At 40.0% G+C, this 71,118-nt stretch overlaps 5 protein-coding genes and 1 pseudogene across 9 annotated transcripts in view; 4 read left to right on the top strand and 2 right to left on the bottom strand.

Annotated features, from left to right (window-relative positions):
- Positions 1-20,114: 20,114 nt before the first annotated feature.
- Positions 20,115-26,828, bottom strand: LOC103707207 (putative proteasome inhibitor). Of its 2 annotated transcripts, XM_017842818.5 has the most exons (9): positions 26,507-26,828; positions 26,141-26,327; positions 25,912-26,043; positions 24,129-24,203; positions 21,437-21,514; positions 21,317-21,348; positions 21,172-21,232; positions 20,991-21,068; positions 20,115-20,405 (listed from the first exon to the last, which is right to left on the bottom strand). In XM_017842818.5, the coding sequence occupies exons 1-9, from the start codon at positions 26,808-26,810 to the stop codon at positions 20,333-20,335; spliced, it is 1,020 nt and encodes a 339-aa protein (XP_017698307.5). In that variant the 5' UTR covers positions 26,811-26,828; the 3' UTR covers positions 20,115-20,332. The 2 variants fall into 2 exon arrangements, with proteins under 2 accessions (XP_017698307.5, XP_017698309.5); XM_017842820.5 differs by lacking the exon at positions 21,437-21,514.
- Positions 26,829-30,894: 4,066 nt separating this feature from the next.
- LOC149768592 (malvidin galactosylase UGT88C3 pseudogene) lies at positions 30,895-34,477 on the top strand (annotated as a pseudogene). The gene is made up of 2 exons (XR_016411923.1): positions 30,895-32,522; positions 32,935-34,477. The product of XR_016411923.1 is annotated as a malvidin galactosylase UGT88C3 pseudogene (transcript).
- A 9,937-nt stretch (positions 34,478-44,414) lies between these two features.
- On the top strand, positions 44,415-46,133 carry LOC103707206 (malvidin galactosylase UGT88C3-like). Its single transcript, XM_089930574.1, has one exon. It carries the CDS (start codon positions 44,558-44,560, stop codon positions 46,001-46,003), a length of 1,446 nt encoding a protein of 481 aa, XP_089786700.1. The 5' UTR covers positions 44,415-44,557; the 3' UTR covers positions 46,004-46,133.
- A 3,683-nt stretch (positions 46,134-49,816) lies between these two features.
- On the top strand, positions 49,817-51,159 carry LOC103707155 (dormancy-associated protein 1-like). Its single transcript, XM_008791540.5, has 3 exons — positions 49,817-50,363; positions 50,473-50,680; positions 50,818-51,159. Exons 1-3 carry the CDS (start codon positions 50,258-50,260, stop codon positions 50,852-50,854), a joined length of 351 nt encoding a protein of 116 aa, XP_008789762.1. The 5' UTR covers positions 49,817-50,257; the 3' UTR covers positions 50,855-51,159.
- Positions 51,160-52,851: 1,692 nt separating this feature from the next.
- LOC103707154 (haloacid dehalogenase (HAD) superfamily protein) lies at positions 52,852-59,619 on the bottom strand. 3 transcript variants are annotated; one of them, XM_008791539.5, is made up of 5 exons: positions 59,138-59,619; positions 58,947-59,027; positions 57,574-57,647; positions 57,390-57,497; positions 52,852-53,415 (listed from the first exon to the last, which is right to left on the bottom strand). In XM_008791539.5, exons 1-5 carry the CDS (start codon positions 59,568-59,570, stop codon positions 53,302-53,304), a joined length of 810 nt encoding a protein of 269 aa, XP_008789761.4. In that variant the 5' UTR covers positions 59,571-59,619; the 3' UTR covers positions 52,852-53,301. The 3 variants fall into 3 exon arrangements, with proteins under 3 accessions (XP_008789761.4, XP_088578574.2, XP_088578567.2); XM_088722448.2 differs by lacking the exon at positions 52,852-53,415 and adding an exon at positions 54,062-56,946 and having other exon boundaries at positions 59,138-59,597; XM_088722441.2 differs by lacking the exon at positions 52,852-53,415 and adding an exon at positions 54,062-56,946 and having other exon boundaries at positions 57,390-57,647; positions 59,138-59,597.
- A 3,821-nt stretch (positions 59,620-63,440) lies between these two features.
- LOC103707153 (putative sodium/metabolite cotransporter BASS1, chloroplastic) overlaps positions 63,441-71,118 on the top strand; it is a 15,672-nt gene continuing 7,994 nt past the window's right edge. The window contains exons 1-2 of the mRNA XM_008791537.5: positions 63,441-64,000; positions 64,078-64,166. Of these exons, the coding sequence (XP_008789759.1) occupies positions 63,553-64,000; positions 64,078-64,166 (537 nt within the window). The 5' untranslated portion in view covers positions 63,441-63,552. The remainder of the gene's footprint in view (positions 64,001-64,077; positions 64,167-71,118) is intronic.

Here is a 71,118-nt window from a genome sequence, read left to right as displayed (position 1 = left end):
AAGTCGGATAGAGAAGGAAAATACACCTCTAATGACTTGAATGAATTTTGTAGAGTTAATGAAATTCTATATGAAGTAACCCCTCCCTATTCACCTCAGTCTAATGGAGTGGCTGAAAGGAAGAATAGGACTTTGCAAGATATGGTAAGATCTTTGCTTGCCAACTCAGGTTTACTTGAGATTTGGTGGGGGGAAGCAGTGCTTACTGCATATTTTCTGCTTAATAGGGTTTCATTTAAACGTTCTAATGAATCTCCCTATGAATTTTGGAAAGAAAAAAAAACCTAACCTAAACTTCCTAAAAGTTTGGGGTTGTTTGGCTCAGGTTAATATTTCTTTAATTAAGAAAAGACAATTAGGACCTAATACTTTTGATGCTGTGTTTCTTGGTTATTCTCTTAATAGTGTTACTTATAGATTCTTAGTCATTAGTTCTGATATTAATGGCATAGATAAGAATACTATAATTGAATCTAAAGATGCTTCTTTCTTTGAAGACATTTTTCCATTTAAAGATAAAATAGAAAAGCATGTAATAGATAGATCTAATGATGCATCTTGTAGTTCACCCTCTAATTATCTAATTATTCCTACTAATGAAAATAAAAATGAACTTATTGATATTAATGAACTTGGTAGAGGAAAAAGAATTAGGAAAAAGAAAAATTTTGGATATAATTTCTATACCTTTATGGTTGAAGATGATCCTAAAACATATAAAGATGCTATGAACTCATTAGTTTCTATGTTTTGGAAGGAAGCTATTAATAGTGAAATGAATTCACTTATGACTATTGAAACATGGTTTCTAACTAACTTACCACCTGGTAGTAAGGCTATAGGTTGTAAATAGATATTTAAGAAGAAATTAAGACCTGATGGTTCAATTGAAAAATATAAAGCAAGATTAGTTGCTAAGGATTTTTCTCAGAAAGAGGGTATTGACTACTTTGATACATATTCTTCTGTGACTAGGATAACCACTATCCATACTTTAATTGCACTAGCTTCAATTCATAATTTGATAATCCATCAGATGGATTTCAAGACTGTCTTCCTCCATAGTGATTTAGAGGAAGAGATTTATATGGATCAGCCAGAGGGATATGTGGCTTAAGGACAGGAAAGAAAAATTTGTAGGTTAGTCAAATTCCTCTATGGTTTAAAACAAACTCCTAAGCAATGACATAGAAAATTTGATAAAATAATTGTTTCTTATGGCTTTAAAGTAAATGAATCTGATAAGTGCTTATATTCTAAGTTAGAAAATGATTCATGTATTATCTTGTGTTTATATGTTCATGATATCTTAATTTTTGGTACTGATATGTATATTGTGAGCACCCTTGAAGGACTCACCTATGTGAGTGTGACTATGTGGCTGCAGTCTATGGGGATGAGGGTTTAACCTCTAAAGCGCTCATGAAACTGAGATATGGGTGCATGAGGCCGGAAAAAGCACCACCTATGATGAACCCAATATTTGCATTTGTCATTTGTGAAGTATATAGAAATCTGAACCAAAGGATTTGGTTGAAAGCTTTTTAGCTACCACTATTCCTTTCAGATGAAAATATACTTTTACTAGATAAAGGTTTAAAGCCGCAAGCTACCTTTATTGAAGTTGTGACATAAACAAGCCCGGTTTGACTATTTTCTGATTTTGTCAAGTCTTGAAAATATTTTTAATCAGGTGGGGGAATGTTAGATTTTTGGTTATATAATGATTAAAAGTTTTCATACTTTAAAACTTATATATTTATATACATGTTAAAGAAGGGAGTTTGGCTCAGTTGGTTTGTATGTTGATTTTTCTAATTTAGACGTCGTGGGTTTGACTCTCCTTTCCCTCGGATTTATTCTCCGTAGCCGAGCTGCCGAGGCTTCTTTGTTGCTCATCCTCACGTGGGGGCACTCATCCGATGCGCGTGGGCCCCACATGCCTTGCACCCGCGCTCGTCCGAGGGGCTCGTCCGAGGCATAAGGAGCTCGTCCAAGGGAATTTTTATTCTTCCTTTCTACTTTCTTTAAAAAAAAAATCATTTTTTTTCTTTCTTTCAATCAACGGGCTTGCTGAATACTGATTCTGAGTTCGAAGGCTTCTTTGATCCGTGCAAATCATTGAGGCAGAAGGAACATTGCGAGAGGCTGTTGTATCTCAGGAGTAGAACGCCATCCAAGCCTAGTACACTGTAAGGCGGCGAAATCTACTTCAAGAAAAGTGACCAACATACCACGCCTCAATATCTCGGGTTCCATTTTTCCACTTTCTCTATTTATTTTCTTTAAGCCTATTACTGTCTATTATTTATTGAAGTAGAATATTTTAGATTTTAATTTTCTTAGAAATTATTACTCTCAACACCATTTCTATCTCTTTCGTAGCAGTGTTTTCGTTTGTTTTTTTCTTCTATTCCATCCATCGTGGTCACAACCACAATAAAGAAAATGAAAGAAATTTAATTACAAAAGGCAACAGCTGAATACCATATGGAGAGGGAGAAACTCTTAATGTGATAGTAAAAATTAAGAAAGCCAATATATCCAAATGAAAGAAAAGCCCCACGTCATTCATCATTGATGGTTCTTTTGTACAAAAGAAAGAAAAGAAGAAAAAAATGAGGGACAAGAGAAGCAAACCCCCATCTCAGATTTATGCTACAGTTAAATGGATTCAACCAGAGAACAAAATAAGAGAGAAAAAAATAACAAAAAAAAGGACTACGACAGAAGAAAAGAAAGAAACATATAAAGCAAATAGTTTTATGTTTTTTCTTCAGCTGCGGTGCAGATCGGGGCATCAGAGGTGGAGGACAGTACAATGAAGGTCGAGATCGTCGTCGTCGGGCGGCGAGTGGAGGTTGAGATAGAATGGCAGAGGCGTATGGCAGTAGACGGATGCAATGACCCCAAGATCGTCGTCCACAGCGGAGGACGAGGAGCCATAGTTGCTGTGCAATTCCTCCTTGCCGGCGGGGCACGCGGTGGATCGACCTTCCAGCTTCTAAGCTGAGACCTAAGGGGCACGACAGAGGAGCACCGAGGCCACGGTACTGCTGGGGCTACTGGAGGCCGGCCACTATGGCTAGGTTTTCATCGCTTGGCGTTTTATAAGGTGAGTTTGGACCATGGGAAGTGCGGTGGAGTGGGTTGGTGTTCAATGCGCTTTTAAGCGTGGTCTGGCCCAAGTGTTGTCCGACGATGCCTAAAAGCGTCATCGTAAGTTAATGTTTAAGAAAAAAGTTAGTGTTAAGCGAGGGTTTAGTAAGTAGAATTCTGACGACGCTTTTAAGCATTGTCTGTTTTTTTTTCTCTTTGGCACTCGATGACGCTTAGAAATGTCGTCTTATAAATTTGGTTTCGACGACGCTAACTAGTGTTTTAGTTTCATCCCCGCTGATGCTACTAAAAAGTGTCGACAAATTTTGGCGCGCTCACCAAAGAAGCGTCGACACATAAGAGTCGGGATATCCTATTTTTGTTGTAGCGTATAAGTTGGGTCCGTTCTGATACAATTTGTAAAGACCTTATCTAAGATAGCTAGTCGGAGGATATTTTTTAGGTTCTTAGTCCTGTATAAGTATCTAAGATCTTTTTGATAAATAATCGATGTAGAATTAAACATAAACCTACAAAGATCCTCACAAGATCATGGTGGTGGCAATGCGAACATCAATGTTTATAAAGTGGATGATGTTAGTATTACTGGAGGTGCAAGCATCTATGTTGGCCAGTGCGAGGATGCCATGACCGTTGGAGGTGGTAGCATCCACATTAACTGTTGCAATGAGTTCGATATGAAAGGGTTGTGGAACGTCAATTTTGCGGCTGATTGAGCTGCACAATTGGCTTCTTTTAGTCTGCACATAATGATCAGATTAACTGTGAAAAATGCATATGCTGTTGGTCATTATTGGCCAGTTTGTACCAAGGTTAACTGCTCTCTTTTTTTTTTCTACATAAATCGTTAGTATAGCAAATATGAACGAGCATTACATGTGAGAGAAGGCATGGTTGGTTTTTGTTATCTCCATTTAGGATTTTTCTTGAGAGCCCCGATGCTCCTAGAAATATTAAAAAATAAGCACTTCATCCTATTCTTTTCAATGGAGTTCTGGTCTGATCTAGTTTCCCTTCAATCACGTCAGATGCCTAAGCAGCATCAAGAAGAGAGAACAAAATTAGACGAGCTCGTATCAGTTACCGAAAGTTTAAGGCCAATAGAATATGAAATGAAAAATAATGAAGAATTATGAAATCATAAGGCAATGTTTTCTCATTCTTTCAATCTTTTACTTTCTTTATTGAATTTTGGAATAGGTTTATCATGTGCAAGTGGCTGTAGACACAGAGGAATGATCGCATGCACCTTGCTACTATCTGAAGGTGCTAGTGGTTCAGGAAACTTGAATCCGATTTGAAGTTTAGACCTATGGTGTGGGTAAAAGTCCCATATCAAGACTCAAATTGTGGATCCGACTGGACTCGAAAATTTCTGATTAGACTGGCATATCGCTTAAAACTTAACATCTCTAACCCTTAGACGGAAGCCAAATATAATCCAAAATAAAACTTGATAAAATCAAATTTTAGGTACAAATCTAGTTTGCAAAGTCCCGGTCCAGCTATGTAATGCTTTACCCAAGCCCATCCCCATGCAGCCCTAATCACACGAGTATTGTGGAGAAGGATCCATCAGCCCTCACTGAATCACGAGCTCCAAAAGTAATGCATGCAACTGGGGTGCATGCGCCTTGGTGTCCTAATCCTATGGTAAATGGCGTGGCGCGTTACCGTCAGCCTTCTCCCACAACGTTCAAGAGTGACAAGGATTCCCGTGAACATCGGGACTTGGAGGGTGTCAACGAATCCATTTATTCCATCTCCTCGTAACCCCCACTCATACGAAAAGCGAATTATGCTCTTTAAAGCGATTCGGGCTGTATCTTTCGCGCGATGGAATGTTTCGCCTTCTTTCGTTGGATCGAGCAATGGCCTTCCAGATATGTGCAAATGGACGAAGAAATAGGCGGAAGAAGATCAATCTTTCTTCTTCTTCTTCTTTCTTTTTTTTTTTTCTTTTCTTTTTTTTTTTTTTTGAAACGGCAATGCATATAACTCTAACATGGATACAATCTTTCAAATCAAAAAAAGCAAAAAAAATACGAAAAAAATGGGAGGTATACTGTAGATGTCCAGCGAAGCTCCTCGAAATGCTGTGCAACATAGGGGGCTATCTCTGTTTTTCTTTCGGAATCAATCTTTTCTTCGCGCGAATTAAAGCTGAGAGCTTTCGGTAAAGAAAGCCGAGCGAATTTGCACCCCCCCCCCCCCCCCCCCCCCCCCCCCCCCCCCCCCCCGGTTCCTATATATTCGTTCTCCTGCGATTATATCACTAGACTTTTATATATATAGACTTCCCTAAATCTCCACTGACCTATTGCATTCTATCTTCCACCAGACAAACAGGGACAAGGAACAGGCCGAGAAGGCCATGAGAGAAGCCGAGGAGAAGTTCCAAACAAATGACGTCGAAGGTGCCAAGAGCATGGTTCTCAGGGCCCAAAAGCTTTTCCCCTCTGTCCCTGGCCTTCCTCAGATGCTCGCCGCCTTCAACGTCCACATTGCGGCTGCTTCCAAGGATGCCAAAGGCCGCACCAATTGGTATGCCGTCCTTGATGTCGACCCCTCCGAAGACATCAAAGCCATCAAGAAACAGTACAAGAAACTTTGCCTCTTGATTCACCCTGACAAGAATCTCTCCTCCGCCGCCGAGGGCGCGTTTAAGCTTGTCTGCCAGGCTTGGGAGGCAATATCTGGCAACGCCAGTAGCACAGAGAAAGCTTCAACGGGTACAGGTGGCTCGCCCTCAGACTCAGGTGCTGGTGACCCACATAGTTCAGCTTCAGGTGCTAGATCAAGCTCAAGGCCCTCCTCAGCCCAATCGGATCCTAAAACCACAGGATCTTCCTCGGTTCGATGGGATCCTAAAACTACACGGTCTTCCTCTTCTCGCTCGGATCCTAAAACTACATGGTCTTCCTCGACCAGATGGAATAATGAAGTTGCATGCCCCAAGTGCATCAGGAACTGCAAATCTTTGGATTCCGGTGATTTGATTATTAGGTGCAGTTATTGCAATTTGTTTGCCGTAAGGGGACGGCAGGACAGCAGTATTTTTCTTACCATTGATGAGCATGGCCCTGGTATTTTAGGGCAGTAATAATGTCGGCATTAACATCAATCGCCATTGTAGTATCAATGTAGTCATCAACATGACAATGTTGAAGATGTTTGTTATCACCGGTGGTGATAGCATCTATTTGTATTCATGTAATGAAGCCAGTCATATTAATCCGTGCGATGCATTCGGTATAGAAAGGTGTTGGAATGTTTTTTTTGTCTTTTGGAGTTGTATCTCCTGCTATGTGGAGTCTGCATAATGGTTATCGAATCATCGGGTAAAGTGATTATGGCTATGATTTTCTATTTCTGAGAAACACAGTAGATATACCACTACAGGGCTTAGAACCCTGGATCCATCTTAATTTAAGAGAGATGCTAATCAGCTGAGCCTCGGCAAGTTGGCAACTGTGAATTTTGTTTTGAAATTGTTTTAGGTCAATTAAAGTGTGGCAAATTAATTGTTTTTCTACATGAATGATTATCCATGCAAGTTGTTCGAAGTCGAATTCGTCAACGTCTATTGGTGCGCATTATGCAGGGTACGCTTTAGAGTGTTACAATTGAGATTGGGCCTAACCTAAATGTCGAGCCAACGAGGTCGCTAGAAAGCTTGGTTGGTGTACTTACCTAGTTGGAGAGGTCAGGTTGAAGGTTGTTGTATATCTCCGAGGTGAAAAGGATGCTTGGACGGTAACTCTAGCATCACGCTTCGATCTAAAATACCATAGATAAAGAAAATTTACTTGTCGGAGAGTGTCTGATAAGGGATCCTTCGATGCTTAAATCAAACTCAACTCTTAGAAAACAGTAGAGATGTTATAAGAGCGGTAGAGTAGCAATGTAAATGGAACGTATGTGCACTAAAAGAGCTTAGGAGTACTTATCTGGAGGGTCATTTGGATTCGTTTATGTAGACAAAGGCTGGCGCCCATCGTTGAGAAAATCGGGCATGCGCATTGTGTTAGAAGTATGCCCTAGAAGCCAATGTGGCTGACGCATATTTGTAATCTGGGGCATAAATTTATAATTTAACTTTTATTGATTAATAAGATTGGGCAATTTATTATTTATTCATGTTTGTATGTGTCCATGAATCGTCCAAGAAATTAATAAGATGATGACACATATTCTCAAAGAGTTGAGAATTTGAGGCATGTGTCATTAGGGATTAATTTTTAAATGTTCCTGATCGATGGATCCATCACGAGGGACGGTGATTGATCCGCTGAGACTAGTGCACAGATCATTTAGTCAGATGGATGACTCTTGAGTCCACAGTATAGATACACTGGAGTAATTATGCAAGTACTTGTTAGAGAACAAGTATACTAAGTGTGACCAAAAAAAGTAGTCACATGGATGTCTATCCTCTCGTCAGTGACTACTTATGCAGCAGTTGTATGACTGGTCTTTTGACCTGCGATGCTTCAGCTATTCACTATGAGGTTACTATAGTTTGACGAGCATGTAAACTTGGGCTCTAGCCATACGGATCTTTGTGGTGCGGATTGACTGCAGTAGGTTCATTTTGGAATAGCATTGCATCTAGATGGGTTCCATCGATCTTGATAGATTAGGAGTGATCCTATGTGATTTATGAGACTAAGTTCGATAAATTTCTGGCCAGAAATTTTGGAAAAAAAGTTTTCCATATCTCGAACTAGAAGTCAAATAAATTTGATATATGACGGACGATGGAGTTTGACGAGTTATCTATAACCTCCGTTCTGTCGGTATCCATGATAGAGGGACTGTATCATACGCTAACTGTATCTAGAGATTCAGACATTCCGTTCTACTGGGTTGCTACCATATACTGCTAAGTGTCACTAGTAAATTGTGAGACTCGAAGGTATTCACTTGGTGATCAGTGAACCCTAAGAGTAGAACTGAAATTATTTCAGTACATTGAAAGAAGTTTCAATGATATTGAGATGGGGATCTCAATATGTCTCACTACCAGACAGAATAGAATCTACAGGATCACACACATAGAGGATTTGATTAGTCAGACTATCATTATTATGATTTAGAATCACAATTAATATCAATTATCAATATGATTGGTGATTGAATTAACCCACTAAGTGTTAGTGAGTTAATAGAAGAAGAGTTAAGTGGAATTGATTGCAATTGGATTGCAATTGGGCTGATTTAATGAGCTAAATCAATTTGGGTTTGACCCAAATTGGATTGGGTTCATAATTAGGTCAACCTTGATCAAGGATTAATCATGGATTAAATGTCTTAAGTTGTGTTCACACTATGCAGATTTTAAAGTCCACATGGCATCGTAGGATGAAAATGCATTAAGTCGTGTTTACACCATACGGACTCTAAAGTCTACATGGCATTTCATGAAGCATGGCACCCCACCCTCTCTCCTAATGTGATTAGGAATTGGGCTCATGATAAGGCTCTTATCCCTTTGATCTTGATCCATGGACACTTGTCATGCAATGGTTGCATGGCGCCATGGACACATGGATCCATCCTTGAGTAGGCGGCATGAAGGAGGACTAAGCCTAATAAGATTACGCTCTAATCTCCTGATCAAATGACACATGTCATCATAGGGAGTGAGGCGCCAAAGGAAAGGATCAAACCCAATTGTATTAGGCTGAAACCTTTTGATCATGGCGCCACACAATGACACTTGGCATTCATCCATGGTGGGTGGTTTGAGGGGTTATCCTAATCTGATTAGGAGCCTTGTTGATAAGCCTTAATCTCTTGGATTATGCGCTTTGATCTGATCCTTATCTCCCTCCATCCGCCATCTATAAAAAGGGGTCCCTTGTTAGCGTGAAGAGCATCCCATCCTATTTGGATTAGCGCCAAGAGAGAAAGGTTTTCTCTCCTTCCATCACGCCTCAAGCCCATCTTCTTCCTCCTTCCCCACAGCAGCAAAAGGGCTTCTTCATCCTCTTCTTCCATGGCAGCAAGGCAAGGAAGATCCACGGTCAAAGCTTTCTCCTTCCTCCTCATCCATCGCGAGCAAGGTTGAAGAAGAAAGAGTTCTTCTTCAAGGAGATATATTGCTGATCTTCTTCTAATCATTATTGATAGTCATGAGAGGTCTCTGCAAGGAGCTAGCACTCCGGTGAGATCTGATCTCAGATAGTCAAGTCCTCGTGTGGATACATGTAGAAGATGGATGCTTGTGCAGCTTCAACAGTAACCTCCTAAGATCATCAAGCTGCGGTGTTAATCCACCCGTACAAAGTTTGAAGATGGGATCTTCAAATATTTGTTTCTAAATTTTGTTTTAGTTTTTATGATATTTAATCAACCTTCTTCAGATCCTAATCTTCCCTCCCTCATGAGTTCAAAGGTCTTTAGGATTTGGATCCAGAAAAATTTTTGAACTCTACGATCTGTGGTGCATTTATACGATGAACGACGTCCCGTGCGAGATTTCGCTGCGATCGTCGCATCGCACGGGGCGTAAATTAACACATCGGTCATTTTTGGTAACAGATCGTGTGTCCCGAAGATCTATTGGCCCGCGGGGTCCTACAGTCCCAAACCCCGCACCAAGGATCCACCGAGGGAGATGGGATGGTTGTCGTGGGATCGTCTTTGATGGGTAACACCTCCATCTCTTGCTACCATGGAACCCTTCCGTATGCTCTCCTATTTAGGTGCTCGAGAAGAAGAAACAAACATGAATGGGGTCAATCAAGGATTGATTCAATTCCAATAGACAACGAATACAGAAGACAACTAGATAGAGATAGAAAGGGACTCTACTAGCTTTGACAATCTAGAGATGATTGATTTATCCACCTCCAGCCCAAGTCCTAGACAAAGATCTAAGGCTTGAAATCTATTGAAGGCCTAACCCCTCAATAGCCCAAGTTTAAGGCCTGACCCCTAACAAGTGCCTCCCAAGCCTTGCAGCCGACTCAAATGAACAAGAAATATGCTATGACAAAGATGCCTCACAAAAGGCCTAAGACTCCCTTATATAGACCTAAGACTCATGTGCCACACATGGCTTATTGACGGACTATAATTTGAAATTCAAAAGACTTCCTAATCAGCCGCATGAGGAATTCAAATTCAAATTCTATTCCATGCGGGTCACATGCTGAAATTTAAAGATGGAAGGCTAGATCCTTGGGCGCGCGCTTGGTTGGCCAAAGCGCATGAACAGTTCAGCCCGTGACAAGTGTTCGACTGATGTTCTCTTTGGCCATGGATCGCTGACTTGTCACGCGCATGAGGGATTCTCCTTCGGTTTGCACTTGCTGTCTTTGGCCACATGGAGATCTCCTTCCTTATTCTACGCTTGCCTTTGGTTGATGTCTTGCTGATCCTGCCTTGTTTGTGTCTCCTCATGTGCACGGATTGGTGACATGGCATGCGCACATGAGGCGTTGTCGTTTGGCCCACTGAATCTCGGCCCTTGCTCTTCCGAATCTGATGGTCATGGAAGAATCCTAGAACTCCTCCAAGGATTGCTGATATTGGCATTTCCGGAATGGAGACTTCATGCTGAAAAATCCTGCTAAGTCTGCCTTCCTCGCAGGACGCGGATCCTCGATGCTCCGGATGCGGATCCTCGACGCCCAGGACACATGTCCAGTTGCTGATGCTCCCGTGCTTGGTTGTTGCCTATGATAGATCTTTGAGTGCTTGGATTGCTGAGGTGTCATGCCTAAAGAGTCCTTCTTTGGCAGCACTGTTGCCTCTTAGCACCCATTTAGTTGGCTGCTGATCACCTTCCTTGTTTGCCCATGCACACAGATTGCTAAAGTGGCATGTGCACAGGTTGTTGATCAATGGCCTGATGCATCTAGGCCCTTGCACTCCCGGGGTCGAATAAAAATGGAAGAATCCATGCTTGGTAATGACTCCTCCATGGTTTGATTGCTGGACCCGTGTCAAGTCCTTCTTTGATAAGGACTTGGCTGTCTTGTTGACGCCTCCTAGCCGAGCTCCCTTGATGCTTGCCATGTGGCACATGGATGGGCTGATGTCTCCTAGTCCCATAGGGACTCTAGGGCCGTTGGATGGCTGCCATTTGCCTTGGCCTTTAAGCATGCTTGCTAGTCGTGTGCTGAATGTGGGTGCATGCATTCAGGTGTGCACGGGTTGATGGACTTAGCCCTGTTGGTCGGGTCCCTTCACTCGCACCCAAGTGTGAATAGGCTTCATTAGATGCGCTCGAGTGCGAATAGGCTTAGCCGAACGTGCTCAGGTGTGAACGAGCTCGGTCAGGCGCGCACTGATGCATGCAGCCGTTGGCTGCTGGGCATGCACGGGCTCGATCGGGCTGGGCACAGGCGCTGTCCGGCCTGGCTTAAACTTGCGCACGCGGGCATGGACGCCGGGTGCACGCGGGGTGGTGCTCAGCCGCTCTTGTTGGCCTAGCTGCTGCACGCGGGGTGGTGCTCAGCCGCTCTTGTTGGCCTAGCTGCTGCACGCGGGCTGAAGGTCGTGCATGCAGGGCCTGAATGTTCCGCGCGTGGTGCTGAGGCATGACATGTGGGTATGGAATGCTAGGAACCTCGCACAAGCGTTGGGCATGGCTTGTGCGTGGCTTGGTCCGCCACTGGTCCTTTTGGCCAGCCGGATGTTGGCTAATCTCTATGGACATGATTTGCCCAAAATCAACCCTTCTGCCGAAGGTATGCTCCTCCAAGCCTCTATGCTTGCGATGAATTTATGAATTTATCTTGCCCGAGTAGGGTCCTTAACAAGATCACACCCGAGCGGTTAGATGCATCTTACCCACATGAATTGCTTGCTTGTCATGCAGTTATGAAACTGTTAGCAATCGTGGCCTAGCTCTCGCTAGTTTAGAGAAGAGTTTGAAATTCCCAAGGACTTCTTGTGTGCCTTCGGTTCAGCCATGTGGTAGGCTTTTGTTGGTTGGTTTGTGGCTTCATGGTGAGCTTCTATTAGTCAAACTGCCGCATGTGCTATTGTCGATTCCGAGGCATATTACATATAGCACATATGCGTCCTTAATAATATTTATGATCAAAATTGTATCCTCAACTTATTGGCAAGTGGAACCAATAACTAAAGTAAGCTAAAACCCCTCACAATCCTAACCTGCCTACCACGATGGATCCATTTTAGTCAAATGGGGCTCTACAACTTCTTTCTCTCTTCTTTTGATTTTCTAAAAGGAATGAGGAGATTAAGATTGTAATTTAGCTTTTATTTTCCTTAACGTACCCATTGGTCATGACACTTCAACTGGCTTCATTTGTTTAATGAAGACAAAGGTAGAGCTTAAATTTGTATCATTTCAAAAAAAAAAATAGTGAGATGGTCACTAAATCCATCATTATCCCAATTTTTCGTGGATACCACATATCACATATTTTTAGTCAAATGCCTAAGTCGTATTTTTCAAAAGACTAAAGACTATTTGTTCCATCTGCTCGGCAACTCCTAAATGAAAAGAGAGTTATCCAAGGATTGCATTCGGGTTTCCTAACAGTAGCCAAGGTAAGAGACTCAATATGAGTAAGAATTTCTAGATGAATCTCCAATAGCTCGTTCTTGTGCAATAGAAATCTTGCTCGATATGAAAATGGGATTGAAGATTCCATAGTGGCTATATCCTCCAATGCATGCTCGATAACTTTCAAGTCTAGCAAGTCCAACCTTGTCATTAGAGGGAAATTGGTACGTAATTATTATCCCGGATAAGTCTAGTATATTATACTTCAACCTTGTCAAGCTTTCCATCAAAAAAAAAAAAAAAAAACTCGTCAAGCTAATAATCTTTGTTGTCCTGATCCATACTTGTTCAAAGGTCGACAAATCAAAATCAGACACAGAGTTCTCTTCACCAAGTCTTGTGGTATCGCCGATCATATTAAAGCCATATACCAGGTAGTGGAATTAAAGAAGAAAACCTTAAATATTATTTAAGGGAAACTAAGGTCACAACCACTGAACTTTGCATAAGCAATTAATTTCCAAACGAAACAAATAAAACTGCAAATTTGATTCATTCTAATAGCTATATATATATATATATATATATATATATATATATATATATATATATATATATATATATATATATATATATATATATATATATATATATATATATATATATATATATATATATATATATATATATTGCATTTGTCACCAAATTCACTAATATATGAAATCTAAATCACATAATAGTATGCATTAAAAAAAAGAGAAAATTTTAGAAAAAAATAAAACTTGTTCACTTAATAATGCAGATACATACGTGTAGACCATTGAGAATTTTTTTTTCATCAAGATCAGGATAATGACATGCGATGTTAAAGAAAAGAGGAAGTAGAATGAGGATAAGATGGTGAAGGAAGGGAGGAAGGAGGAGGAGAATGAGATGGTGAAGAAAAAGAGGTAGGGTGCTGAGAGAATCCATGCGGAGCCTTAGACCTGTTGTGGATGAAATTCTTAGGGCGTACCTGTCCAAACATATTTGGCTGGACAAGAATGCCGGTATGTTCGAGGGGAGGTGGTCGTCTCCGAGGATGGTGGTAGATAGAGCATCACGACATGCGAGGGAGGTTATTGCGGCTGCCGCTATGTTTTCTTCTGGGATGGCTAGGGATATCTGAAGTACTCTTCATGCTGTTTTAGCGCCCCAATTTGTCCTTGTTTTTTGGGTACCCCCACCCCTTGGCTATCTCAAAGTAAACTTTGACAGCAGTAGGTCAGTGGATGGTGTGACAGAAGGGGTTGGATTTGTGATCAGGGACCACTGTGGTAGGATGCTTGCTGCAGGAGGGCGGCGTACACCAGGGCTTACAGTAGTTGGGGCAGAGTTGCAGGTTGCCTGGGAGGGTTTATCCTATGCCAGGCAGGTGCTTGGTGTCGAGTGGGTGTACCTCGAGGGGGACTTAGCGGTGGTGATCGACTGGATCCAGGGGGCAGATAGGTATGATGATAGTCATCCCCTTATCCTGGAGACTCGCAGGATGACTCAGTTGATGGGCGGTTTTCAGGCAGCTCACGTGTTTAGGAAGGCGAACAGGGCCGCAGACTAGGGCCGCAGACTCATTCATATAAGTCTAACATGAGAAGATGACATGAAAAGCCTGTGAGAAGAAGAATACAACCTCCACAACGGTGGCAGCAACGACCATGTTGATGATGCAGAGTGATATGATGAGCATGAGGATGATGAGATGCTGTGAGAAGAAGAATACAACCTCCACAACGGTGGCAGCAACGACTATGTTGATGATGCAGAGTGATATGATAAGCATGAGGATGATGAGATGGCGGAGCAAGATTAAGAGGAGGACGAAGTGGTGGAAGATGACTTGTGATACTTCTTCTACCTCTTTCTGGCTTCTCCTTGCTCTCCTCCTGAACTTCGCTTCCTATTCTTTGATGCTTTCGCCATTGAAGCAAGAGAAAATTTTCAAATCCTTGAAGCAGACGATCTATATTAATTTGTCCCTTCGTCGGTATGATTTGTTTAGATTATTTTACGAGGATACTCTTCTTGGCAGATTTCTTTTCCAGAGTCCTAAATGAACTCGAAGAATCATTTTAAGATATTCCCTCTGTGGTTAGGACTCCTTTTATGAACATTAAAAGGGAATGGTGGATAAGGATGCGGTAATTAGCGTGGAGAGTGGGTTTGGCTGGAGTTCTACCTTTTCTTTTTATCATCATCATCCTTATCATGTCGTCTTCATCATTACTAGTACTATTATTATTATTACTATTATTATTTATGTGTTTTAAATAGTTAGATTATTCGTGTCGCTGGGTCAAAAACAAAAAGCAGCTTCACATTAACCAAAAAAAAAAGCTTGAACCAACAGCCAAGATTTGTACTCGATCTACATTCAGGACGCATTTGAATGTTTTACAAAAAAATGATTCTCTCTTTTTTTCCTATAACTTTCTAAAGTCAAGACAGCTCCCAAAGTTTGTTATATTTAAATTTTAAAAAGAAAAACAATAATTTGAGACCTAGAGAACCAAGGATAACATTAGAATGCCTCAAACTAATGTGCCAAAATGAGTCTCTTCAATTACTTCTGATCACACTCCAAGTAACAAGTCTATTATGGCCAAGTCCAGCTTGAATAACCAGAATCTCAGCAATCACCGAAACAATTATTTCTTATTTTTATTTTAATATCACAGACTCTGGTATAAAGATTTCTTAAATTCAAGCATATCTAAAACCTATAAGTGTGACAAGAGCTAATAGAAAAGGTTGGATCTTATTTCCTGATAAATGAAGTAGTTGTTTTTACCTCATAATATAGAATTGTTTGATGCACCAAAGAAGTTGACATAATCAATATCATTATCAAGTACTGGAAAACATTGGAAGCATCCATTTGCAGTTATCCATCTAATGTAAGTTTCTTTTTGTAATTACCCGAGAAAAAAAAATTGGGGCTCATGGGTTGGCTCGAAGAGGCCAGGCCCAACCGACCTGGATTAGCCCCACCTATGGGCTTGTGGGCCAGCCCAAATGGGCCAGGCTCAAAGCCGACATGTGTCGATTGGGGAAGAAGAGCCCAGTCGAGGTCTTCTTCCTCCTTATTTCCGACGGAAAGGAAGACTCCCTGAGGACAGTTCAAGTTCGAATCAAACTTAGAGATCTTGCCTAATTAACTCTCCTCCCCCTCCTTTGATTTCCTCCACCAGAATCATTAGGATTCGCCACCGATGCCAAGTATGCCTTTCCGAGTCTTCTCCTCGAATCCTCATTGGAAACCTCGCTGAAAGCTTCGCCAGACCAAGGTGAGAGCTCTTCCTCTTCTTCTCTTGTCTTTTCTGGTTTTACAGTTGCTGCCACATTGATTTGGATAGGCGAATCGTCGGATTACCTACCAAAATAGGGATGCTCTGTTTCAGCTTTATCTTCGGGGTTTTGCCGTCGTCGGCTACCTCGCCACAAGGTGCCGTTGCACCACACAGGCCGCGGCCACCATAACTGCAACCCCACCACCCGGGCCTCCTTCTCCCTCTTTCCATCTCCTCCTTGTGGATCTGCATCCCCCAAGTCGAGCTTCGGCCACCATTGCACTGGTCGCCGACGCCGGCGATGACCGTGGCTGAGGGCCGTCACTAGGTCAGTTGTCGCCGTCGGGGGTAGGTCACCATGGTGGCCACGCCACCCCTAATTCGAGAAGAGGAAGGAGAGAATTGCTCTCCCTTGTTTTGGGGAAGAAGAAGAGAGCCCTCTCTCTTCTTTCTATCTCCTCTCGTCGCTTTCTCTCTCCTCTCTATCTCTTGATTTCTCTCTCCTATTTCTCTCTCTATGGGACTTTCTTTCTACTGGGCTTTCTCTCTCTACTTAGATTATTTCTCATGTTTCTCTCTTCATATAGATCTACGGACCTAGCAGAAGGGTCCCAGATGTTTTTATTGTGGACCCGGATTGATCCAGTAAAGGATCCTGGACCAGTATCGCTACGACCATCTGTCGCGCTAGCCTTACCTCGACTATTGCCAGGCATCGTTGAACTCTATCATCGTGAATCTCCATTGTGTTACATGTATCATGGTCTGATTTTCATTTCATAATTTGATTGGCTTGATTGGCCAGAGTGGAACAACCCAGATCATCGGATGCTGCTACCTAGTCGACTCTGTCCATCTTACACCCGACTGTTGTCAGTTACCATTGAATTCATAATTGATAACCCCTAATCTATTCTCTTGATTTGATATATGATTCTTGATCAGATGAATTGAGTTATGTCGTACTGGTCGATTTGAACAATTAGGCGTTGTTATCTAGTTGGCCTCGTATATCTTTTTATACGAATCTATTTTTATAGTCAAGCTCTGATTTTGTATTCATCCAGGCATAAAGAAGCCTAATAAGATCTTACACTCTAGTTTCTCTTTCTTTCTATTGGTACTTTCTCTCTCTAGCTTGACCCGGAGAAATCTTTGGTTGAGAGGGTTGCTGGATAGTCCTGAGTTGCTACATGTTGGTGGACCCCTTTAGTGGATCAGTGGAGGATTCTGGATTATCGGATACCTTGGATAATTTTTGATGTTGATTTGGTTATGTAGGAGAACAATCTTTTGGACAAGAGGACGTTGAGCAGAATTTTGTGGATCCTGATTCATAGATCGCGGTAGTTTGTCTGAGTTGTCAACAAAAAAGTAAGAATTCTTGTACACTGACTTGCATGATATAGATATTTTTGTACCTATATGTGTATGATATGCTATGATCCAAATAAGTAAGAAGCAAAAATGGTTTTATGATGGTTTTGGTATTAAATCGTATTTTGAGCATATTTGCTTGTGATGGATAGGATAATGGGTGCATATATAAGCATAACTTACACTTGTATAATCAGACTTATGGATGTGGTACTCTGGACTAACCATGTTATTATTGGCTACCCTATCACGGGCTGGAAATGTGACTGTGGTTAGTCTGAAGCTAGAAATAAATAAAAAAGAATTGATGTGTAGATTTGAACTTGATTAAATGAGCAAGGACTTTGGGCTCGTCTCGTTGTCAGTGGTTTGCTCCGTCACAGATTAGAAATGTGATACTATTGGTTTGCCTCGTCACAAGTTAAAAATGTGAAACTACTGTCTGCCCCATCACAGGCTAAAAATGTGAAACTACTGTCTGCCCCTAGAAATATGAAATTATTGTTTGTCCCATCATAGGCTAGAAATGTGAAATAATTATTTACTCTGTCACAGGCTGAAAATGTGATATTATTGGTTGCTCCATCACAGGCTGAAAATATGATAATGTTAGTTGCCCTGTCATGAGTTGGAAACGTGAACGAAATTTAGCCCAAAGTCAAAAAAATAATTGATTTGGATCAAATTAAAAAGAAATGGAAAGAAAATCATTCAAAATATTAATGAAGGTTTATAAGATATCATATGCTATATCACTCTTGAGTAGCTGAATTTCTATTGATATTTGATGTACATATTTATAATGATTATTCGAGCATTATTAATAATTGGCTTGTGATTTCATGATATGTGCAACATTTTCTCGTGGTTTTCAAACCTATATTATTATTGTGTTGGTGTGGATGTGTGGGGATTCTTACTAGGCTGTAAAAATCATAACTTCTTTATCTTTCTCTTTTTCAGTATTGCAGGTTGTATCACAGGTGGAGGGATGATTAGATAGAGCATCACCGATAGTAGTTGGATGATCAAATTTTGTAACCGAATCAACTTTATTATTTGGTATGAATTGAGATCATTGTTGATTATAGATATTAAGGTTGTATTATATTTTTTTGGGTCTTGTATATTCTCTAGGGCTCTACGCTAGGGAGTGTGCAGCCGTATCGCATGTCAAATCCGGGTGCTGGATTTAGGGCGTGACACTTTTTAAATAGAAAAACAGACAATGCGCCAAAGTTAGAAATCAAAAATTTCTTGGGGGAAAAAGAGCAGGTCAAGAGATGAAAGAACTACTGCATTTTGGATTTCCAAACTCCAAAAAAAAAAAAAAAAAAAATCGAAAGCATCAAGTTGTTTTTCCAGCTCTCCGTGACTGCAGCCAGACAAACAAATTCTATCTCCAAATAGTTTAACCCATTAGCACCTAACATGGTCCTATAATATGCAATAATTCCATTGCTTGATACCCGGTAGACCATGGATCGCGATCCTCTGTTTTGATTCTTCCTTCTTAGGTTGGAGTGTGGGCTGAAATCGGTTGGGCCTGACAACTTCAGCCTAATACAGCTCATTCAAGGTCGGTTCTCACGGTCATCATCGATGTTTGAACTGGAACCCTCCATGCAAAGAGGGATGCCAACTGAGCAAAGTCCAATTGGCTATATACATGCAGTTGTGCACCTTAAAAAAAACAAACACATCTTGTGACCTAAAAGCCAAACGCATCCTGTGAAACTGTATGTCCAGCATTTTGCTATTTAAGCCTCTTGATACTTATGAGTTAAATTTTGTTTTAATGGTATCATGAGGAGAATACCCTCATATAACCCAAAATTCTTACCTATCTCAAGCATAAATATTATCCAAGGTTTGTATGTCCAACATCTTGTGTAGCCTATTACCATTATTTAGAAAACACATAGATTATCAAGGAACACCAACAAATAAAAAATAAGTGAAGGATCACTTTGGTTCATCTTGCAGTGCAAAACATTAATTGATGATCAATGGCTACAACAAGGGTCAGTCAAGTGAGCCAGAATTCTCTGGTATGCGTTCTACCTACACGCCGACAATACCATCTATCTTGGACATGTATGGATGTCGCCTTCATCGCGATCAATTATGTTTGGCACCCAACGCAACGTTCCCTATTTTCGAGATGGGCGACGGCCATCCATTTCCTGGATGATTATCTAGGCATGTAAGCTCCCTGCAGTGCATAACAAGTTTGAACTCTCCATCAAGCCGTCATAGTAGTTAATCCACCCCAAGCACACTGAAAACAGTGTTGAATGCAAAGTGGGAAAGGATGAATCCACCTGTTTTTTCTAATAGGTCGTAGATTTTGATGCTCAGTGTTTTTGGGACCGGGATCAAATTTAGTCCCAGATAAGTATAGCTCATATTAGTGCCTGATTAGGCGTATAGGAGTAGTGTTTGTGGTCCTATGAGATTTTGAAGCACAGTTCATGCCTGTGTTTGAATCACAGGATTTTCCGAGCTTATCTCCGTGTTAGCTAATATGTATTACCGGCCATGCCTGCATAAATAAATAGCTACTATCCTTGCTCTTATCAATTCTACCAGTCTCTAATTCATTGCAATCTTATGTATTTATGCATCCTAACTCTTTTGAGCCTTGAAAATTATAAGCATGTATATCAGTCATTGACTCAAGGATTGCAGCAAAAAAAAAAAAAGATGAGAGATTTGCTTTGAGACAATTTAGCGAACCCCCCAGGAGGAAATGAAAAAAAACAAGGAAAAACAAAGAGAGAGCTCATACGCACATCAGGTTACAGTTCTTGACTGGATCGCTCAAACATCTATTTCATCTATAAACTAACCAAAAAAAGTCAAACCAAAACAGTAGCTTGTACAAACATCAAGTTACAGGCCATTAACTGATCTATCAAACAACGATTATATTTATAAAATACCTGTAACTGTTAGGGTATGTTCTGAGAAAATCAAAACTTCAGTGCATGAAAGGATCTGATGCTCCATCAGGTGCCTATATACAATCAGGATCTCTGGGGAAAAATTGAACATCTGGATGAGTACCACTCCCAGGCTGTCGCGGTCGCCTGTAAAAATTCACCATAAGAAAATGAGCACATAAGGTATAAACTCACCAATGAAAGCAGCACAACCAACATTTAGTCACATGACTTGCGACAAGTGAATTTAACAGCTTAATAAACCTAAATAACCTTAAGGCCCAATTTGATCAGCACCTACTGAATGGATACGGGCTCTCTTTCACAAGCGACAATGGGTATTTTCTTCTTAGACCTAAACAGTTGTATCCAAGTTCTAACCAAGGCAACTTTGTGAAACCATGAATGGTAACTTCTGATAACTAAAGAGCTACAGGAGAAGAAATGGATTACCCGTGCCACTTTGAGGGCTTTTTTAAAAATCTTGCGATTAAAAGTTTGTCTTTATTCTGAAATGAATGATGCTTTTCTTTTAGAATTTAAGGAATAAGGTGCTTGTCTAGTATCTTCAACAATTATTTTAGCTATAAGCATATCAACAACCCCTTGCTTTGTCAGTCCAACAAGTAATTACACTATTGGTTTTTCCTACACTTGCTATATGCCAGTTAAAGACACAACATCAATCACTAGCTAAAGCATCTAATTACAGAAAGGCTACAACAATTGTACCTTGCAAAACGACCTGGCTCGAAACCTGGGACACCAGGAGGGCCATATGGATCAAAGCGAGCACCCGGTGGCACACCCCTGTTTCAATTGTATATAATTAGAGTTTTAGTTCGACAAACAGAGAAAATGAAAGTGAAAAATATTTGTTTTCTTTTGATAAGGAAAGAGATAGTGTACTCACGGAAGTCCACCAAGAGAACCAGGAAATTTACCAGAACCAAACCAGCGTGGATCATTTGGCCCTGCATCATTAAAGCAAAGACTAAGCAACATTGGAAAAAAAAGCCTACTAATAAATGGCCTTTTAAAAAAATTGGATAACATACCTACGAGCATGTCACCACCCACACCAGAGGTCCTGGGAAAAAGCACAAAATGATGGCTAAATATCCAAAGCCAAGTTACAAGACTACAAAATGGTTATGGTGGGACTAGGAAAAAAAAACCTCTCAGGATAGAAGCCACTGCCGGGTCCAGGAAAAGCATCATTAAATTCAAACGGTGGAATAGGAGGATATACAATACTATGCACAAAAGAACAAATGAACAAAAAATAGACGAATTAGAATCTAAAAGTTATTCAAGCATCAGATAGGTCAATGCATGTGTTAAACTAACCAACAGAAAAGGAGAAATTACTTCAAAAAAAAAACAATGAATTAACAAAATATGTGGATGCCTTGTATAGGATGAAACCAGGTGCAAATTGAAGATGCGACACAAACATTGAAGGAATCATCAGACAATTGTATTTGCAGGCAAACCATCATCACAAACTACTTTACCTAATTGTGTTTTGCAGTTAGTTGTTAAGTTCACCAAAACTCAAGTGTATTTGCAAAAAAACAAAAACAAAAATTACATATGCATATCAAGTTAGACTATACATGTTATTTTAACTCCTTAAAAAAGAAGTTAATGATTTTAAAATAAAGGATGGATTATCCAAATTAAAGATCCAACCTAATGAACATGACCTACACTCCAACAAATGCCTAGAAACCAAAATTCTTTGTTAGTCTCTAACCTAGCATCAAGTTGGTACAAATATGAATGGTATCAATTGTGCTAGTACTGCAAAATACATGATAGGCCACATAACTTAAAAACCCACATTATGGATCATGATCTACAAATCTAAGAACATGGGTAGATTTAAATTCACTAGGTTTTGATGATTAAATCATAATAAAGCACAATATCATGCAATTAAAATCACCCATTTAGACACGTACTTGATGGTTATGTTAAAGACCATGAAAAAACCATGACTTTTGGTTTCTAGGCATTTTTTTGTGTAGATCATGTTCAACAGTTTGGATCTTGAATCAAATAGTCAATGATTGATTTTTAACCATTAACTCCTTTTATAAAGAGTTAAGGTGTGGAATCCACCTCTATGCATATTTGACAATCTGCAACACTGATGTCCAAAAAATGAACCCAGTACACATATGCTCAATGCCAAAACCCCAAATATTTTTTGTGCAATTTTTTTTTTTTGAAAATATAAGACTTCACGATGTCTATAGCTTTGTTCCTCCAAAATCTGGATACTAATTACCCAAATTATGGGCCAAGTATTTTCAAGAAAGACAAGCTCTCTGCCTGACTCCTCTTCTCCCTTGTGCACATCCATCATTACCAATTCAAGGCAGCCTTTTCCTCCAATCTATGATTTTCCAGTTTTCTGTTTTGAATAATTTCTTGTGACATGCTAAAACCACACATTTCTTTTGAAAGAAGAAAGACTTCCACGATAAACATGAATTAGGTTTAATGCCTTTCTTCCCACCCAAGAGCAACCATAATGAGAAAATCCTAGATAAAGATTAGTGTTCTGTGAAAGGTAGGGAAACAACTTGACTTCCCAGGCTAATATCTAGGAAGTTGTCTAGGTACTTAATAACTGCTTGGTGCTCTAGTTGTCACATTTATTCTTTATGTATTGTTTGTAGTTTTCAGAAAAACTACAAATATATTGTCCTTTATTGATAGATATGCTTCCCACAGCCTGGAGAATATAACTTAAATAGTTGGTGACCTTGTTTCTGATACACTTTCCACACTCAATATATGTTTAAATCTATCTAGAAGTGAGGTTTAAGTTGCAATATCTGTATATAGATTTAATAAATTATCAGGTAAATTTTTAATTTAGCATCCTACTTAGGCCTTTGAGAGGTTACTGTCAAGGATCTCCCAGACAGATAAAATCATCACTCAGTATCTAGCGCTTCATTGTACAGATTTAATGTTAGACAGTAAACATAGAGCACAAGCATATCAAAATAAGGATATGCAAACTGTGTAGGCTCTAAAGGTTTCACGGCCTAAGACCAGAGTAGCCAGTCTGACAACCTTGATCATTAGACTGGCCACTCATGTTGTATGGATCAGAATGTTAGGCAATGAATAAGGTGATCTAGCATCAGCTAGAGATGGTCTTGATAAAGGGACGTACAGGATGGATGCCAACATGTAAAACAAACATGCTTCCTGATTAGAAATTTAGGTGTTGGATACAGATAATAGTGAAATAAGACCTTTGAAGCAAGCCATAAAGATGGTACCAGCCCTGTTTCATGTTATATCAAGCAGGGAGAGAACCTTGGCCATTAAACACCAAGTTAAAAATAATATTTGAGCAACATGAACATTATCAATAATGCTTGTCTCGTAATACGTTAGTCCCAGCTTTGTAGATTAAGTTAGTTTCCAAATTGTAGATGTGCAATCCTTTTATCGAAATTCTCATCCAAGTCTTCTTTAGCCAATTCTATATTCACCGACTGCCTAAGCACAACATAGTTAGCAATTTAGCCATCCAGCAGGCTGTGTTTCCTGACAAAGAGAAAGCTAGAGAAGATTTTGTTGTCCATGTTGTGTGTGTGTGTGTGTGTGGAAAACAAAGAAAAGTTCACCAAGCATCTGAACCAGAATATCATGCTTAATCAAATTGCTAATTCATGAAACTAACTTTGGTTTATTATACCAAGACTAAGTTTACACCTTTTTAATCGACAATATACCAACAAAATAACTTCAAAAGTTTTAAAGAGCTAAATTTCATGAACAAGCAAGCAAAGTGCAGAAAAGGTTTAATGGCACCAAAAATAATACAGTGCTAGTGCATACCCTGAATTTTGAGGTTGATGATCAACTGGAATTCTGATAGCAGGTTCGGCAGTACTTTTATGCAAACCTTCACCACTGTCCACAGTGTAAAAGAATTAAAGTTTGACATCTATATTAGGGTTGCACAACCATATATCAATGCAGCTTTAACATTTGCAAGTGAAATTGCGATGATTCTATTGATTTGATAGAACATTCAATATAGAACCAACACTAGATGGAAAGCACCCACAATTCTAGCAATATGCAGTAGACACAAAAGGCAAGATCTGCCACAATTTGTTAGTGCCCACACTTCACAGTAGTGAGAATAAGGATGTCCATGATATATACATGTAGCTCAAGGATAACAAGATATTTTACAGTCATCTATCCTAGACCTTGTACATATTTTAATTATAAATGCAGATGAACATCTGAACCAACAAAAGAAGCAACACTACAAGTTCTCTTCCTCCTAAATCCCAAATTTCCAATGAGAATCATAGTCCCAACAACCACTTTTCTGATACTCCTTGTTTTGACACATTATAATTATAATACATTAAATTGACAAGAAAGAGAAAGCTCTCCTATCTCCAAAAATCAGAAAAATTGTGAAGAAAATCAAAGAAAAAGCAGCCAAGTTGGCTGCCACATCATCTTGTGCTTCAGTATGCTATTAATAAACATAGTGATCTTAACTAAGCTTTGTCTTTAATTAGACATCAGTTATCAAAAATATTACCATATTAAATAAAAGCTTTGATACAACAAAGGAGAGTAATAAATTATTTACAATATTATAATAAATACAAGCTTTAAACCTATGTGGTGCATGATGTATCCAAACAAAAAGATCAATATTTTGTTAAAAAAATTGTCCAAAAAAGTTAACTCCAACTTTAACAAAAATAAAAACCTCAATCTTCTCAAGCCAAGTTGTACCCTAGCAAGAGATGAGAGTACATGCTGGTGACTCCTTTTCAACTACATAAGACTCCCGAATGCATGAGATCCAACCCAAACTGATTTTGAAACTAAAATTTAGACATATTTGGCCAACTCTTGGGGATGTTAGATCGATTGTACTTTATTTTTAAGTTTGATCAAGAAAAGATCTCGGATGACCTGCCAAAGCATGAAAGCTAGGTCAGAAAATTTATTCCACAACTAACATAAACTCGAAATTGTTAACCAATCTTCATTGCATCAAAGCAGGTCCATCTAAACCTAGTTAGGTTGAATCCAATTTCATGAGATCCATAGCCGACCCATTTTGAAGTTGTATCTTAATCTAGACCTATATCTAAACATTAGCTCTATTTAAGTTTGATTCGGTCAGGTTGAATAGGGATAAGATTTTTTTTTGTTTTGCAAGTTATCTTTGTTCTATTTTATTTCTAAATAAACTCTACAAGTTTGTTGATTTGGTTAGCATTTGAGACATTCATAATTATTACACTAATCAATTTATTTCACCATATCTCAATTTATATATAATTTTGACTTTTCCTAAGAAGTATGATATTAGCTCATGTAACCAAAGCTTTATTTACTTTTTCAAGTTTTAGTTTTAACTATTACATTAGTTAGTGCTTTAATTCTAAAAAAATGGATTTTACTAGCACATAACTAAAGAAACAAAGGACATTTTTGGGTTGCAATTCTGAGAAGTGGTTATTCATGAGAATCATATTTTTGCCAGCTATCAAACAAATGAAACCTACTCCGAAATGAGAAAGCACCACGAACATGGGCAAGAGTAGAAAAGAATAGTACAGAGGCAATTTCATTCACAAACCTGCTCCCAACCTTGGGTTCCAATTTGGCCAAGATACCGAAATTCAAGTTCTTGACGAGGCCCTTCAAATCCTTGTACAACTCCCCATAATTACTCATCTGATTTCTATCATCAGACAAGTAATCATTCACCCTTCAAATATGTTGCAACCAAACAAAATTAAAAATCCAACCCAGAAATCAAACAAGTTATAATCCTTAAGAGTTGAAAATCTTAAAAAAATTAATACTTGATTTGGAGGTTGAATGGTTCCTTCTGCTCTCCCTCAAGATTCAAGCCGTCAATCGCAAGGATATCTCCGATCACCAGGCACCTCACCAAGACATTCTTTTTCTGACCCTTCTCGGTCTTGGAGTACAAGAAACCATAGCTGTCCTCCAGCTCGTTCCACCCCTCGATCCCCACCTCTTCCCCACCTAAAATTTATCCAAAAAAAATAAAGAATCATTTTATTTTCGTTCAACAATCTAGTTAAGTTGAACGGGATTGAAGGACCGTGTTTCCCAAATTCCCAAATTTTTTGAAAAAAAGAAACACACGATTTTTCGGTTCAAGAATCAAGCTTTAAGAAGTATGGGATCAAAGAGAGACGCACCGATCGGAGGATTATCGGATAAGGCGTTCTTGCCGGTGGCGGTGAGGGAGAAGCCGGCGGCGAGGAAGGAGGCATGGACGGCGAAGGCGACCTTGTCGTGGGGGTTACGGAAGGACGGGCGGGAAGCTCTGATGACCGCTATTACCACATTCTCCGTAGCCATCTTCTCGTTCTTGCTCTGGTAGGGTTCGATTATCCCCTTTTCTAGGATTCTTGGAAGGTGGACGGTTTTCTTGAGGCAAACTTCTTCCCTAATCCCTACAAGGCGGTGGAAGTCTCTAAAAGCTCGGGAGCAAAAGACCATGGAGACCCGCGCAAGATGTCGGTGGATTTCAGCACGGTGAAACCCGTCATGGGTATAATAGGAAGGTAGCATTTCAATAGACGGTCGCAATCTCATCTGATATGTTTGCATACATGTATGTATGTGTGGCCGTCGTTGGAAAAAGTTCATGGAATATTTAGGGCCGAGAGAGAAAATATTCTTTTTAGAGGTTTGGGCCGCCAGCTCCTAAAATAATGGCCGTATCGGCTGTATGAATTGTAAGTACGGATACAAATGGATCGGATTGGATTATGGGTGGCCTGATTCAATCTAGTTTTTTATTTGAATTCTAATTTTGGACTCAGATCAAATTTCATAGAAAATCGGGTCGGATCAGATCTGCCGTTACAATTTTTGATCTAACAGATCATTCGAGTCGGGTCAGATGTACTGTTATAATTTTTGACCCAACAGATCATTCGGGTCGAATCAGGTCTATGTATAATTTTTGTACCATAGCTCCTTTTGCTATTCTAATTAATGGTATTGCTTCGGAGACCTTCTATTCTTCTATTGGTGTGAGACAAGGTTGTCCTCCATCTTCCTATTTATTTGTTGTATGTAAGCTAATTTTTTATGGATATATCAGCCTGCTTTAGTGGGGGCAACTCTCTCTTATCTTCCTGTTGCTGATGGCCGCATTTTATTTATCCGAGATATTTTATCTAATGTTTGAGCTTCGTCTACTATTATAAAGAATTATTGTAAAGTCTCTGATCAGAGAGTGTATTCTGAAAAATCTATGGTGAAAGTCAGTCCGAAGGTTAATACACTTATCATGCAACGTATAAAAAATCATTTTCATATCAAAGAATCAGATCGATATTACCTGGTTTTATCTGGGTTTTCCTTTCTCTGGAGGGAGACCATCTTGAAGTGATTTAAGTAATATTGTACAACAATTTTTGGATAGATTGGAGGGATGGAAGTGAAAGGATTTGTCTATATATGATGGGTAGAATCACTTTTATAAAGTTTATCCTATCTGCTCTTCCCATCTATTTGATGACCAATTCTATAATTTCCAGAGGTGTGCTTTTAAAGTTGGAGAGCATGATTTGGAACATTCATCGGACTCAACTGATAATTCTAAATAGGTGCATTTGATTTTTTGGGATTGCATTTATCAACCTATCCTAGAGGGTGGTTTGGGTATTCCTTCTTTAACTGCTAGAAGTGAGGCTTTAATGACCAAGCATGCTGTGAGATTTCTTTTGGAACAAGATGGTTTCTGGAGTTCATTAATGAGAGTGAATTATGGATCTTAGTCTTTTATGCCTTCAACCTGTCCTCCTAGTAGTTCCCCAATTTGGAAGAAGATACATTCAGGGCTCGTTTGGTTCGCGGGAAAAGAAAGGGGGAAAGTGTGGTCAACGGGAAAGTAATGAGATGCCTCTTATTTGGTTGGAGTTTTCAAAAGAGAGAGAAGGAAAAGTTGTATTCCCATGGGAATGTGATTCCCACATTTCATGGGAAAGTCTTTCCCATGAGAAACATGGGAAAGTTACTTTCCCATGAGGCGGGAATCACTCCATTTTTACTTTTTCCCAAAAAGTCCCTTCAGCATTAAAGAAGCATTAAAGAGGCATTAAAAACCTAATTTTTATTAAGGGCATAATAGGAATTATATATAACTTTCCTAGGAAAGTGGATGGCCAACCAAACATAAGCACCTTGAAAATTTGTCACTTTTTCATGGTCAACCAAACATGCCAAAAGTACTTTCCTAGGCATCCTCTTCCTAGGAATTTGTTTCCCAGGAATCATATTTCTAGGAAGGAAAATGCTTCCCGCGAACCAAACGAGCCCTCATATGCTTTAGCTCGGTGGCCTACTCACGTTGATTCTATTTCATTACAAGGGCTTGTGGCAAAGGATCTGTTTATTGGAGGAGAAAGGAGATGGAATCAGCCTTTTCTCTCTAATTTTGGCGAAGGAGTTAGTAGATAAAATCTTTTTGCTTCCAATATTGGGTGGCGATAGCTTTGATGGATTAGGATAGGGTCCATCTTCTGGCTTGACAATTGAGATAACCTATTTTTATTAACTATCTTTGGTCAAATCTCAGCTAAACCATAGTGTTGATTGGGTTTGGAGGATATGTATTCATCCTAGGATTGCACTATTTATGTGGAAAGTGGCTTGGAACCGGTTACCATGTCGAGATTTTCCACATCAAAGAGCCTTTCTTAATCCAAGTCATCGTGATTTATGTTTATATACTGAGGACTGCAGAACTCATGTTCTAATCAGGCACACACCGGCAGCCAAGGTTTTAGAGGGTAGCCCCCCTTTAGGATTCTTCTATTTTTTAAAATATTTCTCTTGATGAGTTTTATTAAAAAGAAGTCTTTTAGCAAAGATAAAAGATTTGAAGCAGTTTTTGATGTGTTGTATCACCTATGAAATCTGGATGGCTAGATAAGATCGTCTTTTTCAAAGTACTAGGTTTAGTGCTCGGCTAATTTTGCTAAAAGTTTTTATCTAAGCTCAAGAGTTTGCCTATGTGTTTGATTCAAAAGAACCTTTGATAGAAGGAAAGTTTGTGGCTTTTTTTATATAGTTTCTGCATCCCTATATGTATCTTATTTTTCTTGAGAGCCACCAGCCTCTCCTTTCTCAAGGTCAATTTTAATAGCAGTGTACAAGAAAGAGGTGCTTTTGGTGGAGCATACTTTGCTATAAGATGTGCCAGTGGAACTATATTAGCTGCTAGAGGTGTCAAGATTTTTAATACAATTGTGCAGATGGTGGAATTACTAGCTACATGAGAAAGATTGACTTATGCTATGTAAAAATTGAGAGCTTCTCACATTTATTAAGAGGGAGATTCTTCGACAGTTGTTAGATGGTCTTTTGATCCACCTCCTGCTCATGCTAGGATTGCATGATTATTGGTGGATGATATGTGCCCTATTTTATTGAGGTATCACATATTTATAGGAAAGTTACAAGTGCTGTTGATTGAATGGCGAGTTGTGCGGCCAATTACGCTAGAACTATATTTTAAAATTTTTCAACAAATATTTCTGCCTAACTTTTGAATATTTTATTTTTTGATTTTTATGGATGTATCTATACTCATTATTTAATCCGTCCGACTTAGTAAAAAAAATCTTTATTACTCTGAAGTTTCTTATTTATCATACTAGTGCAAATAGACTAAGGTCTAGGCTATCTTGATCTTGATCGCTCATTGAGATATACAATATCTTGAACCTTAAAGAGACCTAAAAGATGTAAAATATGCGACTCTAAAATTAACGCAAAAGAATATGCAACAACTTTTGGTGATTTAAATATTATTTTACTTTTTCAAAACGAAGATATACCATAGACAAATGGGAATTCGCTATCTTATTGCAACTTGCATAGGGCTTCTTGCACGAATCTAATCTAAATTTATTTTGTATTTATTTCTACCAAATTAAACAATCATTCGGTAGTCACATGACAACCACCACTTTATCAATAGCATCAAGTTAGTGGACACCTCATTTCCTATTATTTAATCTTTTCCTTTCTTTCTTATTGAGAATAAAAACCTCTCTTGCGTAACAATATTTTTACTAATTTAGTCAGCACATATTTTTACCGGCTCGTCCGGTTTGTGAAATTTTTTATATTAAAATATTTTGTTTGAGAAGCTAGTGCATGCATATATGATACTTGGGAAAATAGGTTTTACATATTTAATTGATTATAAAAAAAACATATTTCAAAATAACTTATATTTAGTACAATACATTTTTTTAAAAAAAATTGTATAAAATAGCTATTATTTTTTTAATAAATTTTTTTTATCATATCCTATTTAAAAGCTTAAGAGTATTTTGAAAAAATAATCTTAGTTTCGGACCGAAAAAAATTAAACTTTTTTGTATGTGATATAATTTTTATAATAAAATATAAAAATTTTATTTTTATATATATGCTATTTTTTATCTCTCAAACTTACAACTAAATATAATATATTATTTTTTTTTTTTTTTTGACAACATTTTTTTTTAACGGACCAAACGTGTATTTAAGTCGACCCCATTGACACAGCAATATTTTTCCCCCGAGGAAGCCTAAGGCAGAATTATTAGTTCGGTAACCGCCGATCATTCGAGGAGATTCCCGAAAAAGTTCGTCATTGTTCGTCAGCCTCTACCTTCCGCCCTAGGGCTGCGGGACATTGAAGCCCTTCCAATTGCGAATCCATCAATTCCCCTGCATTACTCCTGGAGGGACAGAGGATGGGAAAAATCAGCCTGGTTTTCCTGCCGATCTGGGGCGCCGGCCACCTGGTGCCCATGGTGGAGACGGCCAAACGCCTCCTCCGGTTCCAACAAGAGGAGAAGATCTTCTCCGTCACCGTCCTCCTCATCCAACCCCCAAACCCGGCATCAGCCTCCACCTTCTCCCCCTACGTTCAGTCCGTCGCTTCCTCCGGCCTCGATATCCGCTTCCAAGACCTCCCGCCTGTTGATGCCCCCACCGACACCGACGGCGCCGAGGACTTCATCTCCCTCTACATCCAGAGCTACAAGCCCCACGTCAAGGCCGCCCTCGCCCTATCCTCCATTCCTGTCGCCGCTCTGGTCCTCGATCTCTTTGCCACCACTATTATTGACGTGGCTGACGAGCTCGGTGTCCCGTCCTACATCTTCTTCGCCTCCACCGCCGCCATGCTCGCTCTCACGCTCCATCTCCCGATTCTCCACGACAAGATTCCGGTAGAATTTGGGGAATTGGAAGGCGACGTAGAGGTCCCTGGAGTTCCTCCCATTCCGCCCCTATCCATGCCGACTCCCTTAATGAACAAGAAGAGCCGGGTCTACACTTGGTTTGTCTTTCACGGCAAACGGTATCTGGGAGCTAAAGGAATTATAGTTAACACGTTCAAGGAGCTAGAGCCAGGACCACTGGAGGCACTAATGGAGGGCCGCTGCGTGCCAGGCCACCCCACGCCGGCCATCTATCCAGTAGGACCAGTCATCGCCCTTGAGGATGACGGGGATAAGGCTAATTCCGAGCGGCACGAGTGCATGAAGTGGTTGGATGGGCAACCACCGGCGTCGGTGCTGTTCTTGTGCTTCGGGAGCATGGGCAGCTTCGGCGCAGCACAGGTGCGAGAGATGGCTCTCGGGCTGGAGCGAAGTGGGCACCGGTTCTTGTGGTGTCTCCGGACATCTTCGACGGGGAAATTCTGGCACCCGATCGATGCAAATTTGGGGGAAGTACTGCCCGAGGGGTTCTTGGAGAGGACCGGGAAAAGGGGATTGGTGTGGCCAAGTTGGGTGCCGCAGAAGGAGATATTGGCTCACGAGGCGGTCGGGGGATTCGTGACGCATTGCGGGTGGAACTCGACCCTGGAGAGCTTGTGGTTCGGGGTGCCGATGCTTGGATGGCCGCTGTATGCGGAGCAGCACCTGAATGCTTTTGAGATGGAGAGGATGCTTGGGGTGGCTGTGCAGCTCAAGGTGGACAGAAGGGGAGGGGGATACGTTGGAGCCGAGGAGTTGGAGAGGGGAGTCAGGTGTTTGATGGGGGACTCTGAGGACGGGAAGAAGGTGAGGGCGAAGGCTGAAGAGATGAGACTGGCAATCAAAAATACCATAGGGAAAGGAGGGTCATCTTATAATTATTTGGAGCAACTAGCTACGGACATGAGCAAAGGCGGGGCTTCAGACAAATATTAATCTGGTATGAAGATGTTGTACTTTTCCTTTTGAGCACTCCCTTGCCTGGTGAAATGCATGGCCTGTTGAATTATTAGCTTACCGTGTAGGTTAATGGCTATGGCTGTCATGCGAGGCTGGTGGATTACAATTTTAGTTCAACCCGTCTTTAAATGCATTTTGCATCTATCGCTGAGTTTTAAGGGTCGTATGCATTTTAAGGCCAGGTCTCAAATACTTTTAGTCAGATTTTAGATCAAATTTAATTTTAGTATTTTTTGTGTCCAAATCTGGCCATGATCAACTCTAGTCTCAAAACATTTACAGTCCGTACAAACTTCATTTTTTGCTAATTTACATGGCCAGCCCACTGTTAGAAGTATATGATATATATATATATATATAGACACATATAAGTACGTATTGTATTATTGCAGGACCGCGTTAATGTATTGTCTCTATGCTTGAATATGGGAGGGGGTCATTTGTTCATGCTAAATTCACATGGTCAGTGTGATCGCACGCTTTTGCTGTTATGAAAAAAATTAGAAAATTGGGGATCTGTTTTTTGACTGCAAGGATTTATTGATTCGAAATATGAAGTTCTATATTTTAGAGCGCCCCCAAGCCGGTATAGCTTTAGTTGACTGGACTATATTTCCTCCCCTAGTACAGAGACTTCCTAAGTCAACTACAAGAACTGATCCAACCTTTTCCATCCTCTATTTCTTCCAAAGTAACTAATCCAACAAAGAACCTTCAATCAACCATGTCAACAGAATTTTGTTATTAACGATTAAATGATATTGCAGAAGAAAGAGTAACAAAGGATGCACATCTCCTCTTTCAACATTTTACTCGTTTGAACAATCCTGGTTGTTGTCTCGGAGAGCCATTACACGATCATGTGGCCTTCATGTTTATGTATGATTGGTAAGGTCCTAATCATACTTCTCCAGAGTAGAGGATGATATGTTGTTTTAGCTTTTATCATAATTACTAGTTAATTTTTAAGGGGGCATCTAGTATTGGATGATTATCCCGAAATCAAGAATGATACGGATGGAGGTGATAAGATCACCGCATTTAGTTGTATAACAACGATTCTATGTGGCAGTAATCCCAAACCACCTCCACTTCTCAAATTATTGCCTAACCTAGTGATCGGATACCCTCTTTGAGGTCGGATATCCAAGATCACTCCAGGGCAGTGATCTGGGGCTGAAATTTGAAAAACTGCCCCAAGGGACATTCAAGCCATTAGGCTTATTTTTTTTGGTTTTATTACCCTCTAATTTTAAATTATATAAAGTATAATATTTTTACAAATATAAAGAATAATATTTTTGAGGTTGAGGAAAAGTTGGGCTTCTTGAAGTGTGATGAAGACTTGCCGTAGGTGCTCGAGATGGTCCTCCTTCATCTAGCTATACACAAGGAGGTCGTCGAAGTAAACAACAAGGAACTTGCTAGAGAAGGATTTGAATACCTGGTTCATCAGGCGCATAAAGGTACTCGGAGCATTCAAGAGTCCGAATGGCGTCACAAGCCACTCGTAGAGGCCTTCCTTCATTTATCTGGTGGTAGCCGCTCTTAAGGTTGACCTTGGAGAAGATCTTGGCACCTTCTAGCATATCGAGCATGTCGTCCAGGCGGGAGATGGGGAAGCGGTACTTGATGGTGATTTTGTTGATGGCATGGCTATCGATGCACACTCTCCAGCTTCTGTCCTTCTTGTAGGTCAGCAGTGCTGGTACCGCGCAAGGGCTCGTGCTTCGCGAACTAGTCCCTTGCGGATCAAATCCTCCATCTAGTTCTGCAGGATCCCGTGCTCCTTGGGGCTCATCTAGTGGTGTTGAAGGTCTAGGAGGCTAACACTGGGTATAAGATCGATTTGGTGTTGAATGTTTCGCATGGGAGGAAGGCCGTCAGGTAACTCCTCGAGCATGATGTCCTTAAAGTCTTGAAGTAGGAGGTGCACATCTCTTGGAAACTCTACCAATTTGGGCTCCTCTCCTTTAATCACAAGGGCATAGATTTTTTCAGTATCTTTCAGGTCACTTTAAAAATTATTAGTAATTAGAAAGGATTGTCCCTCCACTCGGAAAGGCTTGGGACGAGTTCCTTCTCGCATAAGTCCAAGGACAATCTTATGCCCATTTTTGGTGAAGGCATTAGTATTGTCTCGACCCCTATGGATGGTGTTCACATCAAACTGCCAAGGTCTGCCTAGTAGAATATTGCAGGTGTTCATATCCACTATATCACATAATATCTCATCTTCATAATGTTTCTCAATAGAAAGTTGAACTCTACAGCGCAAAGTTACCTTGATTTCACCAATGTCTTTGAGCCATCCGATTTTGTAGGGAGTTGGGTGCGTCTCTGTAGGGAGTTGGAGCTTCTCCACCATGGACTTGGAAACAATGTTTTCACTACTTTTGTCGTCGATGATGAGGTCGCACACCTTCTGGTTGACAGTGCACCTAGTTCGGAAGATGCAATGCTGCTGGGAGTCAAGTTCCTGGCATGGTGTGTATATCAATCATTGCACCACGAAGGAGAGAGCTTCCCCTTCATCCTCGTAGGTGATGGCCTCATCGTCGTAGCCCTCCTCATCTAATGCATCATCGTGTCCCTCGTCAATATTGTCGGCTTCGGCGAGATTGGTCATCGCTCGTTTTGGGCATTGGTTGGATAGGTGCCCTGGTTGATTGCACCGGTCGCATTTAATTTCTCGCGATGGAGCATACGGATTGGTGGAAGAAACCCGTGTCGCGTTGTTTCCTCCGGTCGACTTGGATTGGTGATTGCCAACCTCTTTGTTCACAATGGGTGAGGCCTCTCGAAGAGGAGCCTTTGTTTGAAGTGAGCTCGCTTGTTGAAGGGGTTGGGGCGCCTCGTCCGTAGGTGGGGCCCTTTTGAGTAACCCACTCCAACTACTTTTCGGCCCTTGTAGCTAGTTAGACCGCGTCATGGAGACTGTAAACCAGTTGGAGGTAGACCCTTTTCTGTTGGAGTCCACCCACGAACTGAGCAACTTATTGTATTTCTGTCTCCTCCAAGTTGTTGCGAGCAGAAAGCCTGTAGAACTCGGCGGTGTAGTCATTTATGGACCATGATCCTTGTTGGCAATTTTGATATTGCTAGAAAAGGACTTGGTCATAGTCAAGGGGAAGGAATCGGGCTTGCAACATCTTCTTCATTCGTGGCCAGGAATGTATGGGTCCTTTGCCTTGTCGCGTGCGAGAGATTTGTAATTGCTCCCACCATGCCAAAACCCTCCTTTAAGCTTGTACACTACCAGCTTGACCTTTTTTTCCTCTGGGGTCTCTATGTAGTCGAAGAAGCGTTCGACCTCTGCGAGACAATCGAGGCAGTCCTCGATATAGTTTTTTCTGGTTTTATTAAATTATATTAAAAATATTTATTATACTTTATATTTGTACAATGAAACTATTTAATATATTACTTCCATTTCCCTTATTTCCCTAATCAAAACAAATATGACTATTAAAATAATATATTATAAGCATAAATAAAAATATTAGTTCTATAATAACAATTAATATATCTTTATAAGATTAATAATTTATAGGCCTAATAAATGTATTTTTATGAAATATATTAATAATTAGTATATTAATAGAAATATTAATTTTTATTATAATATATTTTATATGATTAATAAATTTATTTTATGGAATATATCAAAGGCAATTTTGGTATTATATAGCTAGTGATCTTGGATTCCTATGAAATACCAAACAGATTATTTGTGAATATCCGAAAATTTTTAATCACTCGAACATAGCATACCAAATACGACGATCTTATATTCTCGAGGATCATACTATCTCGAAATAAGGATTTTCGGTGATCTAAGATCATCTTGCTCATCCTATTTAGGTCACCAAATGCCATCTAAAGGCTTGCAGATTTCTGGGACCACATAAAATTGAGACAATGGCCCCTATGATGAGCCATGGATTTGTTAAGGCCTTGAACTAGTATGCATATGGAAAGTTCCATTTACACTACTCAACGCAAAAATCTCATCTATACGACTCTCCTAGTTGATGTTTAGCTCAGATTGTTTTTTTTTGGTTTAGCAATATGTAGCTGTTTACACTAAAGAACAATAGGAAAATTATAAATAATTTATCTTAACCTATTTTTTGCATGAGTTTTCTATATAACTAAAATTCTTCTTATTCTAGACAGTGTAGATAGATTGGGATAGGGCCCTTCATCTGGGTTGTTGGTTCGAGATGTAGACTTTTTTTTAAAAAAATAAATTCAAGACAGAAGCCCCATCAACTTGAAATGTTGATTAGATATGCAGAATTAGCGTTCATCCTAAGATTGCTTTATTTATGTAGAAAATAGCATGGAATTGACTCTCATATTGCGATATTTTACACCAGCATAGCCTCCACATCACAAATTATTATAACTTATGCCCTAACATAAAAGAATCCATCTCTCATGTCATTCTAGACAGCAGGTTGGCAACCCAAATCTGGAGACATGCCCCTATTTTTGATGCAGCGACCATCCTAGTTCTCTCTCTTGATGCCTTCCTCCGGACTATAAATGAGAGATTCGTTAGAGATAATCGGAGTATAGAGGCTGTATTGATGCGTTATATTGCTTATCATATTTTTTTTGGAAAGAAATGAATGTTTTTGTCAAAGTAATGTTCGAAGCTCTAGAATGATCCTCAGGAGAGCATCTAGCTAGGCCCTACCCCGAAGGGATCACTGATTGTTGGAAAAAATTGTGGCTATTCAACAGATCCTGTGATCCCACAGATGTCTTATTTCACTTGGGAGCCACCGCTCCCCGGTTTCCTCAAAGTCGGCTTTGACGATAGCACTTCAAAATAGAGGAGATTATGGTGAAGCAAGCTTCGTCATTAGAAGTGCAAGTGGTGTTGGATTGTTTGGTATTATAGTTCTTATGGCAGAATTGCATGCTACATGAAAAGGTATGTCATATACAACAAAAATTCTAAAAGCTTCTCACATCATCCTTGAGGAAGACTCTTTGACAGTTATTAGGTGGCTATCTAGTTCGCCGTCTTTAGAAATCAGTACCTATTCTTTAAAATAGGAATGTTGGAGAATGGAGTATAGTTTTACAAAATGGCACATATCTATAGAAAAACTAATAGTACTACAAACTGGATAGCGACACAAAGTCAATCGCACCGGAGGTACTTTATGGATGGCTGTGATAGATATTTCTTCTAAATTGATAGATATTTTATTTTCTAATTTTCATTGATGTATTTACTCTAGACTAGTTTAATAAATCCGATTTACCAAAAAAGAAAAATTGGTCTTTGCCAATGGGCATATAAAGAAATAAAAGGTGAAATTTATTAGGGATAGCCTAGATAGCTTGTGATTTTTATTGACATTGGCCAACAATTATATAATTAAAGACCAGTAAGCTCTTATTGTCATATTCGGACTTGAATAGATCTTTAATAAATTAGAGGTTTTGCTACAGTGCCTTTTCCTTTCCCGTACAAGTACACAATTCTAACCCCTATTTAAAATTGAATAGCTTTTAGATGAATGGCTAGATGACCAGTGGTGCAGCTTACCATATTTGGTTTTATTGATGTTCAGCTCATATTGTTTTTATCTTGATTTGGCAACATATAGCTGTTTACACTAAGGAACAATAGGAAAATTACAAATTATTTATCTTAACCTATCTTTTCATGAGATTTCTATATCACTAAAACATGCCTTTTAACTAATAATTTTTAATTCAGCCTTTGCCGGTGGAGGAATACAAAGGAAATAAAAGATGAATTTATTGTGGGATAGCCTGGATAGCTTGTGGATTTTATTAACATTAGGCCAACAATTATATAATTAAAGACAAGTGATCAGCTCTTATTGTCGTAGCCTAACTTGAATAAACTGTTAATAGTGCATTTTCGTTTTCTGTACAAGTAAATAAATCCAGCTTTTTATTTAAAATTGTATAGCTTAAGATGAATGACCAAATGATCAGTGGTACATGCCACCATATTTGATTTTATTATATTTAAATCCAGAATCCTTTCCTTTTTCATATTCAACCCTCTTACCTTATATCTGCTTCTACCTGTCTCGTTGGAGCTTTTATCTGCATCAATTTCTTGTAGATGAGATCGTGACAGAAGGTAGAAGGGTCGGAGCTTTTGGCGATCTCTTCATAACAGTCTTGGATGGGGACTACTCAAGAGGGCCGGGGATGGAGAGGAGACAAAGGGCACCCTGAAGGAGGGGAAGGGACAAGGGATCAGTGAAGACGTGCTTCGAGCGGCTATAGGCATCGAGGCAAAGGCCCTGTGTGATGAGTAAATTACAGAAAAATCCTAATATTAGGGATAAATTATACTTATATCTAATAGTTTGAAAAATCTACGCCTATCCCCTAAGATTTATTTTTATCCAACACTTTAGCTCATAACTTAACAGAATGTTAACCAAACCATTAATTTAAATAGGACTAAATGCCACGTCAAAAAAAAAATTAAAAATGACCAAACTAGCCTTAAGTGATATAACGTCACATACGGAGGAGAACAGCCGTGAGGCGCCATGGATCTGAGCTTGATCTTGATGAATTATCAGAAAAGAGCCATGTGTTAAGGAAAAAGTAATCTAGATCTCTCAAGCAAGTTGATGCTTTTAAAATTTTCTGCTGCAGAAAACTAACATCAAAAGTTTTGTTGCTTGAGCTAGCCTATCCATAGTTCAAGCCTAGCTATGGAACCGCAACTGATGCACTCTCCAAAAAGAAGAGTTCTTGCGCATGTACTTATTTGGATTTTTTTGATGATAGGTTGATAGCTCCATATATAGATATAGGAATCCTCATTTACAATGACAATATTAAGAAATCATGTTTACAGTATCGGATAGATAAAACTCAAAATCGGCAAATAGTATACCGACATCTCCGATCCCTATAATGTAGTAGGTGGGGAAGCGAGAACAAAACCTGATCAGGGAAGACGGAGGCTGGTCGGAAAGGATGTTCATCGTTGGATGTTGGTTGAGAAGGAAGTTTGTTATTGATCGCTCGTTTAGAAGGAATGCTCATTGGGAAGGGACACTCGTGGTGGGCTGGTAAAGCAGAAAAAAGCCTCTAGCCGCTTAATCTCAAAGGAAAGAAGACTCTTGAAGATATAATACTTTAAAAAATTTTGAGAGTCGAAAAAGTGAAAGAGTTGTCTTATTTTCTTATAGAGGTAATTTTAACTTTTTACAATAGATAAACAGTTTCACTAATGCTGTCAATTTAAATGGGTATATGTATAGGTTTTTACAAAATATTGGATGTAAGTGTAATAAACATAAACCTCAGAAAAAATTTTGTGAGGTTATTTTGGTCATTTTCAAAAAATTTCTAATGCGGTATTTGAGTCCCATTAAAAGTTAGCGGTTTGACTAACATTCTATTAAATTATGGGTTGAAGTATTGGATAAAAATAAACCTCACGGGGGTAAGTGTAGGTTTTTTATACTATTAGGTGTAAGCTTAATTTACTCCTAATCTCAGGATGGTTTTTGTAATTTACTCTTTTTTTTCGAGGTTCCCCAAGATTTAATCTATAGGTAGGAGTGCAAATATGTCGGGTCGGACCGGGTCATGAGTGACCCCGACCCAATCCGATTTTTGGTTTAGATTCTAATGTTGGACCCAGATCTAACCCAATAGAAGATCGGGTCGAGTTATATCCATGACAATAATTTTTGATCCAACGGATCATTCGGGTGGGGTCAGGTCCATATATAACCCAGTCCCAACCAAACAAATTTGGATCCAGATCAGGTCCAGATAAGGATATAGGCCAATACTCTAATAACTTTGCTTATACTGTAAATAATTGTATGTAAAGAATTTTCACTTCCTTAAAATAAGATTGATAGAGATATAGAAATTAGATGATGTTGTACACAGATAACGAATAAATATTTGTTTTGCTTAAAAATGGGTTAATTCTATCATTTTTAATATGTAGAACATGCTTGAGATATTATTAGCACAAGCTGGCATAATTGAGTTTAGGTATAAACTGAGTGCAGATATTATTAGCCATTTATTAACCCACTATTAGTTCATTAAACCAAAGCAGTAAGTTGTATAAAACAAAGACTGAGGAGGCTCAAGCTACATGCGAAAGTCTGACTACCACTAAACCTAACACCAAATAAAGCCTTGACCCAATGACACTAAAAGTTTGGGTCCTTCACCTATTTCTGGTATCAGTGATAGTTGCTGTCTTTTTTAAAGTTGATTTGATCTGTAACACCAATTCCACTATATGTTGCTGCGTCTCTTGTTTCCTCTTCATTTTAAGAAAATAAATTCTTCCATACATATATATTTTTTCTTTTCTTTTGATTTCATCACAACTAAATGTAATAAATAGAAGCATTCATACCCCTAACGAGCACCAATGTCTTATCTAACTCACCTAACTTCATGAAAAAATACAACCCCATAGTTTGAGACCGCTATGAAGCTCGCTATCCTTATATTATTCCACATTTCTACTCATTGTCAACTTTAGTACAGCTATTAGGAACAAAGAGTTAAGACTTTGGGCTGAGGCTCAAGCACTAGCTAGGCGGTTGGCCTGCACCCGGCAGCCCGCAAACCTAAATGGTTTAGTACGTTCAGTTCGAGTTAGGTCGTAGGGTTGCAAACCCAAAATTGTTCAAATTTCAAACAGATCGGGTCAAGTTAGGTCAGATCCGAATTCACAAAATCCAGATCTGGTCTGGAAAATAGAATATATCCAATTTTAGAACCCAATCCGTCCCACGAGTCCTTTAAAATGGGTCGGATTAGATCTAATCGAGTCGGGTCGAGTCGAGTCACGCGTCAACCCGACCTATTTGTGGCTTTATCTATTGGGGGGAGATGTGACCAAAATTCGAAATAAAAGACAAGAGTTAAATAAAAAACTGATTGTTAATCTTCATCTATTTATTTCTCATAACATCCCCATCAATTGATGGCTCGGATCAGCTCTTAAATTCCATCAAAAATAATAAGAAAACATAGTAGCAAAAGCCACAAATTAAACTCATTTTTTTAAATACCAAATGAACAAACTAAATTAAATTTTCACTTTCTTTATAACTAGCTAGTGTTCCCAACCTTTATCAAGTGGAAGAATTTGATTGTCACATCTTGTGCTGTATTATTTGCAGATTCTTTGCTTCAAATCACCGCAAGCAACTTTGACAATTTCAGGCCACATCCATCATCACTCAAGTAGATTGGTGCGATGCGCTACAGAAGGATGAGTGCTAGATAGCATCATGTGGATCTTAGAGCTTTTTCTAGTTCTAAATTACTTTCTAAAGCAGTCTCCTAGGAAAAAAAATCTTCTAAATTTTGTCTACTTTATCTTGGAAAAAAAATGTCTTCTAAAGTGACCCGCCCGACATGACAGGCCATTCGAGTGAGACAAGCATCAGGCCAAACACCGGCTTGGCCAGCCGTTCCACTGCGCTAGCTTCAGGCCAAACGGTACAGACATCTCTGCGAATAATTATAACTTTAACTAGATCGATTTGTAAATAGGAATAAGATGAGGTTTAATATGCAATATTGGCAAAATATTAAATGTGCTTTGCGAAAAAATCCACAATGAAATGCAGGTTACGTTTCAATAATACATTCCCATATGAATATATCTTTAACAAGTCAAACTAAAATTTTACTTTATTAATGAACCATAATAAAATACCCACCACATTTTCAAAAAAGAAACCAAATTGATCCGCAGATGAGAACCTTCCTATTACTTTAATCACTCCAAAGAACCATGTAGAATCCAGGAGATATTACCTCATTAATTAACATGGTAAGGTGAGATTTTCTTGCACTTCGAGATGACTTCTAAATTAGTTTTGCATAAAATTCCTCTTAAGCTGCCTTTTTGTTCCAATAAAGTCGGGTTCTCTTTTATCTGTGAACAAGTGCATTTTATACTATGAGACACTGTCGTACTTACAAAGTTATTTGGGCCTGGAACTAATAGGTATACAAAAGTTTGTTAACCAATGCTAACATAGCAGATATTTAAATCTTTCACAAAGAACTCCCATAAATTGTCGTTTAACTATCTTTTTTGTTTGTTTTTTTTTTCTGTTTTGGCACTATTCAAGCTATTTAGACTGCCAAGCAATAAGAAATTCACAGCATTAGTTATTTTAATTATTCTTTGACGTTTCTAAAAATTTTAAGTTAGCCTCTGCTAGTTTCTTAAAAAAGAAAAAGGGTATTGTAGTTTTGCTTGTTCTTTTGCTAAAATGGATCCAAGTTTTTCATTTCAGTAAAGATCTCATTTTGTCTTAATATCTAGCATCTTCCAATATAATGTGTATATTGAAATGTTGATCCCATTATCACAGCCGATATAATCCAATGAAATCTGAGCCACTAATATTCTTTAAATTTTTTATTTTTAAGTAATTTTAATTAATATATTTTGAAATCATTGCATTTTGTTGGATATCTCAAAATCATTATATTAATCGGGGTTCGAATATCTTGATCTGAAAATATAAAGTTGGGGTCTTGAAAAATCTTGATTCCTTCAAATTTTCTCATTTACTATACTGGTTAACATAAACCAAGATATTGACCCATCCTAATGTTGATCTCTCGCTGAAATAATTCACACAGCTTCAAACTCAAAAAGGCCCAATAGATGCAACTCTAGAATTAATCAAAAAAAAATGAGCAACAACTTTTTGTATTTTAATTATTATTTTAATTTTTTAAAAGAAAAATATACGGCAGAGAAGTGGGATCTCACTGTCTGCGTGCTTGATCTCTACCTTTACAAGGGCGCAACCCAATTTCCGGAATTGCTCGGTGAAGTTGTCAAGCGTTATCGGCCGGCCGACTTCAGCCGCAATCTCCAGAATCGAGGCTTTCTCCAAGTATTCTAAAGGTAGGCAAGGCAAATGGACCAAGACTAAGGCTCTTTTAATCTTGTCTCTTTCCGGAATAAAGTCTGGAACCCCAGGTTCTACGGCTAACAGCTGCTCGGCCACCAGCTGCTCGACCACCAGCTATGGGCTGCCAACAAGGGCAACATTCCAATCGTCTTCTTGCCGGAAGTAGAAGACGCGGTGCTCCTTCACCAACGAAAATGTCTTAATGTTGTAGTTTAGCTTTTCTCGGAGTCTTGAGATCCCAAGCCACCCATGCCACCAGAACTCTCTACCCCAAGCTTCGCACGATGATTGTCGTTGACTCCCAAGCAGTCTCGAGGCTTTGACGTGATCCTCCGGCAGTTCCAGCACTCTGGTAAAACGCCTTTGAAGCGTCTCGAGTTCCTCATCAGTGATCTAGGGACTCATCCAAGCATGTTGCTGGGGAGGTCCCTGAGCCATGCTAGACCAAGTCTAACTTCTTTCATCCCGCCTCCGGTCCGACAAAATGACCCAGGCACAATACGATCCTCAAAGCACTCGCGGCTTGGAGTGGATTCCTTTTGAATCTAATTCTTATTAAATATTATTTCTTTATGCATAATAATATTTATAAATAATTTTATTTTGAATCCACGGTGGATTTCATCCACCTAATAATTCCTCAATGCGCGTTAACATGTGAATCCATCCATGCCCCTGCAAACGCCCAGAAACGAAACTGAGAGGAAAGCTCGACCTGGTTTTCCTGTCCACCCGGTGCCACTTTTTCGAACTTGAAGCAAATATGAGATTTTTTTTCTTGACTGATTTCTTTTTTTCACGGACCAAACGTGTATTTAAGTCGACACATTTTTATTGGCAGCGCAATATTTTTCCCCTGAGGAAATCTAACAGAGAATTATTATTTCGGCATTAAGGAGAATCCTGAAAAAGTTCGGCATCGTTTACGTCAGCCATTGCGTTTCAGATTTTCATGCTCCCTGTCTAGGTGCTTAAAGCGGAATAAAACCAGGAATAGGCCGCGGGACATTCAGGCCCTTCCAATAGCGAATCCATCAATTCCCCTGCATTACTCCTGGAAACAGAGAGGATGGGAAAGCTAGGCCTGGTTTTCCTGCCGATGTGGTCCGCTGGCCACCTGGTGCCCATGGTGGAGACGGCCAAACGCCTCCTCCGGCTCCAACAAGAGGAGAACCACTTCTCCGTCACCGTCCTCCTCATCCAATCCCCAAACCCGGCCTCAGCCTCCACCTTTTCCCCCGACGTTCAGTCCGTCGCTTCCTCCGGCCTCGATATCCGCTTCCAAGACCTCCCGCCCGTCGATCCCCCCACCGACACCGACGGCGCCCTGGACTTCGTCTCCCTCTACATCCAGAGCCACAAGCCCCACGTCAAGGCGGCGCTCACCCGATCCTCCATCCCCGTCGCCGCTCTGGTCCTTGATTTCTTTGCCACCACTATTGTTGACGTGGCTGACGAGCTCGGTGTCCCGTCCTACATCTTCTACACCACCGCCGCCGCCAGGCTCGCTCTCCAACTCCATTTCCCGATTCTCCACGACAAGTTTCCGGTAGAATTCGGGGAATTGGAAGGCGACGTAGAGGTCCCTGGAGTTCCTCCCATTCCGCCGCTATCCTTGCCGACTACCTTGATGAACAGGAAGAGCCGGGGCTACACTTGGTCTGTCTTCAACGGCAAACGGGTTCTGGAAGCTAAAGGGATTATAGTTAATACGTTCATGGAGCTAGAGCCGGGACCACTCGAGGCACTAATGGAGGGCCGCTGCGTGCCGGGCCACCCCACGCCGGCCATCTATCCAGTAGGACCAGTCATCGCCCTTGAGGTTGACGCGGATAAGGCTAATTCCGAGCGGCACGAGTGCATAAAGTGGCTGGATGGGCAACCACGGGCGTCGGTGCTGTTCTTGTGCTTCGGGAGCATGGGCAGCTTCGGCGCTCCACAGGTGCGAGAGATGGCTCTCGGGCTGGAGCGAAGCGGGCACCGGTTCTTGTGGTGTCTCCGGGCACCTTCGACGGGGAAATTCCGGGACCCGGTCGATGCAAATTTGGAGGAAGTATTGCCCGAGGGGTTCTTGGAGAGGACCGGAGGAAGGGGGTTGGTGTGGCCAACTTGGGTCCCGCAGAAGGAGATATTGGCTCACGAGGCGGTCGGGGGATTCGTGACGCATTGCGGGTGGAACTCGACCCTGGAGAGCTTGTGGTTCGGGGTGCCGATGCTTGGATGGCCGCTGTATGCGGAGCAGCACATGAATGCTTTTGAGATGGAGAGGATGCTTGGGGTGGCTGTGCAGCTCAAGGTGGACAGAAGGGGAGGGGGATACGTTGGAGCCGAGGAGTTGGAAAGGGGAGTCAGATGTTTGATGGGGGACTCTGAGGAGGGGAGGAAAGTGAGGGCGAAGGTTGAAGAGATTAGACTGGCAATCAAGAATGCCATTGGAAAAGGAGGGTCATCTTATATTTCTTTGGAGCAACTGGCCGAGGACATGAGCAAAGGAGGGGCTTCGAACAAATATTAATCTGGTATGAGGATGCTGTACTTTTCCCTTTGAGCACTCCCTTGCCATTCGAATAAGCTCTAGGTCATCTTAGATGCCCGCTAATGTAAGATGATGTTGCCTGGTGAAATGGATCGTCTTCTATCTTTTAGAGTGCCTCCAGTCTTGCATGGCGGTGCAGCTTTAGGTTACTAGACTATACTTCCTCATCCCCTGGTACAGAGACATACTACTAAGTCAAAACAATATGAATGGAGCCAACCGTTTCCGTCCTCTCTTTCCTCCGAAGTAACTAATCCAACAAAGAACCTTCAATCAACCATGAAACAGAATTTTGTTATTAGCGATTAAATGATATTGTTGAAAAAAGAGTTATAAACGATGCACATCTCCTCTTTCAACATTTTGCTTGTTCCAACAATCCAGGTTGGATCGGAGAGCTATTACATAATCATACAGCCTTCGTGCTTATGTATGATTACAAAGGTCCTAAATGATGTGGCCTAAATTTTATCCGCCCATCACAGGTCGATATGTACCAGCATTTCGAAAAGATTTGGATTTGAATAAAATTAAATTCTTGGTAAGGTCTAAATAAAGAAGGAGATGATGACAAATTTAAATACAGATAAGAGAGAAAGTTACGACAATTCTTTGATTTTCACCTCTAAGTCACGGATCCATGCTTGCTCTTTTCAATAGACTCTAAAGAGATGGGAGAAATGGCCAAGGGCTCCCAAGCACAAACCGTGAGAAGCTTATAAGAAGAGGCTCTCATGCTCTCATAGCGACAAGCGAGAAGCTCCTACAGAAAGGCTTTCATTCTCATGGCTACCTTTGCACCCGACTCCTCTTCCACATCTATCTCCACATGCTATTTTCTCTTCAGACGAGATGTGTGTCCTTGGAGACTGGGATGTGCATCCTTAGAGGCTGGCCTTCCGTGCTACTCGAGATCCGAGCGCTGTGCATATGGGACCCGCATCCTTGGAGGCCGCACTTCCATGCTGAGCTTGCAGTTCATGCTCCTAGTCTGCGCACCCTCAGAAACCATGACATGAGTCCTTAAAGATAAGGATGCATGACCGCCGACCAGAGCCATGTACATCTCCTATACTGCACATCCTCAGGGACCAAGATACGAGTCCCTCAAGACTAGGATGTGTGGTTGTCGATCAGAGTCATGTCGAACTCCCAGATTGTGCTCCCAGGCCGCATATTCTTGGAGACTGGTATGTGAGTCTCTGGAGACCGAGATGCGCGATTGTCAACCAGAGCCATACCGAGCTCTCAGTCTGCGCTCCTAGTTCGCGCAGCCTCACCAAAATGCGAGTCCCTAGAGACTGAGACATGTGATCACCGACCAAAGCCATGCCAAGCTCTTAGACTGTGCATCCTCGGAGATCAAGACGTGAGTTGTTGGAGACTAGAACATGGGATTGTTGACTAGAGCCATAACGAACTCTCAAGTCAAGCTCTAGTCTGCGCATTCTTAAAGACCAAGACATGAGTTTCTGAAGATCGAGACCTGCAACACCAACCTGAGCCATATTAAGCTCCCAGTACATGCATTATTGGAGATCAAGACACGAGTCCCAAGAGATCATGATGTGCGACCGTCGACTAGAGCCATGCTGCGCTCATAGTTCAAGCTCCAGTCCACGCTCCCAATTTGTGCATCCTCGAGAACCAAGATGCGAGTCCTTGAAGACCAGGATGTGAGACCGCCAACCAGAGCCATACGAAGCTCCTAAGCTGAGCTCCCAATCCGCGCTTCCTCGGAGACTAAGAAGCGAGTTTCTAAAGACTGGGATATGCGTCCATCGGCTAGAGCCATGCCGAGCACTCAAGGTCGAGCTCCTAGACCGAGGACTCAAAGCCTAATGATCTAGGGGGATCATTTTACTCTGATGCTTTATATTCTTTTATTATTTCATGTTGCCATTCTCAAGCACTGCCCCACTTAAGTATTGGAAGATACCCCACTAGAGCCACCAAGTGGGTCTTTCTCTTCTTTGTGCGTAAAGCACTTATCTACGGCAGTTGGCGCTTCGTCTTTCACCACTGTGGACATAGCGGGTTGATTTGTACCCTTCATACACCCAGATCATCCAAATATGGTTGATGGTCGGGTAGGATTTGCGCATCAATACTAATCATACCTTTTCAAAGTTGAGGATGATATGTTATTCTAGCCTTTTCCATTTAAAAGCATGTATTGGCTCATAACTACTAGCCAATTTTTAAAGGCTCGTGGATTCTCGTCATATCCGGCAGGACTTTAGGTGATTTGTGCTTTTCTTATATGTCATGATGTCTGCAAACTATTGAATCAAATTCCTTTCCTTTCTACCAATTAGGCTAGGTCCACGTTTGCCGATGAAAAGAAACATATTTTATACGGTGAACCATAGATTTGTTAGGGCCTTGAACTAGTATACATACAGAAAGTTCTGTTAACGGTGCTGCCACAAAAATGTTATCTATAAAAACTCTCCTGGTTGATGTTTAGCTCATATTTTTTTTTGCTTGGTTTGGCAATTTATAGCTGTTTGCAAATAATTTATTTTGACCTATTTTGCATGAGATTTCTATATAACTAAAACTTGCCTTATGGCTAATAATTTTTAAGCTGGTCTTTGCCCGTCGGTATACCGAAAAATAGAAGATAACTCATTATGGGATAGCCTGGATAGCTTGCTGATTTTATTGACATGGGCCAACAATTACATAATTTAAGACAAGTGAGATTTTATTGTCATATTCTGACATGACTAAATGGTTAGTAAATTAAAATTTGTCTATGGTGCATTTTTTTTAGTAAATAATTCTAACCTCTATTAAAAATTAAACAACTTTATATGAGTGATCGTATGATTTTATCATATTTGATTTTTTTATAGTTAAATTCAAAAAAAATTGGCCTCTCGGTGTATATGTTTGGTCTGTAAAACTACCCTACCATTCATCATAGTTCAAATATTTTAGAGCAGAAGGTGCCCCTCTTAAGGCGCGGCCCTTCTAGGATCCCGTGTCCCGTGATCAGTCTCTCTCCTTTCGGAGGTGAAATCTTGGGGACTTTCTTTTCAACGAGACAGTGGTCCCAACTTTATCAAGTGTAGCACTTTGATTGTCACGTCTTGTACTATATTATTTGCATATCCTTATCTTCAAATCACTGCAAGCTACTTTGTCAATGTTTGGCCCCACCCATCATCACTAAAGTAGATTGATGCAGGACACTAGAGAAGGATGAGTGCTGGATAGAATTCGAGCACAGTGCGGTTCATCCACAATTACAGGGATTTTAGAGCTTTTTCTGGTTCTAAATAATTTTCGGAACATTCTTTTAGGATTTTTATTTTACAAAAAATCTAAACTTTCTCTTATAAAAACAAAAGTCTTCTGTAGTGACCTGTCAGACCAATCGTCTGCTTAACCGGTTGTTCCCTTGAGATGAGCGTCAGGCCAAACACCTGCCCGACATGTCGTTCAACGGTGCTTCTTTGGCAATTTTGCCCATCACATCGTGCTTCGCACAAATCTCAAAGCATTCTAAATTTTTTATTACTTTTTTTTTTAATAAATAAGGCCAGCAAGTAAAATTTTTAATAATAGAATTAAAGAGTGCGGAAATAGAATTCGAACTTAGAACATCTGCTCTGATATCATGTTAAAATCATCACTCGTTCTAAAAACTTAAATTTATAAAATAAAATAGATTTAGAAGAAACGAAGGTTGAGGAGACGAGCCTAGCAAGCAGGAAGGGCCTAGGGAAAGGGGGCTCTTCTTATATAAGCAAGGTTCCAAGCAAAAATTGATCGTGAGAAGAAATGCCACTTGCTTTTCTCTTAGTAGATGAATATGCTTGATAATGTCGTCTGCATGCCCCTAGAAATTTGATAGCAGAATGAATTTTTTGATAAGAATTTCTTAGCTTCAATCACGTTAGCGCGACGATCGGATTCGGTGTCGACGGGCGAGTGACCGAAGGGGACGGAGACGGACTCATGGTCATTCAATTCTCATGCGCCAACCCTTCCCCTCGTCTCACGCCTTGGTCCGTGACGCAAGAATCGGACAAGCCGTTTTAACTATGTTTACCATTTCAACTACCAAGTTCCCGTCAGCCCCCTATCATGACACGTGCGAGTTCGAACGCTTCTCCTCGTATATAGTTGAAGACACCTAATAATGGTGATAGGATTCATGTCGGTAATATAAATGAACCCCAGCGGTGAGAGAGAGCGAGCGAGAGAGAGAAGGAGAGAGCAATGGTTCTCCTTGAGAAGCTGTGGGACGACGTAGTTGCCGGGCCTCAGCCGGACAACGGCCTCGGCAAGCTCAGGAAGGTCAACAGCAAGTCTCCGGTGATCAAAGGTTCCTCGAATAGCCTCTTCACAGGCTTAATATTTCTTCTTCGATTACTTGTCAAAATTTTGTTCTTGATGTAATTCAAGTGCGGTTTATTGTTGGTTGATTGGTGAAGACGGGGAAGGGGAGAGCAGCGAGTACCGGAGGTCGATGTCGATGCCGGCCACACCGACGACACCGGCCACGCCGACGACGCCCTCCTCCCCGCGCAAGACGAACGTGTGGCGGAGCGTGTTCAACCCGGGGAGCAACCTCGCCACCAAGACCGTCGGTGCCAACTATTTTGACAAGCCCCAGCCCAACTCCCCCACCGTTTACGACTGGCAAATCAATAAAACCCTCTTCACTTCTCTTTTTTTTTCTTAGAAAAACAGTATCACGTTTGATTCCCTTTTTTTTCTTATTGCTGTCGTTCTGTTTGAATATTGCTTGGCTGATGTATGGGTTTCCGGGAGTGCAGGCTGTACAGCGGTGAGACAAGGAGCACCCACCGCTGAATTAATGGACTCTGTGCCGAGAAAGAGGATTGGCTTGTGGGTAGAGATCGTGTGCTGTCTCTCGTGTTTGCTGGTTTTTGTGGTCATCTAATGGAGTTTCCTTTTTGTTGTTCTAAGTAGCGACCATGTGAGTTGCTACTAGGAGGCATGAAAGGTGGCAAGGAGTGTGTTGTATATGCGTAAATATATGAGCATGTATTTTGGGTTGCTACCTTAATTAGCTATAATAAGAATAAAAATAGATTATAGAAATTTTTTGGATTTCTTGATCCTGTATAAATACTCAAGATCTACCTACCGAATAACCGATGTGGGACTAAACACACACCCGTACGATCCTCACATACTCTTCCGTTCAAGCCCTGACGTCCTCGTTAGGCTAAGGGTTCAATTCCATTTAATGGTCAACCCTAATTGATCTGTATTGCAGTGTTCTCTAATCTACATACGTTATGGGTTGGGTATGCTCTGATATCATTTGTAACAATGCAGGACCTCACCCAAAATAGTTAGCCGAAAGGCATTATTTGGGTTTATTGATCCTGTGTAAGTATACAAGATTTACCTAGCGAATAACCGATGTGGAACTAAACACATGCCCAAAATTAACGGTATTCTCTTATATTCTTAGTTAGTTGTTTTGTTATTTGAGATTATTTGATGATTTTTATTTTTTTAAAGTGATATTTAGATTTTACTTGAGATTAATGGTTAAAGTGTTGGATAAAAATATATCCGACAGAGATAAATATAAGTTTTTAAATTATAAGCTGCAAGTATTATTTATTTTTAATTTTTGAGGAATTTCTGTATGGTTTTTGAGAGTGAAGGATACTAGCTTTAGCGAGAATTTTTTAGGTAGTATGCAAAGAAATGATTGTTTGGCGCACCGAATAGATTCTGTCTCATGCGCGCCATTCTCTGCATCCGATAACGACATTTAGAATAAGTGGTTCTACCTATGGCCTAAGTGGCTTACGGGGATCAGTGTCACGTGACCTCGTCACAACAGCCGGGAGTACGAGCGACTCATTCTGGATCGTTGCAATTACGTTGTCAGCAATCATGGACCAAGGAGTGATCTGATGGTAAGGTTAGGCGAGGAGCAATGGTTAATTATTAGTACTAAATAAGATGGACGTCGCCATCAGGCATCAACAAATAGGGACAGCCCTTCATCTGGGCTTTGGTTTTCTCTTTTGAGAGGGGGAGAGAGAGAGAGAGAGAAATAAATTATTATTTTTTAATTAAAATTTGTATCCAAAAATTCAATTCCATTTATAAGCTTATATAATTTTGTATGACAATAATGGTCTTTTTAGAAAAATAAATAACTGTATTAATATATTATTAATTTGATTTATCTTCTGCGTAGTAATGTTTTTGATTATATGGTGATAAAATTTAATTATCCAACTTATATTCATATTATATTCCTACTTCCAATATTTGATTTGTGTTTGTATATATTTAAAACAATTCTGAATATAAATTTTTGCAACTGATTAATATTCGTACTATATTTGTATTCATCAAATAAAACAAATATAGATATAGATACACCAGTATTCAATCCATATCCGATCTACTTTTAGCCCTAGCCATACATAAAGATTAAATTTGGATAGTGCATCTTCGGTGAAGTGCAACCTTCTTTTCGTTCTCTTATCTTGGGACACTGCAGATATGACCGGGTCTTGGATGCCGAGAGACTTGTCTTGCTCGAGAACCGGTAATTAGAAGTTAGATAATGAAATGACCTTGCCCAAGATAACCTATAGCGATCTCATGTAATTAGAGATTTCCCAGTCAAATGCCCCGAATACAACTCGAGTAAGAGATCCATTGGCTGCTCAAATTTAAAATTTTGCTTATAAGTAAGCGTCATTAGATATGATCTTGGCAGGTGAATATGTATCAAAAATGGCACTCATCAGACTACAGATATTTCTTCAGAGCCCCCACAACAAAGCAGCAACAAACATAAACTTGATCCATGAGAAAGAAGATTCATGCCGCCGCATACATGGTTCAATAATTTGTGGGAACAGAAGCAAAGCACAGTTCTTCCAACCACAAAGCCTGGTCCGGGCAATGCCACATTAAAATGGCTTGAGCAGCCCAGAGAATGCTTACACAAATCCATGTATTATACAGTCATAAGGAATCCGAATGAGCTATACACAGTTATACAGTTGTCATGCAGAGTTAAGCAACATATTCCTGAGAAGATTTGAAAAGCTTTCACAAGTGATGTGTCATGTTGGATGATATAAACATGTCAGTTTGGATGGGATCCAATTCAATAAAGCAGAAACTGGAGCCAGTCTTAATGTGTATTTCTGCCCATGTACACAAGTTCTGATATAAGCGTTACAACAGAGCTTGGCAGAAGTCATGGTGATGAAAGGAATCGTTGATCTTCTTTTTACTGTTCCAAACATTTCTCATAAGGATGGAACTTTTATACACTGATTAGCTTCTGATAGGAGACCATGCTTGGGTGGTCTTAGTCCTTGCTGGTACCAGCGCTTGACAAGAATGTTTTCCAATTTTCTGACCTGAAACAATTGTGATTTTGAGAAACTTAGAAGAATCCAATATCCATCTGCTACTAAAGATATGAGCAAATAATGATCGCACATAGCAACCAAACTACCGACAAAGATCAACTGAGGTCATAACAAATACTGACAATACAACACTCTTGATAAGATCTAATCCTTTAAGTCTCGCTTCGCTTGGGTACCCAAGCCCTCGTTCCCATTTCAAGTATGTGAGAACATCAGTTAGAAATATCAGGCTCAATCTAAGGAATCCGGATGAAACCAAAAATTCAAGAACTGTTTGAGAACCACATATTTGCCCAAGTTGTTCAAGCAAGAAAGCATACAAAAGAAAGAGGAAAGAAAAAGGAAGAAGGATTGCTGACAGTTTTCATGGGAATCCCATCCCTGAAGCCTCTTTTCAGCTAAAAAACACTGTTATCATCCTCTGAGATTTGCATGCTGAGTATAAGGAATGCCGGACTCTTTTCTTTCTGGAAAATGTGAATATTATCATCTTTGTCATTCTTCACCAACCATTTCTTATGCATGTAAAGAATTCATACAACCGTTGAACAACATAAAGTTGTACCAAGATTGTAAGATATCAACAAACTGGATGGCACCAAGTGCCCTATCTATCAAGCCAGCACAGGCTTACCCAATCTGCTTCTCCATGGACCCGGCTCAAGCCAGTCTCTTGCAAACGGATTTAGATGCTGATCATTTGGAAATTGCCCATGCATGACTTGATTTTAGTCAAACAATTAGGCAACTTGAAGCGGATTTTAAACTTCAAAATGTAGCTCTCATCTTGGACATATTGGACATAAAATAAGCATGCGTAGAATCATGGCCTGCTGAACCGGCCCGTACCGTACCGGTACCGACCCCCACCGGTACGGTACAGCCACATAAAATGGTTCGGAGCCAGAACCGAGTGGAGAAGAAGAAAGAAGAAAAAGAGGAGAAGAGGAAGAAAGAAGAGGAAAGAAGAGGAAGAAGAAGAGGGAGAAGAAGAGGAAGAAGAGAAAGAGGAGAAGAAGAAGACGGTTCGACGTACCTCGGTCCAACCCCCTCCCGAGCACCTAGACGCGCGTGCGGCCTTCCCAACGGTTCCTTCCTTACTAGCGGGAGAAGGGGGGAAAGAGAGGAGAAGAGAGGAGGAGAGAGGGGAAGAAAGGAGAGGAGGAGAAAGCTCGGGAAGGAGGAAGAAGGGAAGGGAAAAAAAAAGAAAAGAAAAAAAAATTCTTTCCGCATGCGGGGGGAATTGCTCGTGCCCGCGCGCAATTCCACGCGCAGGGAACCTCGCTCCCGCATGGTTCTCCGCACTCGCACTGTTTTTTTGTGCCCGCGCGCGGTTCCTCGTGCGAGGCAGCGAGCCCACGCAGCACCGCGCACGAGTGCGAGCCCACGCGTCGGGCACAGTTTCTCGTGCGAGGCAGCGAGCCCACGCAGCACCGCGCACTGAGTGCGAGCCCACGCGGGGACGCGTGGGCATTTAATGCCACAGAGTGGCATTTCTATGGCTAAAACGCGGACGCAAGTGTGTGTCGTCCTTTTTTTTGGGGGGGGGTTCCGGTTCCAACCGGTACTGGAGCCTACCGGTATGCCGACTCGGTCAGCTCGGCAGACACTGTGTAGAATATCAAAGTTCAAAAACTCGATTTTGGTTTTGGCTGGCCCAGACAAGTTTTGATTTTGCTAGTTTCAATGGTTTTAGTAGTGTCGCCTTAAAAGATTGATTAAAAAAATCCAAAAAATGTTAAAACATTTCAGAATAATAACAAAATCGAAGAAATATTAACATAAGTAAATAAAATAATTATAAAGTGTTTTAGATTTAAATATATCTTTTGTGAGTCTTGGTTGTACAATTTCAATAGTTTCATGCCAAAGCTATCCAAATATTATAATTTTCTTCAAAAGTGAAATAGCATTTGCCAGCATTATGTAACACTCGATCACTTGATGACCATCTAACACAGAACAATCGTGCTCATTTTGGAATACTTTAAGTTGTAATTGCTAGTAAATTAGAAAAATAATACAAAGACGCTCAAAGTAGACCTAGAACAAGAATTCCTTAATAGTCCAGACCACCCATTTAACCTGACATCTGCCAAGAAATGATTTGTCACGTTGTGAATTGTAACAAATCACAAGATTATAAAATCCGACCATCAAATGACTTGTCACATTGTATGCTTTCCTCAAGCACACCCCAAACATCATAATGTACCTAAATGGCCTTTTGATATAACTATTAAATGCAACTGTACTGACCAACTAAATTTACATTAAAATAAATCAATCCTAGACATACAAGTACATCCTTAAAATTTCATAAAACGGAAAAAGGCAACTGTTTCATGTGTCTTCCAGCAGTTGAAGCTGTCATCATGATTGGATGACCATAATGCATCTTTCCATATTTTTTTGTTATTTTAGTGTATGGTCATTCAAAAGAAAACTAACCATAATTATGCATCAAAAGGAATATAACTTACATATGTTCTGGCTGAAGCTGTAGAATGACCAGTACTTTAAAATGACTAAACATGTCTAAGAATTCAAATAAAACCTTTTTCCAAATCTCAGAAAATCGATGGATATGAGAATAGCTCTTTAAGTCATAAAAGAAACAAGATTTTCCTTATTTCAAATAGATGAAGTTTCTCCAGCAAAGGCAGCAATTTGTTGGATATAAGAAACAGCCTTTTGTATCTTCTTTCTTGTAATTAATGGTCTCAATTGCTAACTGGTAATTTGGAATCTTACTATCGAAACAAATGATCCTTATAGCAACTGTTCATCGACTTCATTTTTCCTTTCCTGTCTATCCCAACACCCCTCACATTTCATGGCAATATCCTTAATATAATAACAGAAAGATGTCTTCTCTACTGCTAATTTAACTGCCAATGATTGTTTGTGAAACTAAATTTATTCATCTCCCTTGCATAGTTATCAATTTATCTTGGTTCGTGTAAATCTCAGCATTATAAATCATATTTTATCTTTTCGGCGATGACCAAAGAAAACTCTAGCCTTGCTCAAATATATACAAAGAAAATTCCATACATCATTTTCAGACGTCAAAGAAATTCTTTGTCAAGAAGTGCTGAATACCTAAAAATAAGAAAGTGACAGTATAATGGGAACCTGCACAGTCCTTGCTTTTCATTGTAAATTGTGAATGCTCTGTAGTAGTGAAAAGTACCCTTATATTTTAGCTTATAGCCACAACACGGCAATGAGTGGAAGGTCTTCATATAATCATATTCGTCATCTATCCATTGACCATTAAGAGCTATAGAAATTAGTTCAAGCACCAAATAGGAAATTCAGAAGGTAATCTCAAGTCCTTAACTACAAAGATTGTCCTTGCAGTACTCCATCAGAAACCCTAGTTACTTTTGACCAGACCTTTCAAAAGTCAAAACAACTGTCTGGTACAAAGGGGATAATCAGCAACACTTAGGCTTTATGGATATACTTCTATCTGCAGTTTCAAGTCGATCTTCCACTTCCAAATATTAGGCCCTGTATTTCAAGTTTATTCATCCAGAATCATATTAGTTATAACAAAATTCCTCTTAACCAGTATAAAGTTTTAGAAGTTTGAACTTAAAAATCATTCTTGAGAAGCTCATTATTAGAACTTAGAAGTATTCCATTATTGGAAGGAGAGGTGACTCCAATCAACAGGATAGAGAAATTCTGCACATGCTATCAATCATTTAGGGCTCTGTGCCATCACCAAGCCGATGTAAGCCAACTTTGTCCTTTTGTCCTTGAAATTTCCCTTACATCAGGCATAAACAGGCTAACTAAGACTTGACATGGTTCAGGCTTGAACAAGCAAACATTTGTCAATAGATGCAAGTCAAAAGAAAAAAGTTATAATGTGTGATTGTCTTTTGTCCAATTGCTTCAGAATTAAATATAGAACAGAGAAAGGAAAAAAGGGTGTTGGACAAATTTACCTGCTTGACAATGAAAGGCTCTTCAGAAAGACTTAGTGGTTCTGTTAAGATAGTTAAAAAGCCATGTTTGTTTCCATAGACAACATCTGTGAAATGCCGATCTCCCACCTGATATGAGAACATGGAAACCATTGTGAAATGTCAATGGAAGAGAACAGCTTTTGCAGGTTATATAGATCCCTACCATTACAAGTAGTGAAGCTGAGCAACCAAAGTATTTTTCAATGTCTTCAGCTGTTCCAGATGGTTTTTTTATCTCTGCGATACAAGACAAAATCTTTAAGTTTCTTATAAGAACTTCATTTTGCATATATGCTTCAACATAAAATGATTTATTTGGTAATAAGAAGCATAGGGTTGGCCCTCACATTCAGGTACCCAGGTTTTGTGAAAAAAATTCCTCCAAGACTTAATATTCTATTTTGATTAAGCAGTGGAGAAGTGGCAGCAGAAGCCTGTTCTGGGGCCATATCAATTGCACTATCTTGACTTTCACTTCTTAACGGACTTTGCAAGTATCAATAAAGTATAAATAATATCATGAAAAGGGGCAAAAGATAAATCATCTACAATTGCACTTCACTTTTGAATTTGATGACGAGAGAGAGAGAGAGTATCTATGGTCGGGAAAGATCTTACGAGGACCCCTTAACAATAGAATTGTATAATAGTACCTCGAGTAGATAGTCTACAAGAGAGAGGTTCAGGATTCTAGAGGTTGTTGCTCTAAGATGAACAGTTGTCTTGTTGCATTGTAAAATCATTGTCTATGGCACTTCTTGTTTCAGTTTAGGCTTATAGCGACAATGGATAAAGATTGGAAACCTCCAGTTCCATCTCACTATGATGGAATAAGTGGTGCCAACTATTAACAAGGAAGATCATGGAGGATTAAAGAAAATGTTCAAGCTCGGGCATCACTAATAAAAGATTGAAAGATCAACGATGCCGCTGACTTTGTGATGCAGCTTATGCCTTCAATCCTAGAAACAGGAACATAGTCGTAACATAATATTTTATTTTTAAGATGATAATATAGGTTATGAACTTCAAGATGTCATGCTTTAATTGCATATGTCATATTTGTCTTCATGTTTTTCTAAAGTTACCTATAACTAGTTCCATCATCCTAACAAGTGGAGCAATATTTAGATTACTAGCATAAAGCAAATAAAGGGTACAATATCATTAGGACATAGCTATAATTCCTTGTACTGACTGGTTTTTGTGATAATTTTTGTTACTTTCTTTACTCTTCTGAAAATTGAATCTTTTCTTCCTTCAGAGTGGAAAACTATATCAGAGTACAATTTCATCATTTCTATCCCAGAGGTCTCCTTAGTTCCAATGCAGACTAACTAATCATCGAAATCCAAATTCATTTGGAAAATAAGTTAAGCACTCAACCTCCCCCGCAGCAACTAGCATGCAACAGAGAAGAAACAATCCGCATAAGGCTGCAGTCGTGAGCTATTTGTGCAAAATATCAATGCAAAAGTATGCCACGAAGCAAACCATATTACACAAAATAAAATTAGAGATATAGCATGCACTTGCCATGCCTTATAACATGAATGCCTCCAATCGACTCCTCTAGAGCTCTAGCTTCTGAGCCATCCTGATCAAACTGCCGAAGTCCTGACAAAAGCCCAATCCAGTCCCCACCATAAGCCAATGGCGAGACAAACGAATCGAGAACCGAAAAAGAACAACCACAAGAAGAAGAAGAAGAAGAAGAAGACATTCACCGGCGGAATTGCTAAAGATGGCGATCTTGCCGGGAAAGGCGGAGCGACAAAGGTGGAGGGAGTGGGAGAGAGGGGGCCAGAGGGAGAGGGAGTAAGGAGCAGTGAGGGTGTTGTCCTTGTCGAAGACGACGCCGCGGAAGCCGAGGCGCTCCATCTCGGTCCAGTCGATCCAGCGGATGTCCGGGACGGCGATGTGGGGGAGGGCAAGGTGGGGCTCCCGCGCCACGACGCTCGCGAAGGAGCCCACGCCCGCCGAGTTGAGGCGCTGCCCCAACGCGCGCTGCCACCAATTGGTCATAGGGACGCTCCTTTTCTCGTCCGCGTCTAGTTCTTCTGCCGGCGCGGAAGTCCTCCAACGGCAGCGGACGAATAAGGGAACAAAGTGATGGTGGGAGAGGAGTGGGAGGGAAGGAGATGGCGAGATTCGCGACATCGGTGCGCGCGCCGCCTTTGCTGAAGGTTCAGCGGTTCAGTCAGGGACTGAGAGTGGAGTTTTCGGATTTAATCATTTAACACCAGCCCCTTGGTGCTTGGCCCAATGTAGAGCCCAATCCAGATTGTGGGTTACACTACTGGCCCAGCCTAATTACTACTTGGAATACGCCTAAGATGGACCATGTAAGCCTCTCCTGAACGTGAGGGTCTTCAGAGCATCTCAAGCCTGAAATGGCTGCTCACGTCAACTTATGTTACTCCCTCCTGCACCTTTGTTGAAAATCAATTTTCAAGACAAAAATTAGAGAGATCTGTGCCCCCGCCCCAATGGTTCTTGCGGAGATCAAATAGGAGATTGGGGATAAACGGGCTATCAATGTCTTGAAGGATAGTTGACTCTCTGAGGTGCCACCGTGCGGCTGGCCTACCCTGATCGACTCTGTTTGGCTGGGGTTAGATGCCGAGTTTGCGATCTGTTTGTCCCAGGAGGGCGGACGTAGAACGAGGACCTCGTCCGGTTGGCTTTTGGGGAGCAGGTGGCTAAGCAGGTCTTGTTATTGCTGATTTCTGTAGGAGAAGTTGTAGACAGGAGAGTCTGGAGCGTGACTGGGAGGTCAGAGGTAAAAGCCCAAGACTTACTCGGGGTGGTTAAGAGGGCAACGACTCGGCAGATTGATGGGGGTTAGATCTGAAGGATTTGCATCCACCCCCAAGTTGCCTTGTTTGTCTCAAAGGTGGCATGGGGTGCCTGCCTACCAGAGGCATGCCGGCTCGGCGTGAGGTAAGCATTCTCCTAGAGTATGTAGCCTTCTTGGAGGTGGAGGAATCAATATTTTATGTCCTCTTCAAAATGTCCATGGGCCGGTCAGATCTGGGGATACGCCTCCGGCTCCCTCGTCCCTCGGCAGGGGTGGACGTCGATCGAAGATTTTCTTTACTTCTTGGAGATCTCTTCACGGAGGCCCGACCTTGAGGAGCGGGGGATCAAGGCTGCCTATTTGGCCTATCACTGCTGGATGGAAAAAAAATGCCCAGGTTTTCGAGGATAGCAGAGCGTATCCGAGGGTGGTGGCAGATAGAGCTCTACTTTATGCGGTGGAGGTTATTCGATCCACTGCACCATCGTCTCTCGGGATGGTCAAGAAAATCTGGGACTTCCATTCTGCTTCCGCAGCATCCAGGACTGTGCTGATCTCCTAGGAGCCCCCACCTCTCGCTTTCTCAAGGTGAACTTCGATAACAGTGTTGGTGTGGGAGGGAACATTGAAGGTGTGGAATTCGTCATCAGAGATTATGATGCCAAACTGATAGTGACATGGGGTCGACAAATCTTCAACACATTTGTCGTCAGTGCCGAGCTCAGAGCCGCATGAAAGGGCAACCTCTATGTAAGGCGCGTGCTGGAGGCGGACTGCATCCTCCTCGAAGGGGATTCAACCATGGTGATCAAGTGGATCCAGGGTTGGGGATGTTGTAGGCTGCTGCTCCACGACATCCATAGTCTCTTAAGTGAGTGTGGTTTCTATCGGGCCATACATGTCTACAAGGAAGCGAATAGTGTTGCTGACTGGGTGGCCTCCTTCACGACTCATCACTCTGGAAGTTTTACTTGGTAAGACCACGTGTATGTACTTTATCCTTCATATTATCTTCTCTTTTTGATTTTGTTGGTTGTACCCATATCCGTCATCTGTGAGCCACCGTTGTACCAAAAAAAAAGACAAAAATTATGGAGTAGTTATTGGTTGGACCAAGTCCACTGCCCAGCAACACACACGAATGAATAAAATAGAAAAGAGCACAGTACATGCGCTTTCATGCATGTTGCTTCATAATGAGACTGGTCTACTAACTTAATGGTAGATCTGATCTAACTAAAAATTATACGAAATTATACCTAGAGATCATCTCGCTATGCTTTTATATTATTTTGTGCCATACGAATTCACTTTTAAGGCAACCAATCCAAGTGGTCAACAACAACTCATCCAAGTAAAATATATGTGTGCATTATCATCCAAATTTTAGGTGAAAGTACTATATCAATGGTTTAGAGAGGCACTTGGATGCATAAATAATTTATGGCTTGAAAATAAAAAATGGGGGGGGGGGGGGAAGGCAACTTACCCTATGATTTAATGTTTATATTTCAGTAGAATGAGACCAATATTCGGCATTTTTTGAAGTGGAGGATATAAGACTACATCCATTTGTACTATGATTTAAAGAAAGAAAATCCTTAATAACAAAGATTTACTTTTCTCAAAAAAAAAAACAAGAAATGAATATGTACTCTGCTCTATCTAAGTAATTCGCCTCGCCATCGATGCAACAACAAATATGTGCTCATTACGAGGTGCGCACATTCTTGCACGCGTGCCCTACCTTTATGGCTTAAGCCCCATTTGGAGAAGTTTTTGGAGGGCCAAAAAGTACTTTCTGACCCTCTAAAAGTACTTTTAGATGAAATAAGGATATTTGGTAAAAATTTCGAAAAAAATGTTTTAGCTTTTTGGAAAAGTTAAAAACAGTTTTTTGAAAGAAGCTCCATTTTGTAACTTTCTGAAAAAGTACTTTTAGGCTCGGTCGGGAAGCTGTTCTTTTGACCAAAATACCCGTGATAAAATATAACAATTACATAAAATGTTCCTCTATAATCCTGAAAATCTACTAAGAAATTTGTTACAGAGATAAATAGTCATTGGTGAAAAATTAATTTACGCTAATAATTATAATATTTTATACCTTTATTATTGTATTATACTATAAATATAATATTATATTACATTATATTATAATACATTAATATGTTATGTTAAATAATTTAATATTATGTCATATTATGAAAAATTAATTTATGCTAATAATTATAATATTTTATACCTTTATTATTGTATTATACTATAAATAAAATATTATATTACATTATATCATAATACATTATGTTATGTTAAATAATTTAATATTATATTAAATTATTATGCTACAGTATATAATATTATATTACTATAATATAATAATATTATATTATATTATATTACAAATAATATTATATTATATCATATATTTACGTATTAATACATATTATATTTTATTATGTTTTAGTGTATAATACTATTCAATGTCCTTTATGACCATTTTGTTGTATCAAAAGTACTTTCTTTATTTACCAAACATCTGTTAAAGTGTCACAGCACTTTATAAATGTGGTTATTAAACAGTAAAAAGCTTTTTATAAAAGCCCTACTTCTAAAAACTCCACTTCCAAAAGCTCTACTGCCAACAGCTCTCCCAAACGGGGCTTTATTTGAAGTTGCCACCAATAATGAGCTAAACTCCCTTCCATCTATGTTGAGGCTTGAGATAATAATATATCACAAGCAGAAGCTGAATTTAGTTGGCGCAAATCAGGTCTCCAGCGTAGTTGAAACCCAACTCGTCCACTGCTGGACACAGTGCAACACACTACCACCTTCGAGATTCGTGTTTGCTCCAAACCTCAAGATTAGTACATCTTATCTCTATCGTGCATCAAAATATTGACATCAAATTTCATCATGTTCTACAATGGAACCTGAATTAATTGGACGAGCCTAAAGAAAACATTATCATGTGTCTGAGCCTTCATTGTACTTTTGGCCCATCTCAGACTACAACAGTTCATCATCAAATTTCTCGAGCCAAGTCCAACAATTTTTTTGATCGCTGCTGAAATCTTAAGGATGGAAATCGGATCGAATCAGATAAAATACGAATTTTATTGTAGATCAAAAATTTATCAATTTAAATTTAATTTATTTATTAATAAGTTAAACGTTCACATAATCTAAATCGATCTATAATCGAGTCAAACAGATTAAACCTGCTCCTTGGGGCCCAGTCCGTCACCGCGCCTGCTCCACTCCAGTCTCTTCACCGCGCTTGTCGGGAAAAAAGTTAAACAGAAGAAGAGGCTTTGAGAGGGTGAAGAAAAGCCGACGATGATCCTCCGGCGGCCGTCGCCGACTTCCTCCCTCGCCGATCCCACCGTCAAACCCCATTCTTTCTCCAAACCCTCCATCCCGATCGCATCTCCTTCCATTTCCTCCAGCTCCAACCCCCGCAGGATCCAATTCCTCGCTGCAGACGCTAAAACCCTCGCTTCAAGAGTCGCCACCGGTAGAAGAAGATGGACGGCCAAACCATCGCTGGTTCCTCTTTGCGCCGCGAGCAATCCCCCGTCCGCCGCCGCCGCCGCCAGCGACGGCGACGAAGGCAGCGGCAGCTCTCTCAGTTTCCGCCAGCTCGTCGTGCGAGTGGGAGAGGCGTTGTCGATGGCTTTTCCTCTGTGGGTGGGATCCGCGTGCGTCCTCGCCCTGTGGCGGCCCTCCTCCTTCGTCTGGGTTCACCGCAACTGGCAGATCACTGGCATCACTCTCACCATGCTCGGTCTCCCCTCTGCTCCCCTATCTTTCTTTCTTTCTTCTTGGAAGAGATAATTGAACAATGATCTTTCCTGGATGTAGGCATGGGCATGACCCTGACGCTTGAGGATCTGAGAGCGGCCTTCCTGATGCCTAAGGAGCTGACCGCCGGTTTCGTTCTCCAGTACACGGTCGCTTCCCCAACCTTGTTTCCTTAGCCGTTTCTTATCAGAAAATAATGATTTTTGGTTTCTGAAATCAATAATAAATTGAAGGAACGTAGTATGGAAATTTGATCTCATTTTGTTGTTTCCGTGCTATGTTCAGACGTTTCTAGCTTTTGGAATCTTTCCTGTTACTGATCTATATTTGAGGGTAGGCATAGTAGGCTGAATTCAGCCACCCATTCTCTAAACCAAGCGACTAACCTCTTTGCTTCACTTTCCTAACATTGTTCGTCGGTTCTCGGGAGGGTGAATCCTTGGCCGGTGGTATCTTTATCCTTGGCTCACTCGTAACACTCACTGTTGCGCTCAACAACAGAGGGTTGAAAAAATTATATTTTTTTTAAATGAGTTTCTGGAATGGTTTACTTCCATGATACAATTGTTTCTAGAATAATATGAAAGAAATTGCCGTAGTCATCATTTCATCAAAACTTGTGTTAGCCTTTTCAGATGCCTTTTGTTTTGTTCCAAACCCAATAGCATAACCGATGGATTTCCATATTAGTAAAATAGATGAGCAGCCTATGCAAGTAATCTGCTGTTATGCCAAATCATTTGGAAAAGGGGTATTAAACCATCTAATGGTCTTTCTCCATAAGTTCCTATTGTTTATGATCTCCATTTCATGCAAGGACATGAACTAAAACCATTAGATTTATCACTCATCAGTTTCCATAATATTTATGGTCCCCTTTTCTGTGTCATTACTTTTATCTCCCCAGATTAGCCAAAACTATTAGCTTCATATTCTTGCAGCAAAAAGAAAGAGTAAGAAAACTCTTTCTATTGTTTGATCATAGTTGTTCGTCTCACCTTGAATGTCAACCTTTTATGAAAGATCTCTTCCACCTACAAATGCCTTCACAAAGGAAAGAAAAAACTATCGCACTTCGTGTTATCATTTTCTCAAACTCCTGATAAATTTGCTATGCTTTGTCATCTTCAACGTTGAATTATGTCTTCCAATGTTAATATTTGTTTAACCAGCAAAATCTATGTCCAGTTTTAACAGTCACATTTACCCCATTGACCCTTGTAATATCTCCCCATTTGAACCTGATCAAATGGATCACCTTGTTGCTTTCCTTATGATCACTTTTTATTTGCCTGATTTTGTTTACAGATGTTTAACCATAGAAGGAGAGGCTAAAATAGTAAAAAAGAGAATGCATGCGAGCATCAAGTGCTACACAAACACACTAGCAGGTTTGGGTGCTCTTGGTGTCTCATGTGCTTGCTCAAGGTATTTGTGCTTCACATTTGTGTACAAACGTGCTACTGTTTTTAGCCTATGACTTTGGTATTGACATATGTGGCTCAAGGGCTTCGTTTGTTGTTTCTCATCTCCAGTGCACCTGATTTTGCCTGGGAAAAGGAAGCTCCTTAGGATGCCTATCTGGATGATTTACATTGTGGGAGTTGATGTAAACGGCTGCATACTACATAGGCAGCTTTCTGCAATCTAGGGCGGTCTGTGACTTCTAAGATCTGTCGCTAGGCCTTTATTTAAGTTCCTAACTACCTTCTCTATCAGAAGGAAGAAATTAACAGTCCTTAGGAGTGAACAAATGTTCATCCAGAGAAAATCAGCTCTTCCTTGGGATCATTTCTGAGTTGTTCTGTATAGACCTCAAAGTGGATATGAAAGATCCCATATGTGCTCCTGAAAAATGAGAATTAACCTTTTGAAGAGATATTCTTCTATCTTCGTTCTCTTTGCATGCTCGTGCCTAGTTGTTGATTGGTCAAGCGTAGGAGTTTGACGCAAACTCATCTACTTGCTTATGGTAGTTGACCTAGCTGTTGTGCCACTGCTTTTCTATCATTGGATTTCATGGATCTAAACTAATGCCGATTTCTTCAGCTTTGCTTCTGTGGATTGAAGCAAATTTATTAGACATGTTTCATTAGGTTGGTTTGTGCTAAAATTATGGTATGACGTACCGTACCGGACTGTACCAAGCGTACCGTATCAATTCGGTACCAGTACTAGTACCGGTGGCGTACCGACACTCAGTACGTCAAAAAAACTGCATAACATACCATACAATTACAGACACTTTGCTAGTGTGACACTAGCACAGAGTCCGATACCGAGACGGCAAACTTTGGCTATAACCCAATTTGGATTGTATTGTTCGTTGGCTTGTCTCTGCCATGTGAATGGTGCATACTTCATCCATCCACAGAGCTTGGTTGAGATTGATGTTACCTAGTTCTTTGGTTCACTGAATGCAGGTGGGATTAGAAAATAAATTCATAAATTCTAGAATATTTTTTTAAATTTTATGTGGACAAATGTCTACTAGAAACCCACTCAAGTTACAAATTTAAGTTACATATCAAATAAGGAAAGTTAGAAACCTTTAATCAATAAGATAGTGAAATAATACATTTGTTGAAGATTGAAGTCTGCACAATATTTAGCCTTATATGAGATTTATGCTAAACTAGTTTCCTTTTTTTGACTTGAGGCATCTTGGGAACTCTTTCCCCTGTTTCTCATGTTTCTTAACTGACCCTTACACCTTATTCCCTAGCGACTGAACTCTGAAATCTTAGTTTACCAAAAAAAGAACAAAAACTCTGAACTCTCAATCTATCTTGATTTGGAATTCTGCTCTCTCTGGCTTCCTCTTAAGAGCTTTTTGGAGTCTCATCTTATGTCCAATCTGCATGTTTCTCCATCCTTATGTATCTCTTTCTCAAACTAGATCAAATTGCATTGTGTATTGGTTTAAATCATACTGATTTTCAACATACCAATATTTTAAGTGATTTCTGTAAGCATAGTTGAAACCCACTGCTTAACAAGTACAGACCCAACTCCAATATGATCAAAGTTCTGCTTGTAATGGTAGGAGATGTCCTTTTTCTTTATAGATTGTGTTGTGCTTTTCTTTTGCTTTCTTTTGTTAGAAGTTTACAGTAATAGTATATGATGCCAACAATTCAGTTATTGGGTAAAACACATCTATTGCCTATTTGGAAGCATAATTTAGTGTACAAGTCGTGCACCATTACATTCTTTGAATTATCAAATTCTGTCATGTGGTCCTCCAAATAGTTGAGCCAAAGCCTGGTGACAGGGTTAGGTTAGGAGTTCAAGTCATTTTATGGTTTATATTGGTGGTTCTAGAATAATCCTGATTATTTTACCATAATAGATATTGTCTTTGACAATTAATGTTGTTTATTGCATGGTTTGTTTTAGTGGCTTGTGCATGGGGTGGCCTGGCAACCACACCGATAAATTTAGCAGTTAATGAGAATTGTGATAGAAAATCTTTTATTTACTCCTTTTGTCTGTTAAGGGATTTAAATTATGAAAAACAAAATTTTCTTTCTGATAATCTGAAAAATGATGTATATCTATATAAAAGAATTTCAGGTTTCAAGAATTACCTGAAGGAATACCAAAAGAAAAAGATTTTTCAGGATCTAGAGGTTGAATCACGTGAATAATCTCTTCCAATGAAAATACTCAGGCCAAATGTTCAATCACAATGGAAAGAACACACCAATCACCGTTCAAATGCTTTTGCAAAGATAGGATGGAAGAAAGTTAATTTCTTGCTTAGAGCCCTTCCCTCTTGTTCCTCTCCTTTTTTTTATTTAAAATGTCAATTGTATGCAGATAAGAGAGGGAATGAGAGAGGAAAAAACTACCCGGTAGTTTCTTCTATCTTATAACTACTCCCTCTTTAAATTCAAACTTGGGTCATGTTGGTTAAAAGATTTTGGTCAGGCTAGCCCAGCATGGGTGGCCCAACTAAACCCCAAAACCAACATCTCCCACTCGCACATGATGGGCTTGCCAAGACCAAAAAAAAAAACTTTTCAACTTCCATCCAAATTCTATGCTATTCATACTTAGCAAATGAATCGTGTGACCCACGAGCACACCTGCACTTGGGAGCTCAATACTATGCACCTGCTAGGGAAAAAAACATAGTGGCTACTACCCAGAAGGAAAATATAATAATTAGTATAAAAGTGTCTCGTTGTGCCCCAGACGCATTTTGTTACATTAGTTAAAGCATATCTAATCCCTCTAAGACTATGCTTAACTTTCTTTTCCTCGCCTCATAGCGACATAATTGGTCGACCGGTGAATACATGTGGTAGATGTAATCAATAATGGTCTTCCTTTCAAACTAATGTATCTTAGTTTCAGATCAACTGTTTTCCTAGACATATCCCATAAGGCTAAATTATTTTATCACCATTGGAAACATGCTAAAGTAACGAATATTGATCTGTCACTTTGATAACATCGTTGAAAGTCAAATAGGGCACTGAAAAAAAAAGGAGGCTAAATCAGAATGTCATGCCTCAAAGAAAGGAACTCACACAGTGAGGATGCAGGGAATCCATTTATAATCACTCACTTCCTGTATGGGTCAAACCAAGCACATGTAGTATGAATTACATGCTATGATGGTCTCTCTGAAAAGAGCATACGTCTATTTGCCAATAATTACCATCATACAGATCTTGACCCAGTTGCAAGCTTACATTATACAAAAAACAAACAACTGGTCTAAGTTCTCTATTAGCTCACCATCAACAGCGCCTAATAAAGTACTCGCATCTGGCTATTTATCCAGGCTAACATGATTGTGGGACTATCATGTTTTCGGTCCAAAATTACATATCCATATGTTAGGTGTAGACCTCATCTTGACTCAAGTCAAGGCAACACTTATAATCCCTAAATAAATAAATTTGCTAATTTTAGCTTACCACTGCAATGTCAAACCAGCATATTTTTTATAATGCTTCATTTACAGTGTTTAACATCATAGTGTCTCATCTCAGCTCGCTTTCACAGCGCCTGAGGTGGTCGCTTGTGTGAGAAAGCCGACCTGTGCCTGGTGACGTACCTTTTAATATATATGTGTGTTTGTGCTGTATATAAAAAAATACCATTCATCCAGGAATAATATAAATTGAAATGAAACAAATATCTATTCATCAATGATAGAGTATTATACATTCAAATCATAGTGATCCTTCACGACGCACTTTCTTACTAAACTCTATGCAATCCCAAAGACTCAACATGAGATAAAAAAACGTCTCTGGGAATAGGTTTAGTAAAAGGGTCTGCAATCATCAAACGCGTTGAAATATATTTTAGGACCACTTCCTTCTGTGCTACTATGTCTCTAACAAAATTATTTTTAGTATCAATGTGTTTCGTCCTGCCATGATACTTAGGATCGTTTACATATGCATTGGCAGCTTGACTATCACAATGAACTGTCACGGGTTCTGCAGCATTTACTATTACACCCAAGCTTTGCAGAAATCTTCTAAGCCAAACTGCTTCCTGCACTGTAGCTGAACAAGCAATAAACTCAGCCTCCATCGTAGATAAGGCTGTACATGTTTGCTTCTTGCTACGCCAAGAGATAGCACCATTATTAAGCAAGAATACATATCCTGAAGTTGATTTGCGTTCATCCAGATCTCCTGACCAATCAGCATCTGAATAACCACTTAAGCGCAAATTATCTCCTTGATAGCATAGAGAATAATCTGTAGTGCCTTTGAGATATCTGAGGATCCTTTTGACAGCTTTCCAGTGCAACTTTCCAGGATTGGCTTGATAACGGCTCACTAACCCGACAGCATAACATATATCGGGCCGAGTACACATCATGGCATACATCAAACATCCAATAGCATTGGAGTAGGGAACATTAGCCATTTCTCTTTTCTCATCTGGAGTCTTAGGACACATTTTAAGATTCAGGCCTTCGCCTTTTGCTATAGGAGTGTCTATGGGGTTGCAATTTTGCATATTAAATCGTTCAAGAATCTTTCTAATATAAGTCTCTTGCGACAATGCAAGAAGCCTCTTTGAACGATCCCTATGAATTTTAACTCCAAGCACATAAGCTGCTTCCCCCATATCCTTCATCTCAAAATTTGAGAACAACCATTTCTTTATGGTAACAACAAACTCCTTATCATTCCCAGCCAACAAAATATCGTCCACATATAATGATAAAATCACGAATTTATCGTGAAAGCATTTGACATATACACAATGGTCTTCATTGATCATCGTAAACTCATATGAAGTTATAGCTCGAAGAAATTTTAAGTACCACTGTCTAGATGATTATTTTAGGCCATAAATAGATCGCTGGAGCTTGCAAACTTTGTGCTCCTGGCCTTTTATAACAAAACCTACAGGTTGTTCCATGTAGATTTCCTCATCCAGTTCTCCATTGAGAAATGCTGTCTTAACATTCATCTGATGTAATTCCAAATCTAAATGTGCAACGATGGCTAGGATAAGGCGAATGGAGGCAAACCTAACTATTGGAGAGAAGGTTTCCTCATAGTCTATACCCTCTTGTTGGGTATATCCTTTTGCCACTAGGCGTGCCTTATATCTTTCAATAGATCCATCTGCCTTTTGCTTAATCTTGAGAACCCATTTGTTCCCAATTGTTTTACGGTCTGATGGAAGATCAACCAAGTCCCAGACATGGTTTGCATTCATAGACTCCATTTCTTCCTCCATCGCCTTTTTCCACTCTTCCTTTGCAGGGCATGAGAGAGCCTCTTTAATTGACTTTGGCTCAAAAATATCATGTGAAGCTACCATAAAAGCTTCCCCTTCGATGTCAAAACGACGACGAGGGACAATTTTACGAGCGCTTTTACGCAATTGTAATTCTTGTGGATTCAATCCACTAGTTATTGTGTCGCTCCCACTAGGTCCAAGAGGTTGAGACAATTTCTCAGCCACCTCAACTTGTTGTATAGGTGCGGCACAAATATCAGGATCTTCCACCTCGAAAAATTGGAAATCCTTTATTATCTCACCCTTGCTAGGAAAATCATTCTCTAAGAACGTGACATCTCGTGATTCAATTTCAGTCCAACTTCTATCTGC

This window comes from Phoenix dactylifera, chromosome 1, assembly GCF_051530095.1.
Source record: "Phoenix dactylifera cultivar Ajwa chromosome 1, Ajwa_hap1_PhDact_Kaust_v1.1, whole genome shotgun sequence".
NCBI classification, from domain to species: Eukaryota; Viridiplantae; Streptophyta; class Magnoliopsida; order Arecales; family Arecaceae; genus Phoenix; species Phoenix dactylifera.
Note: the sequence above shows the minus strand (reverse complement) of the source record. Positions and strands in the feature narration are given on the sequence as shown.

What these genes read in the sequence shown, in the direction of transcription:
- LOC103707154 (XM_008791539.5), bottom strand. Translation starts at nt 59,570, where the DNA reads ATGTCGCGAATCTCGCCATCTCCTTCCCTCCCACTCCTCTCCCACCAT. An exon ending in CATTCATGTTATAAGGCATG is followed by an intron (nt 57,648 to 58,946) that starts GCAAGTGCATGC and finishes CTTGTATCGCAG; the next exon opens with AGATAAAAAAACCATCTGGA. An exon ending in CAGCTTCACTACTTGTAATG is followed by an intron (nt 57,498 to 57,573) that starts GTAGGGATCTAT and finishes TTCTCATATCAG; the next exon opens with GTGGGAGATCGGCATTTCAC.
- LOC103707155 (XM_008791540.5), top strand. Translation starts at nt 50,258, where the DNA reads ATGGTTCTCCTTGAGAAGCTGTGGGACGACGTAGTTGCCGGGCCTCAG. An exon ending in CAAGTCTCCGGTGATCAAAG is followed by an intron (nt 50,364 to 50,472) that starts GTTCCTCGAATA and finishes TGATTGGTGAAG; the next exon opens with ACGGGGAAGGGGAGAGCAGC. An exon ending in TCCCCCACCGTTTACGACTG is followed by an intron (nt 50,681 to 50,817) that starts GCAAATCAATAA and finishes CCGGGAGTGCAG; the next exon opens with GCTGTACAGCGGTGAGACAA.
- LOC103707207 (XM_017842818.5), bottom strand. Translation starts at nt 26,810, where the DNA reads ATGGTCTTTTGCTCCCGAGCTTTTAGAGACTTCCACCGCCTTGTAGGG. An exon ending in AGTGGCTTCTATCCTGAGAG is followed by an intron (nt 21,349 to 21,436) that starts GTTTTTTTTTCC and finishes GCTTTTTCCCAG; the next exon opens with GACCTCTGGTGTGGGTGGTG. An exon ending in GGGTGGTGACATGCTCGTAG is followed by an intron (nt 21,233 to 21,316) that starts GTATGTTATCCA and finishes TTAATGATGCAG; the next exon opens with GGCCAAATGATCCACGCTGG.
- LOC103707206 (XM_089930574.1), top strand. Translation starts at nt 44,558, where the DNA reads ATGGGAAAGCTAGGCCTGGTTTTCCTGCCGATGTGGTCCGCTGGCCAC.